General features: G+C 43.7%; 1 protein-coding gene and 1 long non-coding RNA gene across 9 annotated transcripts; one reads left to right on the top strand and one right to left on the bottom strand.

Annotated features, from left to right (window-relative positions):
- Nucleotides 1-35,900: 35,900 nt before the first annotated feature.
- On the bottom strand, nt 35,901-41,061 carry LOC140625811 (uncharacterized). The gene is made up of 3 exons (XR_012025115.1): nt 40,696-41,061; nt 40,047-40,149; nt 35,901-36,197 (listed from the first exon to the last, which is right to left on the bottom strand). It is a non-coding gene; the product is annotated as an uncharacterized lncRNA (long non-coding RNA).
- A 925-nt stretch (nt 41,062-41,986) lies between these two features.
- On the top strand, nt 41,987-51,935 carry NABP1 (nucleic acid binding protein 1). 8 transcript variants are annotated; one of them, XM_072813414.1, is made up of 8 exons: nt 41,997-42,427; nt 42,793-42,931; nt 45,834-45,905; nt 47,569-47,644; nt 48,086-48,152; nt 49,347-49,478; nt 49,668-49,730; nt 51,730-51,935. In XM_072813414.1, the coding sequence occupies exons 1-8, from the start codon at nt 42,337-42,339 to the stop codon at nt 51,864-51,866; spliced, it is 777 nt and encodes a 258-aa protein (XP_072669515.1). In that variant the 5' UTR covers nt 41,997-42,336; the 3' UTR covers nt 51,867-51,935. The 8 variants fall into 8 exon arrangements, 5 of the variants coding, with proteins under 5 accessions (XP_072669519.1, XP_072669515.1, XP_072669518.1 ...); XR_012025113.1 differs by having other exon boundaries at nt 42,004-42,427; nt 49,668-49,800; nt 51,735-51,935; XR_012025112.1 differs by having other exon boundaries at nt 42,005-42,427; nt 49,668-49,800.
- Nucleotides 51,936-71,482: the final 19,547 nt, after the last annotated feature.

Below are 71,482 nucleotides of genomic sequence, written 5' to 3'. Positions count from 1 at the left end.
CCCCATCTGCGTAGACCTAGTGGATCTATGGATTGGAAAATAGCCTTGGAATCTAGCGTCCTATCCTAGCTAGACAGCTAAATTCCTGAGTAGGATGGGACAAGTCGTTGATTGCTTTGCTCCTTAGTTTCTCTATCCATCCATTCATCCATCCTCCTGAGAGATAATCATTAAGCACCAGGACCCCGTGGAGACAAAAATAAGTAGAACTTGGTTCCTTTATCAAGATTCTTGGAATTTAGGGTAAAAGACAAAAATCAAAGGTTATAATGCATTGCGCTAAGTGTGGCGTCGGAAGTGTGCACAGAGCGCTAAGGTAGCAAAGAGAAATAACATCAGATCCCACTTGGAGGTGCGGAGAAGAGTCAGGGACCACTTGGAAGAGCTGAGGTCTTCTGGAAGCTTGAACTCTATAAAACGAGAGGGGTCCATTAGTTGCTCTGGAAGAACAGGTTTATAGATTCCTGTGTTAATTGAAGAGATGCCCATTTGAGTCCCTCATCTAGGGATAGGCTTTCTGGATCTGCAACAAAAGAAACAAAAGATATAAATAAATTTGCCTAATTTATCCATGGCCGCGTACACCCTTAAAAATGGCCTAGGTCTTAAGACCCCCTTTTGGGGCACCTGGTGACTCAGTGGTTGCGCATCTGCCTTTGGCTCAGGTCGTGATCCTGGAGTCCCGGGATCAAGTCCCACATCAGGTTCCTATCCCTGTAGGGAGCCTGCTTCTCCCTCTTCCTGTGTCTCTGCCTCTCCGTTTGTCATGAATAAATACATAAAATCTTTTAAAAAAAAAAAGGAAGAAAGAAAAGACCTCCTTCTTAATGTGCCTCACAAAGAAATATTGGCTGCCAGGATCTTCCTGTCACTTATTTGCCTGCAGTCTTTTGTGACGTGCCAGTCACCTTTACAGCACCTCCCTTCCCCTCACCCAACAGCTCCTTCCTCTGAACATCTCCTTGTCATAACCTGTGTGGTCTTTTTTCTCTAGGTGGAGTCATTTAAGTGCTATAATATTCACAGAGAAGCAACCACCAAAGTTTGTCTCCATTTATGGGCACATGTAGCCTGAAAGTTAGTGGTTCACTACATATTTCTTGTAACCATGAGATTTTAATTTAAACAACACTGCACTTTTCTGAAAGTGATCTGCTCCAAATCTGAACTAATTATAGACACAGTTGCAAATCTACAGAAATTGCTTAAAAATCATAAGCAGACAGAAAATTTCAATTCCTAGCATACAGATTGTCGGTTCCCTTCCCAATGTCTACTTTTTTATCTTCTTTTTCCTAAGAGAGTTCCGGTTTGGCCCAGGGTGGATGCCAGTTAGCCCAGGTCAATCCTGTGGGTTCTAGCCTCCTAGTCAGTGGTTGGTTTGGGCAAGGCAACTGTGGGCCCTTCGAGGGAGGTTGGCTGAAGGGGGGTGGGGGGATCTGGAAAAGGTTTCTTCTCCTGCAAGAGACACAGAAGGAGATGTTCTTGGAACATCTCTTCCTTGGAACATTGCTGTGTCTGGGATGTGCCTCTGGAGCCACTGCAGCCGCATTGCGACCAGCTGGAGGATGAAGCCCAGGGTGGAAGAAAGCAGCCCAGGTAGTATTACGCAGAAGTCAACTGGGACGTGGAGAGTTGTGCCTGGACTCCATCCGCCCGGAGCCTCTTTGTTCTATGACACGGTACATTGCCGTCTTGCTTAAACCATGAGGAGTCAAGGTTTTCAATTATTTGCAGCCAAGAGGATCCTAACTAATGGGCAAGTACGCGCTGAAGTTTACGCACTCTGTTCCTAGAACATTATGTCAGGCCTCGAGTTCTAGGAAGCGGGCTTATCTGATTTTCCAGTTCTAGGAAGCGGGCTTATCTGATTTCCCAGTTCATGGTGGACTAGAAATAGCACGTTAGCGGGGCGGAAGGGGCTGTTAGCAGCAGGCAGGCAGACAGGGAGGGAAGGGGCATAAAGGTGGAAGCCAGCAGCTGGGATGTTGGGACAAGCAAGTCCCCCCACCCGCCAGCTCTTGGGCGTCAGAGTGCCGCTCACCCACCAGTCAGTCCCCACTGATGACCACGTGCCATCAGGGGAGGTTTGCTTCCTGTTCGGCGTATCCTGTTTTAGACGGGGGACGAGGCAGATTAATATTGTTAAATATTTCTCTGTAAACAAGAAAAGGGCTAAATGATTACAGGGACGAGCTTATCTGAAAAGGCCCGGAGAGGCCAAGCTCGCGCCCTGCTTGCTCGGTGAGTGGGGCCCTCGACCCTGCAAACCAGCCTGTTAGGGGTTGGCTTCACCCAGAGAGCGGGGAGGCTGGGACATGGGCCCATTGGGCTGGGGCCCGTGAGGAGCCCGGGCAGAGGAGAAGCCGAGCTGGCCTGGCGCACGGGGCAGGTGCTGCTCTTGCAAAGTCACTTAATTTTGGTTCAACGGCTCCGCGAGCCTGGCCAAGCCGTTTCCACGGAAGCTGCCAGAAGGAAGTAAATAAGCGGCTGGACTCCCCCGAGGGGGCTTGAGCACTTGTACCGAAAATGTAAATAATTCTCGGGGCCAACAGCTTGTGGGCAAAAATGACTGGAAAGATCGCGGACAGTAAACTCGCACCACGAAGGACAGGTTCTCAGCCTAGTCTCCGGCAGGCCTGGGCCCCCTGGCAGAGAGACTCAGAGCACGTCCTTCGCCTCGGGGTCCAGGGAGCGGCCGGTTGCCCTCCTGCCCCGACTCCAGGGCTTCAGCCAGGGTGGCCCGTCCCCCAGGGGCCCGGCCCGGGGAGCCCCGCACACCAGTGCTGAGACGCACTCTGGCTTTCCTGCCCCCAGTGGGCGAACCTGTGGCCCAGCACCCGCCCTGGGCCCCGGACCCCAGGGGCCTAACCCCGCGGCCGGCCGCTCCGAGGCACCAGTGTGCTGCCTCCACCGCCCGCCACCCATCAGGGGGTGATGTGGGTTTTAAAATGATCCTTTGAGGGATCCCTGGGTGGTGCAGTGGTTTGGCGCCTGCCTTTGGCCCAGGGCGCGATCCTGGAGACCCGGGATCGAATCCCACATCGGGCTCCCTGCATGGAGCCTGCTTCTCCCTCTGCCTGTGTCTCTGCCTCTCTCTCTCTTTCTCTCTCTCTCTCTCTCTCTGTGACTACTATGAAAAAAAAAAAAAAGTTTATAAAATGATCCTTTGAGGAGAACCCCGAGACTTAAATAATGTGCAAATAAAAGAAGGCGGAAGAAAACCTAATACTACTTACCATCAAATATGCATGGGCCTTATCCAGGGCAGGCACTCATAATTTTTAAAAATTAATAAGTGACTTACCAGCCTGAGTACCAGATGAGGGAAGTATATAAGGAGGGAAAGAACTTTATTTTTTTTAAGATTTTTTAAATTTTTTATTTATGATAGTCACAGAGAGAGAGAGAGAGAGAGAGGCAGAGACACAGGCAGAGGGAGAAGCAGGCCCCATGCACCGGGAGCCCGACGTGGGATTCGATCCCGGATCTCCAGGATCGCGCCCTGGGCCAAAGGCAGGCGCTAAACAGGGATCCCTGGGTGGCGCAGCAGTTTAGCGCCTGCCTTTGGCCCAGGGCGCGATCCTGGAGACCCGGGATCGAATCCCACGTCGGGCTCCTGGTGCATGGGGCCTGCTTCTCCCTCTGCCTGTGTCTCTGCCTCTCTCTCTCTCTGTGACTATCATAAATAAATAAAAATAAAAATAAAAAAAAACAGACTGTTTAGATCATTTAGTTTCCAGAGGCATTTTCCCCTCCTACTACTGTATTGCCGTTCATATTGAGATTGTTCCTGGACATTATTATTATTATAATTACTAGTCCACATTTTGGGATTGCACTAAATACTTTCCGTTTGTCGTTTCATTTTATTATCAACAGCAAGTGTACAGTTATTAAACCCATTTTACATTTTACAGATGGAGAAAATGAGGCTTAGAGACGTAAAACCATTTACCTGGAGATAAAACTCGAGGCAGTGGTTGGAATACCAGGCAAATGGGAGTCTGCTCCCCTGCCAAAGCCCTCACCACCCCATGGCTACTGACCAGAGCTGTGCTGGGTTTTCCTGAGATGTTCCCTAGTACTCTAAGTAAAGGGGACTTAAGGATCTCTCGCTTGCATTCTAATATGTTGCTCCGAGGGCGTGAGGAGGCTGGAATCGTGGCTGATACGCCACCAACGGTGAGAAATTATGGACGTTCATCAAGTGTCTCGTGTTGGTCACTGCAAAGACCGAGCTGCCCCTTCAGGGTCATTGAAACGGAGTCGAGTCCAATGGCAGAGAAGTCCGATTCAGCGTTCTAAATCATTTTCATTCTAGGTTTTTCATTTTCCTTAAATGCTTACTTGACTTCTGAGGCTCATTAAAACAACCGATCAAAGTTTTCTTCCACTCGACCTTCATGCCTACTGGAGACTCCTTCATTCCGTTAGCATTCATTGCTCTCACAATGTCTAAGCGATACCACGGCGGCAGTGGAAGGTCACGGCTCGGGCGGCTTGTCTTCACACGGTCAGCCTTGGAGTGCTCCCCCTCCCTCCCTGATTACCTGGCGTGGGGTGCCGGGTATCCCGGATATCAGGTTCACATTGGTGGGCTCCAGGTGGGTCCCACCTGCACTGCCTTTCGGGATGTTTAAGCTAGTTCAGGTGCCCGTATTTAAGAGTACTATTTTTCCATAATTAATTTAAATATATATTTATATATATGGCTTGGGGAACATAGACACATCGCAAAATACATGGTTGCTCTTCTGGCAGTACATGCTCAGGGGAAAAAGTATTAAATAAGGAGTGCCTGGGTGGCTCAGGGGTTGAGCGTCTGCCTTGGGCCCAGGGTGTGACCCCGGGGTCCTGGGATCGAGTCTCACATCGGGGTCCCCGCAGGGAGCCTGCTTCTCCCTCTGTCTGTGTCTCTGCCTCTCTCTCTGTCTCTCATGAATAAGTAAAATCTTAAAAAAAAAAAAAAGAAAAGAAAAAAAAGTATTAAATAACAAGAAGCATGGAGCACCTGGGTGGTGCAGTTGGTTAAGTTTCTGACTCTTGGTTTCAGCTCAAGTCATGATCTCAGGGTCTTGAGTTCAAGCCCCACACTGGGCTCCACGCTCAGTAGAGTCTACTTAAGATTCTCTCTGCCCCTCTCCCCACCCCCCAACCCCACTCTCTCTCTCTCAAATAAAGTGAATAAATCTTAAAACAACAACAACAACAACAAAAACAAACGAAGAAGCCTAGGAAGCTGAAATGCAAAATTTCAGAGATTTTACTACCAAAGATAACGGTTTTTTAAAGTTTAGTGATTCACCTTCCATGTTTTGGAGTTGACTATTTTGTTTGGAAGAGTTCTTGACTCTGTCCCCCCACCCCCACCTCCACCCCATGTTGGTATGACCTTCTCTTTCCTTCATTTTTTATCGACCCTGATCTGTTCAATCTGATTCCCTTTCCAGGAGTTCCTCCTCGGGCTGGGGCCCTGCCCTGGAAGGGAGCTGTGACCTCAAACCTACTGTTCTGTGGACCTCGTTGTCTCACTCTTTCAGATCCCCGGTTGCTTTATCTCTGTATCTTTTCATGCAGACACTGTCTGTGGTTTGCCATCACCTGCTTTTACTTCGTGGGCTGTGGGAATATCTTTGCCCAGTTTGGTTGCATACATTATTCATGCGTTTTTGGTTTTTCTGTTTAGTTGTTCTGTTTCGATGCAGAAATACAGAAAAATTCAAAAACTCTGTCACTGTTACTTCCATCTTCCCAGAACCTCCTTTCCCTTGCATGCTTCGTATTTTGCATAACAAAGTAAAGCTAGCCGCAGAACAAGATCAATGCCATTCTCACTTGGCCCCAGATGAAGAAATAATGCTCTACATATGATATGATGTTTGTCAACCTTGGCTGCACATCAGCAGGACCTCGAGAGCTATACAAATGCTGATGCCAGGGTCCTAACCCCATGAAACTCTGATTTAATTGGTCTGGGATCGTGTGTTCCCCAGGTGGTTCCATGGATAGCCAAAGTTGGCAACCAATAATAATAAGAAAAATGATTTTTTAAAAGCATTTCCAGTTCCTTAGCAATTTACTGAGAATAAACCAGTTACTGTGTGTTCCGTCTGCATGTGAGTGTGGTCTCTTTCCACACCCTTGCCCTGCATGGTTGGGTGAGGCTGGGTCACCAGCCATGTACCCATGCTGCAGCACTGGAGTAGCCCAATAACACAGGGGTGGCCATTCGGGGTGCTCCATTTGCAGCTAGAGGTAGACACATGACCCAAGCTAAACTGACGAAAAATTTCCCCATGCTATTTGCTAGGAGTTATCATGAAAGAGTTCCTTTCTTCTCACAGAAATTGTGACCTGTGAGATCAATGTGAACCTTGAACTTTGCCATCTTTACTTAAAAATGAAGAAAATCTGCCCAAGAATGCAGCATACGGAGGAAAGCACTGTTGAGAGATGGAAAGAGTGTTCTGATGATGCTACTGATGGAATTTTTAGGGATCCAAAATATAATAACCCTCTTCACCTAGAGTGAGAGTAAATTGAGAAATAAATGTAGAGGTCAGGTAAATGGAGATGAAATAGTTTCACTACTGGGAAGCTGACTGAGCCCATGCCTTTGGATTGCTGCCCAAAAGAACTTTCTAACACTCTGCTCCTTAGTTAATTTGATTTACAACCAGTCACTGGCATGGCTGGAGTCTAGGTGTTGCTCGAGACGGCACACTGCTTAGCACAAGGTAGGAGAGCACACCAGGCGGCAGATAATCTGATCAAGCTGAAGGGCAGTGGAAGAGCCGGACATGCCCACAGGCCAGATCCTCTTCCCAGTTCCCCAGGCCACCGCTCATGGTTTGCTGCCATGAGTTTCTGCTAGAGTTTCACCTCCACTTGTCTCCTTGTACCTGCAGACCCTTGTCACGTCTACCGTTGAGAAAAATAAGTGAGGAGGCCGACGGTAGGGTTCTTCCCAGTTTTGTGCATCCTGAGAGATTTGTAATTCTTGGAGCCCCTGGATCCGGCTGCTCATGAAGCCACTTGCGCTCCTGAAATCCCCAGTTGTGATCAAATAAATTATCTTTCTTTGTTAAGTTCCGTTACCTTGGGATCCCTGGGTGGCTCAGCAGTTTGGCGCCTGCCTTTGGCCCAGGGCATGGTCCTGGAGACCCGGGATCGAATCCCACGTCGGGCTCCCAGTGCATGGAGCCTGCTTCTCCCTCTGCCTGTGTCTCTGCCTCTCTCTCTCTCTCTCTCTCTCTGTGTGACTACCATAAGTCAATAAAAATTAAAAAAAAAAAAAGTTCCATTACCTGCTCATACCTTCTGCAAAAAAATCCTTTGGTTAATATTCCTTTTTTTCTTCTTTGTAGCATCTATACCCATTGGCCTCTTGACTGGTGGCAGACCAGTCATGTGACACCGAAACAGAAATACCTTCCCTGGTGCTAAAATGTTCTCAAGAGAGCTGACACATTCACCTTAAAATATGTTTACTCTATAAAAAACATACTTCGAATGTTTTGCCCAAGAGGAAATCTTCACACACACCCCAAAGTGCCGTGCTTGGTTATTAAAGAGACGTCAATTTTTCAGAAGAAATAGCTCCCTCCTTATTCTGATTGGATTAACAAGAACAATAAAATGCTAACATGTAGGTAGGAGGAAGTGTTTGCTCTTCTCAGAATTCTCCAAATGGTGGGAAGACATTAAACAATTTACTATCATTTTGTTGTACATCTTAAACTTACACAGTGTCAATTGTGATGTCAATTATATCTCAATAAAACTGAAAAAAATTAGTCAATTAAAACTGTAAATACTGTTTTAAAGTATTACATTAAAAAGGACCTACAGAATAAAGTAGGCTTTTTTGATGGGTGGGGGTAATATTCTGTGGCTTTTTGGGTACTATCCCCAACTGAGTGTATTATTTTTCTTTACATTTCCCCCTCTTCTTTTCCTCTTTAATTGAAGGAAAAAGACTCTAAAATGTTTTTTCTAACCTCTAATTTTTTTTCATGACCTACCTACTAACTTCATTTGATATTAAAAGAGCATGAAACCTAATAAAAATTACTTTTTGGAGGTATATTTTAAATGGTCCTGATGTGCCGCTGGGTTCTTTTAGCTACACAGTAGAAGGGAGTCAATAGCTTTCACTACATTCCATAATAACCAATGAGAAAACATACAGGAAATAGGGATATCCCATGCATAAAAGTATAAAAGGGCATAAAATATTCATGAGTAGCCTTAATAAGAAATGTGCATGACCTATATGAAAACAATTATATAACTTTACTAAGTATACAAAGAAGATGAATAATAATTATAAAAGTTAGCATTTCTGTGTAGTCCAAGCTAGGCGCTGTGCTTTCTTTCCCTATGTCACCTCCTTACCTAGGAAGCAAGAAGCACTGCCATAGCCAGCACCTGGCTCTTGAGCCTGACTCAGTTTACTTAACTTCTCTGTGCTTCAGTTATGAAATTGGGAGAGGGCCAATCCATGCCTCACAGAATTGCTCCAAGATTTAATGAGGCATTACAAATAAAGTGCTAAGGACAGTGGTCAGTGATGGAAATGTTCTCTATCTTGATTGTGGTGGTGGTTATATGACGACAATCCTAGCCAAATTTTGTTTTTAAAAGATCTGATTTTTATTTATTCATGAGAGACACAGAGAGAGAGACATAGGCAGAGGGAGAAGCAGGCTCCCTGTGGGGACCTGATGTGGGACTCGATCCCAGGACCCCGGGGTCATGACCTGAGCTGAAGGCAGATGCTCAACCACTGAGCCACCCAGGGGCCCCCTAGCCAAAATGTTTTAAACTGTACATGTAAAAGGAATAATTTTTTAAAAAATCATAAATAAATACATGAATAAAAATAATGAATTTTATGTGTGAAAATTATACTACAATACAACGTGGAGGAAAAAAGAGAAATATAATTAAAAGGGCAAGCAATCAACTAGGGGGAAATTTACCCAAACATGGCAAAGAGGTGATATGTTTTCTATAGCACCAACCAAAGCTAGTTAATCATATGACCTCAATTCCAGTTCTGGGTATGTACCCAGAAATAAGTGCTTACAACTGCCAAAGGGACTGTAGAGAATGTTCATGGCAGCCTTATTCATAATGGTTTCAAATTGCAAATAACCCAAATTCCCATCAACAAGAGAATGAGTAAATAAATTATGGTATTTCTGTACAATGGAAAACAACACAGCCATGAAAATGAGTGAACGGTAAGTGCAACGTGACGAGTCTCCCAAACACCATGTTGAAGGAAGGAAGCCAACACAGCAGAGTACATAGAGAATGTTTCCTTCCATAAGAAGTGCAAAAACTGGTTAAATTTATCTATGATGGTGGGAGTTACAATGGTGGCTACTTGGAAGTGTTGACTGCTGACTGGGGGTGAGATGTGGGGAGCCTCTGGGTGCTGGACATACTCTACTTCTTGACTGGGTGGTGGTTATGGTGGTTATGTTTTACATGTGTGAAAATTTGTTGATCTATGCACTTAAGATTGGTTTACTTTCCTGTATGTTAATTATACCTCGACAACAACAACAACAACAACAAAACAGACCTATATGGATTAATAAGATAAACATAGGACTTGAGGTAGCAAAAGAAGAAATGAACTCACTTAACTCTTATGGACAAGATGCATATTCCATCTCAGTAATCCGTACACGCACCAATGAAAAGTTATTTTTAAATCATAAATCCCACAGCTGAGCCACATGAAGATCTTAGGAGGAAGACTCAGATGAAGACTTGTGAGCATAAGACTGCCAAGGGAGATCTTATGTGAGATGGCAGTAAGGGAGTGAGACAAGCAGGATAAGGAAGAGGAGGAAGCCCAGCAAAGATGTCATTTCAGGTAAGGTCTGGTTCTCAGCCTGGTCCCAGGGGAGCTCTGGAGTGTCAGTGACACCGTGTAGTTTGTTCTAACTCAAGGCACGTGAGCTGGCCTTTGGTCCTCCTCTGTTAGTCAGAGGGTGGTTATGTCACCCCCCCACAGCGCGGTGGCTCTGAGTGCATCCTGCCTGTGGGGCACAGTAGCTCAGGACTAGTTCTCCCAAGAAGGTTGCAAGTGAATTATGTTAGGACAAAGTGTGCAGAGGTCGGGGCATGGGCACGCACAAACAGTGAAGGGATTTAGTAGCCAGAGGTATCATCTTTTCTGAAATTGAAATGACCAATTATGACCAGTTGAGCAAGTGAAAAAATAAAGCCAGGAATGAATGAATGGTTGTTCCCCAAACCACTCTGTCTTTCCAATAACTTTCCTATACTTTTATATGAAATAGGTGCCTTTCAGCCAAGTTTAGCAGAGGGGAAGTGTAGGAGGCTTATAGGCAAAGAAGTGAAGAAGAATTCATTTGTTCAGAAAACATTTAGATCTTATGCAAATCTTGGACTTTGATGAGTCACGTATGTGCCAAAGAGAAGCATCCGGGTTGTAAAATTGTGTGTTTGTTCCTTCTGGCGGGTCCATTTTGTCGCCTTCGAGTCTTATCCTACCCCACACAGTCACATACGCTCCTTCCTCTGCTAGAGACTTTGCCCTTGATCGTATTTTATCTTAACGACATCCAGTGAGGTAGCAGGGCCAGCTGTTTTCCAGATGAGGAATGTGAGGCCAGGTGGGTTAAATCTTTGCCTCTCAGTCTTCATAGAACATCACCGCCACTTGTGGCAGTTTTGTAAACTACTATTTGGAGTTCCTGGAAGGGGGGACCAATCCCCGTTTTTTTTAAACAACTCCAAAAGTGATCAGGACATACAGCTGGATTTGGAAACAGAAGGAATAGGTGATCTTCCCAGGGTCCTGAGGAAAGAAAGAAAATATACCCAAACCATTAAATTTTTCATTCATCCACCCTCTTGTTTATTGAACATTTACTTTGTGACAGGGACTCTGCTAAATACTGGCAATACGACACAGAAAAGACAGTCATAATCCCCACAGTCTCATAGAGGGGTATGATCCGGGGAAGGGATCAGGACGTTGCATCCATAGCTCTTAGGGTACCATTCAACGTTGTTGGCAGACAAAGCCGGCAAAGAACTTGGGGATGAGACAGATACTGAACTAATAAGTCCCAATGTGATAAATCTTACAAAACGGAAGCTTTAGTGTATCTGGGGAATGATTGATGTCAATCATCTTCACATACAGGAGAGTCTGGTCATTTTGGACTATCGGCACTGTCTTATTCTGAAGACAGTCAAAACAGTTAACTGGTTCTATATAACAAGTGTTCTCTTTTATTAAAAATTTACATAAGCAAATGGGTAGGTTATTGCACAGAGATGCCCCTGACCTTTGGATCTCAAATTCCACAAATCAGATTGAACTCTGTAGTGTGGGACTTTCATAATTATCTAAGCAAAAGATAATCCTGCAGGGAATTTGCCTAGAGTCCAACCAGTTGACACAATTCAGCTTTTATTTCCATATTCTTTTAATGATTCAGTAGAGGACTGGGGGAAGTTCTTTTTTCATTTGTTTTAGGTTAGATAGGTAGACATATGGTATTTGGTGAAGGTGAGCATCAGGTTTTAAGGTTTTAAGGCCTCTAGACAAGTATTCCCCTAAAGCAAGTGTGAGCACACTGTGAGGGCAGTGGGACTCACCTTTGCATGGGGCGTGTGGGGGTTGGAGAGTACTGGCTTCCTTGGAACTGAGCAGCTCCATGGAGAGGCCAGAGAAGACAGGGGGACCCAGTTCCAGCATTTCCAGCATGCTTTCCTCTATACAGCAACTGTCAACACATATGCCATTTGCCCTATAATATTGATCTCTGTGTTTAAAAATATAACCTGCCTCTTTAAAATATCCTTACTGTATTTTCAGCAAGCCTTGAGATAATTCTAAAGAATGATTTGGTCTTCTAACACTATTCTTATAGAATCTCGCCAGTCTGATTTATTGAATCACACTGTTTTCTTTCATCTTTTTTTAAATGCTCCTTGAGTTCATCAAACTTCTCGTGAGAATCAATTTCTTCAAATTCTTCTCCTTTTTCTTCCTCTGTGGTACCACTGGTGATTTCATAATCTTTTGGCGGGGTTGGGTAGTGGTACTACAGGAATTGGTTAAGTTTTGGATTTCCAAGCGTTTCCCTGAAGACAGTATAATGTCAACAAAGCAAGTAATTAAACTGAGTAGGTGCTGACTGTGGATGAAGCCTATGCCAAGTTGTTAACGCAGCAAGTCATTAAGCAAAGTGACTACTAAACTCAATAAAGCAAGATTTGCCCTGGATAAGCTATCCTGGGATAATACAAAGTTGACTACATTAGGGAAATTTTCAACTAGGGAAAAGGTTGAAGACAAAAGATAACTCAGCACTAAGCAACCTTTTGGAATTGGTGAACTGGAGAGGAGCTCAAGAGGTCAACGGGTCCAAGCCCTGCTCTTAAACACATCATTAACTGACCCTTCTGGGCCATAAGCCTGTCCATTCTGGTTTTCAAAGTTAATCAGAACAGACATGCAACTTATTTTTTGAAAACAGCTTATTCCACATGGAAGTGTTCAATCACTATATTGCATACCCGAAACTAATATTGCACTGTATATTAACCAACTGTTATTTAAATAAAAGCTTTAAAAAAACCAGCTTATTTCAGTATTTAGTTGCTTTTAAATGTTTTTTCCTTGGGTCCAAATTTCTGGCTTTTTGGAAAGAATCACTCATCATCTTTTTCATTGAAAGCATTAAAACACACAGGCTCGAGAGCCAGATTGCCTGGGGTGTGAACACCAACTCAACCACCTGGACCCACAGTCTCTTAACCTCTTTCTTAATCTGTTTGAGTTTCCTTATTGGCAACATGGCGTTTCTACCAGTTGGCTATCTCAGAGGGTAGCTGTGAGGATTAAGTGGGATAATGTATTTAAAGTTCTTGCTGAATGCTGGTACATGGTAAGTATTCAATGATGGTGATGATGATGATATTATTATTACTATTATTATTTGTAGTGCTTCCTATATTAAAAGGTAGTAACTGAACCAATCTTGATTTTTCTTTTTAAATATTTTATTTATTTATTCGTGAGAGGCACAGGGAGAGAGAGAGGCAGAGACAGAGGCAGAGGGAGAAGCAGGCTCCATGCAGGGAGCCCGACATGGGACTCGATCCTGGGACTCCAGGATCACACCCTGGGCCAAAGGCAGACACTTAACCGCTGAGCCACCCAGGCATCCCCCAATCTCTTAGTCTTTACTGAGCATAAAAAAAATTCAAATTCCATTTTGAAAACCTCAAAATTATCTCACTTTTTTCTGGGTAATTAGTCTGAGGCTTTTTAACATACTGGTTGCTATCCCTATAGACTCAAAGATTAGAAATTTACTATATTATACCATTTATTTATTTATTTTTTATAACAATGACCTTTAATCTTTACAGGAAAGATCGCCTGATATTCATTACACTGAAGTTCTGAATTTGAGGAAGATGTTAGTCAAGACAAATATTACTTTTTTCTTTTTAAATCAATCCTTAAAGGGACAATCAGAAATTAGCTAGGTCCTGAGAATAGTGTGAAGAGTAGTAGACATGCTCTTTGCTCTCATGGTGCTTACAATCTGGTAGGGGAGGCAGATATTAATAAAACAGTCATAAAAAGCAGAGGCCTAGTTAACAAGTGAGATAAGTGCTATAAGGAAATGAAGCTTGCTTCTGTGTGAGTATATAATAAAGAAGCCTGACCTCACCAGGTTTCCCCGAGGAAGTGATGCTAGAACGGGAGACCTAAGGAATGAGTAGGTGATAATGTGGGCTGAGTGAAGGGGGAAGTTAGCCAGCTGGGAGCAGCTGTGGGGGGGAGCTGTTCTACTTCAAAAGAACTGTGGGGGGCAGGGAAGGGGCTGGCGGGCGGGCGGGAAGGACCAGGAAAGAAGGGTCAGAAAGAGAGACGGCGGCGAGGCTGGCAGCTGACAGTGAGGGGACGGGCACCACTAGATAAAGCCAGAGGAGAAGCCAGGCCAGGGCTGCTCAGGATTGTCCTCCTTAGCTCAAGAGTAGTGGGAAGCCATTGAAGATTTTACACAAGTTGTTCAGAATGACATCTCACTCGCGTTTGCAAAGGTGACCATGACTGTAGTGTGGGAAATGGACAGGTGAGGGGCGGGAATGGTGGCAGAAAGGTCAGTTAGGGCACAACTACCGAAGTATAAATGAGATGTGCTGGTAACTTGAACTGGGGTCTTCACAGTAGAGATGGAAAGAAATGGACTTATGTCATAAATTTTATAAGCAGGATTTGGTAATGGGTAGATGTGGAGGCTGAGGAAGGAGAAGGTCTTAGAATGACTCCTAAGTTTCTGACATGAGTAAATGAAAGATGAGGTACCACTTACTAAGATGTGGAATATTATAAGAGAGCTTGGTGTGGGTGTTAGTCTGTGAATTTTACCTTGGACATGCTGAGTTTCACATAATCATAATATTTCTGGTAAGCATGAAATCAGAACCAAAAGAAAGAGTCCTGATGAACATTTCGTTCAACTATGGTTATCGTGTTTCTTTGATGACTGTTTCTTTGCTAGATTTAGTGTTTGTCTTTTTGCAACAGTTAGAACAAACTTGGCAAACTTTTCTATAGCATACTGATGGTGGCTTAGGATCCGAGGCAGTCTAGTTAAAGATGTTAGATGGAACAGAAGCTTTCAAATACTTTCCCTCTTTCACTTGACTAAGGGAAGAGTAAAATTATCATTAACCAAACAGAAATGTGCAAGGACAAAGGGAACAGGATGGAAGACAACAGCAACAAAATTTTAGAAACTGGAAAGCAAAACAGACAAGGTGTTAACTGAATTCGGACACTCAATAAAGTAATAAGTCTTCTCTTAGAGAGCCATTGTTAAGATGAGAAAAAATCCTGTGTGTCTGGAACATAAAAGAGATTGAAATAAAGTGTGTTTCTCAAAGAATAAAAGAGATAAACCAAGAAGCAGACCCTTAACTAGGGAGAGTAAACTGATGGTTACCAGAGCGGAAGTGGGTGGGAGGGATGGGTGAAACAGGTGATGGGGATTAAGAGTACACTTATTGTGATAGTCACTGAACAATGTATAGAATTGTTGAATCACAATATTGTACACCTGAAACTAATATGACACTTGATGTTAATTATACTGTAATTAAAATAAAAAACAAGCGAACAAAAAAATTTTTTTAAATAAATAAATAAAAACAAGCGAACAAAATGAAAACTAAATCTTACACTTGATGGCCAACCCAACTCACAACATAGAGTCCTGAAATGTTACAGCAATAGGTACCTTAGGAAGTGGGAATGAGGGGGGAGATTATGTGGGGGATTTGGTAGGAAGTCTTTGTAAGAAGCTGATAGAGCTCCAATTCCCCACCTCTATTCCCTGCAGGAAGAGGATGGCCTCTCCCTCATTCAGAATGAAACTGAAGGCTTCTTCTCATGACAGGAACAGAAGGACTCTGGATTGGGGTGTTGGGGAAAGGATAAGAGCTACTGATGATTTAGTATTATATGTAGATCCATAAATTGTGTGTTGAAACTTCCTCAATCTTCTTCCTCCACATGGCTCTTGTTAGCCAGAAAGCTTATGTTTTCTTGGCAGAGGGCTGGAGGATTTCTCTGGATTACCTTACCAGCCTAAGAGAAAATATACTGACATGGGCCCACTGAGTTGACCTCTGTAGCAGACGCAATGGAGTCTCTGTACGCACAGAGCATCCTGTCTTCAATGTTCCACTCTTAAAGTAGCACTATACGCCAGCAATCACCAGGTATCTGAGGAAAGCCTATTGATGAAAGGCAGGGCTCAAAATGAACAGAAGGAAGCAACGTGAAGGAGACAAACTTTGCCAATGGAAAACTCAGAAAACAAACAATCTTGCCTTCAGAGAGATAAGAGAAGATATGAAACAACCATATTTTATATATAAAAGGAATAGTCAGCAAGTTCAAAAGTAACTTAGACATTAAAAATGAGAAATTCAATATAAGTGCTACGAGATAAAATTAAGGCAATCTTCCAGGAAGTAGAGTTAAAAACAAAGACTATAACATACAGATTGAAGAGAGGAAAGATCTGATTATAAGAGGGCCAGTCTAGGATGCCCAACATCTAATAATTGGATTATGAAAAGAAGGGAACAGAGGATAGGAAACCTTTGAAGGAAAAAATGTATGAATGTATCCTACAATCTCAGTTTCCAGATTGAAGGGCTGGCAGCTACCCAGAATAAGATCTAAAAATAGATGCCCTCCTGAGAATATCATAATAAATCTTTCATTGAGATATTCTCAGCACCTATGATCGTGCCTGGCACACAGTAGGCACTCAATAAATTTGTACTGAAGAATAAACAAAATATCAGAACAAGAAGAACAAAGAAATAGGATCTCCAGTTTCTAGGGGTGGGGGAGAAGTTTTAATATAACAAATCAAGCATCAGAATACCATCTGTCTTCTCAATAGCAATACCTGAATCTAGAGGACAATGGAGAAAATCCTTGCAAAATTCAGAGGAAGAATAGATTTCTACGCCCTGAGGAAGTATTAAATGCAGAATGAAGATATTTTCAGATATGTAAGGTCTCAAAAACGTTACTTCTTTGTGCTCTTTCTCAGGAAGCTTCTGAGTGTGTCCTTCATTAAAACAAGGGAACAAGCCAGGAAAGTGAAAGTCAGAGAAAGCAGGAAATTGGATCTAAGGCTAGAGAGAGGTGAAAAGAATCTTCAGAATAAGTGGGTATTAGCCTCCTGACTGGAACTAATGTTAGCGAGCATCTGACCCAGATTGGAGCAAGCAAGTCTGATTTCTTCCAGAAGAAATGGTTAAGAGCGTCCAGGGCGTTCGAATGTCTTAAAAGGAGACTTAGACAAGTGAGTGGGAGTTTGAATTTGCATCAAGTATAAAGAAAACTAAATAAACAACAATAAAACAACCATGACAATAATTCCAGGGAAAAATCAGAGGTTGTGCAGTAAAGGAAAAGTAGTGGGGCAGCCCGGGTGGCTCAGCGGTTTAGCACCTGCCTTCGGCCCAGGATGTGACCCCGGGGTCCCGGGATCGAGTCCCACTGTGTGGAGCCTCTTCTCCCTCAGCCTGTGTCTCTGCCTCTCTCTCTCTCTCTGTGTCTCTCATGAATAAATAAATAAAATCTTAAAAAAAAAAAAAAAAAGAAAAGTAGTGACGGTGGTCTACAGTGTAAACAGGTCAAATGGCATGTGCCTCTTCCGAATAACGTGAACACTGAATACTGGATGTGATGAGAATCACAGGAGCCCTTCGTGGCCTATCTGGGCTGTTATAACAAACTGCTACGGACTGGGTGGCCTGTGAATAGAGCTCTAGAAGCTGGCAAGTCCCCCATCAGGGAACCAGCTGATGCGGTGTCTGGTGACAGCCAGCTTCCTGACTCCTACATGGTGCCTTCCCGCTGTAGCCTCACGTGCCAGAAGGGGTGAGGGATCTCTGGAGTCTCTTTATAAGGTATTAATCTCATTCACGAGGACTCCACCCTGATGGCCTCGTCGTCTCCTAAAGATCCCACCTTCCAACATCGTCCCATTGGGGATTAGGTTTCATATAAGATATGGGGGGAGCACAATCGCTCGGACCACAGCAGATTATACTGAGAGCAGGGGCAGTGCGGGCGAGAGCTCACATGGGAGTGGGGAACAAGGGAGACAACGCTGAACCCTCACCTGGTAGAGATGACAATAGAGAATGCCTAAAATGAAGACCCACAAAGTGACGATCGAGGCACATTATCAGTGTAGAGGTAAGTAAATACATTACAAATCAGCTGTTGGGAGGGAAGGCAGGAACGAAAGTAGCTGCCTCTGGGCTGTACGAAATGGGGTAGACAGGGGTTAGGGGCTGACATTTTCAAAGCAAATCTTGAAGAACTATTTGGTTCTTTATATTTATACGTAAGTTCGGTAGAAAATGTTAATTAAAAAAAAAATGGGCTCTGGAAGTGTACTGCTTGAGTGCAGATCCGATTCCTAATGTCCACTAACTGCATGAGGTTGTCTAAGTTATTTAACTTACTTTGAGCATCAGTTTCTTCATATGAAAAATGGAAACAGTAATGGTACCTATTTTGTAGGGTAGTTGTGAAGAGTACATTAAGTGACTAAAACCTATAAAGCCCGAGCACCATGCCTGGTCCACATTCTGGCATTTGGGGGCTTCCTTTTGTTTTGTTTCTTGCTAATCTTCGTATTCTCTTCACCCAGTCTTTCCCAGGATTCTCAAATTGCTGTCACATTTCAGATCGGATCAGCTTCCCAGATATTAGGCCCAGTTCATTAGGCTTAGGATTCTGAGTACCCTCTAATACATTAGAAGACTATACCAGCAATATTTTATTAAGTGTCAGTCAAGCCTAGATAGCATGATCCCACCCATGTATATGTATGAGGCATTCTTGCAGAACTTATTTGGAAACATATACACCAGGAATTATGAATAATCCTTTTTTAAAGATTTTATTTATTTATTCATGAGAGAGAGAGGCAGAGACACAGACAGAGGGAGAAGCAGGCTCCTTGCAGGAAGCCTGATGTGGGACTCTATCCCGGGTCTCCAGGATCACATCCTGAGCAAGAGGCTCAACCACTGAGCCCCCCAGGCGTCCCCTCACCTTATTTATTGTCTTTTTTTTCTTTTGGTTCAATGGATATACAGTACTCTAAAATTAGAAAATAGACGTATTTTAAAAACAACTCCTCTGTCACAAATTTACAGTTCCATAATTTATTCCAAAAGGTAACTTTCCGGTCTGTTACATGTGACTTTACTAGTTTGACTCTGTAAGAGCCCATGTATTTGCAAGTTCCTAGTGGCACCTCGCTGTCCCTGCTCAGCAAAGCAACACCCACGGCCTGTTTGGAGCACAGGTCACTCCGATTTGCCAATGTAGAAATTGAGGTTCACTGGTTTGTCCGAAAGCCACAGCCAGAAAGGGGCAAGTTTAAGACCCAAGATCAGTGTTTTTCGTTCTAAGCTCAGTGTTCTCTCTGCCATATGAACGGAGTGCCTACCCCTAAGTGACGGTCTCTCTGGTCTCAGGTTTATGGTGTGAAGGTGTGGAGCCGATGATCTTTGAATCCCCTACGAGCCCTAACAGTGCCTGAACCACTCGGGCGCCTGTGAGAGTAAGCCTGTGTCATTAACAATATTTCTTTCTTCCCCATCGGGCCGGTGGGTTCCACTAGAACCCCAAAGTCCGTGTGACTGTGAAGTCCAAGGTACTCGTCTGTGGTCTCCACTCCCTGTCTTATTCGTAAATCCTAAGGCACAAAATAGCTTGGGGCTTTATTTTCGCTTTTGCAGTCACTTGGGAATCCCACGAGGCCTGAGCAGGAGATGTGGAAAGTCCTCATGCATTTCCCAAGAAGCCGCAAAGGTTGCCAAGTTACGGGCCCGAGGCTCCCGAGGGGCTGGCAGCTGACTGGCCAAGGCCCTCACTCCCGGGATAACGGAGCAGGCCTGTGGCGGGCACACCCGCGGGCTCCCCGTGAGGGCTTCTGTCCGTGCCACAGCCCCGGGACTTCTGCTCCCCTGTTGCAGCTGTGCACTCACGCACCAGGGCCGTGCATGCAGAGCCGCGTGAGCCGCCAGCACCCGATGACCCACACCAGGACGGCGTGGAGCCGGTGCCCAGCAAAGGGCGACACCGACGCTGCCTGTCGCTCGGCCCTCGCCCACCTGTGCAAGGCGAGGCGGGACCCACGGCTGCGGGCACCACGGCTGCGGGCAGGCCACTGCGCTCGCCGAGCCCTCGCACCAACTAGCCCAGGTCCTCTCCAGGCTGAGTGATCCTGGGCCTTGGCAACGGAGGCCTCTGCGAGAGGTGACCTGAGTCTGTGCTCAAAGGCCCCAGACCGACTCTTGAGAAAGTCACTGGAGAAACAAACCCCTGTGAAAGTCTTCCCGTGGAAGGGCTGACTGTGTTCACAAGAAGGCCCTAACGCCCCGCCACCGCACCATGAGCACCTCGGGCGGGCCGTCTAGTGCGGTCCTTACTGCAGCCGACGGTGCGGGAGCCAGTAAACAGGGCTCATTGTTAGAACTTCTGGTGGGGATCTTCCTGGCCAGTGGGTGCCCCTCGTCCGCAGCACCCTGTCCCGCTGTACTGCCTGTGCAGAGCTCCTTCTCCCTCTCCCCACTGAAATGTCCTCCTGTAAACCAGGTGATAAGATCAGTGAAGTCCAAGGTACTCGCCTGTGGTCTCCACTCCCTGTCTTATTCGTAAATCCTAAGGCACAAAATAGCTTGGGGTTTTATGACGACTGGCTGAGTTTGCAGTGCTCCCTCTTGCAGCGATACTTTCGTGGTGGCAGCTCTCCGGGCAAATGAGAGTCTGGAATCCAGGTTTACGTTGGAGGAGGCAGCAGTGTGGAAGCTGAGTGGTATGGATTCCATCGCTTAGCTCGGAGGACAATGTCTAAACGTTCACTGATAGGCCCAAGGGGCCCATAATCCATTAAATTAACTGTTTGGAACCTGCGCAGAGTCTATTGGCTTCAGCCCTGGACTGGCAACTAGAAAACAAAGCATTTAGTTCTCATGACCCTTGCTAATGGGAACCCACGAAATACCCCGGGGATTACAACGCTGAGAACTCTAACAGGAAGTGTTTACAAAGTTTTGGTCATGTATGAACTTCCCCAGCAGTGCCACGAACCTAGAGACTTTGCTGAGACGTCAATTTAGATTGAAAGGCTTCTGAGGCCAGTAAGTTGCTATGCTAGTGAGCAAGGCCGGAAACACGCCCGGCACGCTCAGCTCATCTTCCCGGTATTGTCCTCAACTTGTTTCCTGGGCAGTCAGGGGTGACATTTCTAGTGAGTCACCCAACTGCTGGTCCTGACGATACAAGTGAAGCTCTAAGAAAGTGATCGTTCTCAGCCGGACAACTGAGTCTTAGTGTAAATGTGTGCATGGACGAGGTAATTCAGAGATAGTCTCAGTCTACGACATGAATGAGTCTTTTATATCAAACAAACGAGAGATTAAAGTGTTTTGGCGCGGGGCACCTAGGAGGCCCAGTCGGTGGGTCAAGCATCCGGCTCTTGGTTTCAGCTCAGGGTCATGATCCTGGGTGGAGCTCCTTGCTCAGCAGGGAGTCTGCTTGAGAGTCTTTCCCCTCCCCCCTCCTTCCAATGTATGCATGCACGTGTGTGTGTGGATGCGCGTGCATATGCTCCTTTCAGATAGAACGAATAGCTCTTTATTTTTTATTTTTTTATTTTTAAATTTATTTATTCATGATAGTCACACACAGAGAGAGAGAGAGAGAGGCAGAGGGAGAAGCAGGCTCCATGCACTGGGAGCCTGACGTGGGATTCGATCCCGGGTCTCCAGGATCGCGCCCTGGGCCAGAGGCAGGCGCCAAACCGCTGCGCCACCCAGGGATCCCCGAATAGCTCTTTAAAAAAATATTTTAGTGAGTATTCTCATCCAGCGCAAACACTGTTCTAGTGAAAATGAAATTTTGCTGAAAGATGAAAAGGCAGTAATTTATTCTACAGATATGCTCCAAAATGTGTGAAATGACATGTCTCAGTTGATGTATTGCAGCATTGTTTGCAGTATCAAAAGGTTGGAAACCACCCAAATGTCCATCGATAGTGGATTAACCAAATGAATTATAGTACACCCAGCCAGTGGAATGTGATGAAGGCCTAAAAAAGAAAGAGCGAGCTGTGGACCACATGGAAAGATCATGCCCGTGTATTATAAAGGCAGAAAGGCAAGGCACAGATGCTGTAGGAAGAGGTGGATGGAAAGAATATATTTACATATTTGCTTATGAAGGCGTCTATCCATGAGACGGTCCACAGCAAAACAGTAACCTCAGGGACAGGAAAATGGCGTGACTAGGGAATGGAGATACAAAGGAGACAACTCCTGAGTCACACTTCAGCACCTTTAGAATGATTATGTCAATGTGTTATCTTCTCAAGAATAAATTGGATTAGGGCATCCCTGTCGGGACCCCTCTCACTTCTGAGAGTTTTCTCTGTATCTTTGTTTAATAAACTTCTATCTCTTTATTCACACACACACACACACACACACACAAATTGGATTGAATTTTTTTTTGGTATATTTCACTCATTTTTTGTTTACTTAATTTAAATTGAATTAATAGAAAAGGCAGTACTTTGTTGGATGTCAGTTTATGCATAAGAAATGACATATCTGTCAATGGCATGCGAAAAAAGCCAAAAAACTACATGAAATTTTTGTTTTTCTCAATTTTGGACATTTCGAAAGTTTCCAGAATTACACTTTAGAAGTTTTAAACAATTATTGTGTGACGAACATATCTGGCCATTTGTGATCAATTGAATCTGTGAGTGCCAAATGGGAAAATAATAAGGACAAGCTGTACTGTTTAACTAAGATTCTATGTCTTTCATGCTGTGTCTTAGTAGACCTTTCATCAGAAAATCACATTTATTGTTGTGAATATAGTGACTGGCCTGTAAACATCCACTCAACTCCACCTTTAGTACGAGCAGCCACGTTATTGAGCTGCCAGTATCTGGCCAGGATTAATTTAAACCAATCACTGAATCCCAGCACCCTTACCAATGTTTAATTGGTTCAGAGATGGACAGCCTGTACCAATCTAGAAAAATTTTGCGTACTATTAGTTTTCTATTTCTGTTCTAATTTATAGTTAATTAATGTTTCCATAGCAACTATATTATCTGTGGCTTTCTTCATACGTGTTTTCAGTTACCGTGGAACTTAGAGAATAGCATTTGTAACGAGATTCCTCGATGGGCGGTAGGTGAGGGTGAGAGGAATTGACTCAGTTGCCTTCCTCCAGGCGGAGGCAGGGTTGGCGGATCCCCCAGCAGCTCTCCACGGTCCCCCTGACATTGAACCCATCTTTCCGGGACAGCACGGGATATTGATTCTGTTCCAGAGGGCAGCACAGTTTTTCTGTAACGGGTCAGACAGTAAATATTTTGAGCCCTGTGGACCATGTGATTTCTGTCACTACTCAACTCTGTCCTTGTGGCCAAAGCAGCCATCAGCAACATGGCAAACGTGCTTGGTGCATTTCCAATAAGTTTTTATTTACAAAAACAGGTTTGCGGCCAAAATTTGCTGAGCCTTCCTCAATTCTTTCTTTCTTTCTTTCTTTCTTTCTTTCTTTCTTTCTTTCTTTCTTTCTTTCTTTCTTTCTTTCTTTCTTTCTTTTTTCTTTCTTTCTTTCTTCTTTCTTTCCTTCTTTCTTCTTTCTTTCTTTCTTTCTTTCTTTCTTTCTTTCTTTCTTTCTTTCTTTCTTTCTTTCTTTTTTTATTCAGTCTCTAAGCAGGTCACTCCCCTTTAGGGATGATATCCAGAATAGGTTACATTGACACAGAGCTATTTGTACCTCGTGACCTGATGACCTGGCCTTGTATATTAGGCGGTAGAGACACTAACAATCAAGTTTCTCTGACTCCAAAGTTTGTGTCATTGCTATGGAATATTAGTTCTGTAGCCTGGAGCTTCTCTCCTATCTTCATTTTCCCATCTGTGGAATGTGGGTAAGAGTCCTACTTTAGAGGAGTGTTGCAATGACAAAATGAAAGTGTGTATTAAGTGCCTGAATCAAAGAAAATGCTCCCAAAACGTGATTTTCCTTCTCCAGTCCCACAGCAACATCCTCCTCTCCACACAGACCCACAAGACTTGGACAACACCCCAACATCATCCACTCGTATTTGTAAACCCTCCTTTCAATGACTAATCTTGGAAATTCAAGATCAATGCTAATTAGCTTCAATATCAGATGACGCTATTGAAAAAAAAAATCTGTCCTCAATTTCTGGTAATATATTTCATTTAGTTCTTAAAAACCTCTTGCGTGTTAACAACAGCCAGCTACAGCATGTCATCAAAGCGTTTTTTAAAAAGGCCTTGATTCTGAGAACTCTCAAGGAAGTAAAGGAAAGCTATAAAATATACTATCAGGTTTTAAAAGGCCATTAATCAAAAGAGATCTTTGGAAAGAGTAACACCCTTAGATTCCATTTAATGCTTGCTATGATCCTGACTATGCTCTTCAGAATTGGTTATACATAAAATCTCTTAGGCAATTCACTTTCAGTGCCGAAAGTAGTGGATTGTGAAAACAATAGTACTTGAAATTATTCCCCTTTGAAAAATTAATTAAAAATATGCATATATACATGAGGCACTAGTGATAGGGAGTACTTTCATAGCAGGAGAGCAATTCTGTGTGTTTACCTCTATAAACATACTTGAAAACCACAAAATTGAGTATACTTAGCATATACTTTTTTGGATGGAGTATATTTAAGTCCTCACATAATTAGAAAATAAAAAAAGAATTTTATTTTCACTAGGAAAATCATTAGGATCAATGCCAACATGGCCATTTAACACCTGTAAAGTAATAACAGCCTCAAAGAAATAATATAAAAGCAATATAATTTTAGAAAATAATAAGTGTCCCAATAAATGAGAGAAATTATTGTTTCAAGCATGAAAATTAAGAACTCAGTGTCTTGGTCAAGGAGGTGGTCTTAAATCCTGGGATCAGAATTCTTCAAGATGTGACTTACTGCCTCTGTTTCTTGGCTAATTCATTCATTCATTCATTCATTCATTCATTTCCTCAACCAAATATACATTTATTAGAAAATTACCACTTTTGAAGCACTATGCTAGGAACATAATTTGTTCCGGAGACAAATGTCTAAATAGTTCATTATAATATGCTTTACACTTGTTACTACAGAAATCTGTACCAATTGCCGAGAGAGCAGTGCAGAGGGTAGGAGTCATTCCAACTGGGCCAGAGAAGAGTACGGGGAGAGAGGTGGTTAGGGAGGCCTCATAGATTATGCCGGTTTGAGGCTAGGTGTCTTTTTAAGGATGAAAAGCCCTGAAATTCGAAACGGAGTGAAAAACATGATCAAGATTAAAAGGCCTAAAAGTCCACTTTGCATCTGAGTATAGTTGTGTGTAGTTTGATATGACTGGAGCATGGCTTCGTGGTGGAAGGTGGGGAGTTCACACTACGCTGCAAATCTTGGTCCTTCACCCACTTGGCCAGTGATCCCTTGGCCACCATAGGAGTTTTCCTCTTTTAGCCTATGTTTCCAATGGCTGAAAACCCAGGGGTATTAGTGAGGTGCCTCCCGGTTTCGAGGAGCACAGCACAAGACATATCTCTGATCCTGGGTGATTGAAACGGATTACAAAGATACAAAAGGGAACGAAGAGGCAGGGATGGGAAACCATCTTAATGGAACAACCAGGCCTCAGGAAGAAGCAGAGCATTGCTCACTGGTCTCCCGGATCATAAAGCACTCCTAACGTGGGCCGTTGTCACATAGGAGGGCATTTAGTCTTCCCCCACAACCTACCCTTGCATTCATTTGATTCAGTTTCTCTCCCCTCTGCCTCTTCCTCCTGCTGTTATTACTGCTCTCTGGCCACTTCTCAGTTTATTTATCTCATGAGTTTTATTTACTTATTGCCTCTATTAGCTCATGGAGTCGGCTTAGTCTGCTTAGTTTCTTGGCTCCTATTCCACTTTGCTTGGAGCGTCTCTCTGTGAGCTTCTGTGCAGAGTAGAGTTAATAACAGGCCCAAGACGGCTATTCTTAGATCCGTTTGCAGGGCTGGCCCTTGCCTAGCATCTGAGAACTTCGGTTTCAGGAGGGTTCTGACCACTGCTGAATGGCAAGAGTAGCTCGCTCTGCCGACACTGTACAAGCAATAAGGCTTACGCTAAACATGTGCTCTCCTTCTGGCAGTCAGGAATTCGGTGCATACCCGGAAGAGGACACCCATGTGACCAATCCTAAAAAAAAAACAAAAAAAAAAAACCAAAACCCTTGTAATAAGCCTCCCTGGTAGACAGCATGTCATACCTGTTGTTGCGGCTAGTTTCTGGAAGAAATGAGCTCCTCTGGGTCACTCCCCTGGGAAAAGACTCCTGGAAGCTTGTACCTTGTTTCCTCCAGACTTTGCCTTATGCATTTTTTCCCTTTGCTGATTTTGTTCTGTACCTTGTTGCTGTTTTAGCCATAAGTATGACTGTATGCCGAGTCCTGAGTCCTCCTAGCAAATTACTGACCCTGGGGGTGATCTTGAGAACCCCTGACACAACTTGTTTTTAGACCCCTAAAGAATATCTTATTCACGGTCCACCATGTAGTGCTTGTTGTAATCTGACCCTGGCCGTCTCTATACTCGTGTCTTGTCACTCCCTGACCCCCTGTTCTAGTTATGCCAGATTCCTTGCTGTTCCTCAAACATTCCAAGCATGCTCCTGCTCCAGGGCCTTTGGACTTACTGTTGTCAGCCTGTGCCTTTTTTTCCCAGATCTGCAAGGCTACTCTTCACCTCATCTGTGTCCCCGCTCACATGTCACCCATCTAAAGTGACTGTCCCTTCCTATCCATATATATGCCTTAAACTATGTATCCCTTTATCTAGGTGAATTACTCATAGCACTTATCAATATTTTACATTATATTGTTTATTTGTTTATTACCTATCTTTCCCAACTAGAGTATAACTAAATGAAGGCAGGGACTTTGCTTTGTTTACTGCCCTATTTTTAGTAGCTAGAACAGTGTTCGGCACATAGAAAGGACACGCTGTATACTATGTTTGCAGAAGGAATGAGTCAATAAATAATACATCTCTCACCAGGCCACATGACACGTCCACGGACAGTGTACAGATGTCTGCCTTTAGATCAAGCCCCGTGGCAGGGACTGTTGATGATACCTCAGTATCTACTCTCTCCTTATTTTGTCGTAATAGGATCCCTGGTTTCTGGCGGGGCACATGGCCACCAGCAATAGCATACATTTCCCAATCCGGTGTTCATAGGTATGGCTATATGACTAAGTGCCGGCCAATGCGATATACGGAGAAGTTGGGTGTGCACCTTTCAGAAGTATCCTTAATTAGAGTGGGTTCTATTTTTCCTCCCCTTTTCCTTTCCTGGTGGAATTGGTTGTGATAACTAGAGCTTGGGTGGCTTTGGATCATGAGGCAACCTTGGGAACAGAAAGTACTGTCGCTTAGTGGAGCAACAAGATTGAAGGGGCCAGATAATTTAAGGCCAATACCAATCCTGAAGAATCTACCTCTCGACTTTGACAAGAGCCAAAAATAAACTTCCATCTTGTTTAAATCCAGGCGTGTGGGATTTTGTCTCACTTGAAGTTGGTCGTAATCCTAATATAAACACTAATTTCCAGTCCGACTTCTTGAAGCCAAGTGGCAGTTATACAGTACAAAGCGTGAAACCATATGAACTATTCAGTTTATTTAAAGGAAGCCGTGGGCATAACAGGAAGGCTGGCAAACAGAATGTTATCCTGTGGGAAATGTCAGCTTTGGAAAAGCATTATAATAAAGCCCCCAATGAGTCACACTTTCCTATGTCCACATGCATCTTTGCAATATGATGTTGGCACTCCTTCCATCAAGAGGCAGAAGCTAGGGATCCCCGGGTGGCTCAGCAGTTGAGCGTCTGCCTTCAGCCCAGGGCGTGATCCTGGGATCCGGGATTGAGGCCCACATTGGGCTTCTTGAGAGGAGCCTGCTTCTCCCTCTGCCTGTGTCTCTGCCTCTCTCATGAATAAATAAATAAATCTTTAAAAAAAAAAAAAAAAAAAGAGAGAGAGAGAGAGAGGCAGAGGCTATCTCTCCACCCTCTTGGATCTGGGTTGGCCTTGTGACTGACCTTGACCAATAGAATGTGACAAAAGCAACACTGTGTGAGTTCCAGAGTCTAAGCCATAAGAGACCTTGAGTGGTTGCAGGCGAGGTCATCAGAAATCCCTCCCTGATGGCCAGCCTAGAGAATCATAAAAATAAAGTAGTTGCTACTTTAAGCCACTAAATTTTTTTTTAAAAGATTTATTTACTTGAAAGAGAGAGAGAGGGAGAGAGAGTGAGAGCGCACACAAGGGGAGGGGCAGAGGGAGAGGGAGACAAGCAGACTCTCTGTTGAGCATGAAGCTCAAGGTGGGGCTCTATCCTAGCACCCTGAGATCACGACCGGAGCTGAAATCAAGAGTCAGATGCTTAACTGACTGAGCCGTGTAAATGCCCCTAAGCCACTAAATTTTGACAAGGTTTGTTATGCAGCAACAGATACTTGAAAATTAATCAGAGTGCATATCTGTTTCTTGCAACAAAAAGATCCTAAGACAGGGCTAAATGTAAGTTAGCATTTAAAGTAATTGAGCTTGGTGACTTTTTTTTTTTTTTTTATTCATGAGAGAACAGAGACAGAGACACAGGCAGAGGGAGAAGCAGGCTCCATGCAGGGAGCTTGATGCGGGACTCAATCCCAGGACTCCAGGATCACGCCCTGAGCCAATGGCAGGCTCTAAACCACTGAGCTACCCAAGGATCCCATCGTTTGGTAACTTTTAAACAGAAATATAAAATCTTCAGCTTACCTACTTTGACATTAAGAATAAGGAACACAGGTCTTTATTCAATAATTACAATAAATGTAAAAAAGAAGTAGCAAAGAGTAGTAGAAGGAATATTAAATGAGAAATTAGTAAAAGAGGATTATGAGTCCTCCTATCATTAATTGGTTTGAGACCTTAAGAAAGTTGCCTTGGGGCACCTGGGTGACTCAGTCAGCTAAGCGTCTGTCTGACTCTTGATTTTGGCTCAGGTCATGATCTCAGGGTCATGAGACTGAGCCCCGTGTCGGCTCTGTACTCAGCATGGAGTCTGTTTGAGATGCTCTCTTTCCCTTTCCCTCTGCCCCACCCCCTGCATGTGTCCTCACTCTCTAAATAAATAAAATCTTTTAAAAAGATTAAAAAAAAAAAAAAGGTTGCCTAACCTTTGGGTGTGTCTCTTTTTCCTCAGGTGTAATATGGGGGCCACCTCATTGCTCACTCACTCATTCATTCCAGAATCACTGAGTACTTCTAACTACTGGGAGCTGCTATCATGAAGAGTGAGATGAAGCAAGATTTTGATTTTCTACTTATACATTTCTGTATAATTTGATTAAAAAAGAAAAACACAGATTAGTTTTTAATCAGCAAAGATCAAGATTAGTTTATAATCAACAAAGATGTTGTTATGCGCTAACCTATGTCTGCACCCAAACAGATATGCTTATGCTAAAGTCCTAATTCAGCCTGTTTTTAAAGATAGGGCCTTTGAAGAGGTCATTAGGTTAAAATGAGGCCGTTAGGGGTCAGTCCTAATCCAATCTGAGTGGTATCTTCATAAGGAGAGGAAACTTGGTGCTTGAAGAGACACCGTGCGCACAGAAGGAAAACCAAGCATGGACACAGTGAGCAGGTGGCCACCTACAAGCCGTGGAGAGGCGCCTAAGAAGAAACCAATCCTGCTGACACTTGGATCTGAGATTTATAGATTTTGACAAGGCAAATTTCTGATGTTTAAATCACCTAGACAGCTGTACTTTGGAGCAGCCCAAACAAACTAATACAGATGTTTCCTATTGAAAAAGAGCTAGTACCTTCAATGGCACGGGGTCCCTATTCTTGAGGTGCTTGTGTTCAAGTAGGAGAAATATTAACCTTTAAAAACAATGCAGTATGATAAATGCTATGGTGGAACCACATAAAGAATACTCGGAGTCTAGAGGAGGGGAACGTGACTGGCAGTGAAGAGGGAGATAATAGTGGCTCCAGCAGGGAGACTTTGGAAAACTTCATCTACGAGCAAGATGCCATCTTCATGTTGGAGGAAAAATAGATGATAATAACAATCCTAATTACTGGCCGCTCTGCTGGGCCTCTGTGGTTGGTGGTCATATAGAGCATCGGTCCCACATAAAAATGTCAAGAATCAGTAAAATCTCAACAAACATATGTACACAAACCGGAGAATGGGAATACTGATGTAGTATTGTCAATACCATATTTTACTAACGAAGAAAAGAAAAAGGATATTTAAAATGTTATCTACCATCCTCACTGTATCATTAAAGATATTTTAACATAAAAAATAGATAAGACATTACCTCATAATAAAAAAATCCCTTAAATTAAATACATTTAAGCTTTATTTATTTTTAAAGATTTTATTTATTCATGAGAGACAGAGACATAGGCAGTGGGAGAAGCAGGCTCCCTGCAGGGAGTCTAATGTGGGACTCGATCCCGGGATCACAGCCTGATGAGCCAAAGGCAGACACTCAACCACTGAGTCACCCGGCGTCCCTACCTTTAGCTTTAAATTACCTCCATAGACCTTAGTTTTTGCACTGCACAGATATTAGTAGTCTTAGACCAGGATTTGACGGCCACGAGAGTTTCCATGCTACTTTTATCAGTCAGGTTATGAGCACAGTATTTGACTTCTTTACATGGCAAAAACTCCTGGTTTTTCTCTCATTTGTATTTTCTGTCTTCCAAAGAAATAGACGACACTAGAAAGCATGGCTACTTGGCTAAAGACTACCCCTTTATCCGCTTTTCGCAACTAGATATGATTATGTGGCTAAGTTTTAGCCGAGGGGATGTAAGCTGAAGTAGACCCTATTTCTGGGTCATCTCTATCTTAAGATAAGCCACTTGCCTTGGAGTCCCTCTCTTTTCCTTCGCCATAGGTTGGAAGCATGAGTGTGCCCACAACCTGACTGTGACCCTGAAGATGAAGAGATCACCTCAGGGAATAGTGAAACAATAATACATGGAAGGAAGGTGGATCCCGGAGTGACTTGATGGGGTGGAGACTCCCTGCCAAGTTGGACTGCTCACCTTCCAGTAACACGAGAAGGTTATGAACTTCTGTGGCATTTAAGCCTCTGCATGTAAATGTATACTTTTTAGTGTTTTGTTTTTTGGGGCAGCTTAGTGTTCACCCTCATAAGCAAGTCTTGCTTTCTCTTGCTTTTCCTGTGATATTTGCCTTTCAACTTCCCCTTCAGAAGTTTCCTGCTACTCCTATGTATCCTATACCCAGATGGGATATGTGAACTACTAGGTCACCGGAGAAAGACAATGACATCATAGTCTCCAGTCTAAGTGTGGAATTCCCCCAAAGGAGAAGGCCAGTTACCTTCATAGTACTCTTGACAGACTCTCCCCGTAAGTCTCCACCTCGGACCCTTTGACCTACTTAGATGGCAGTTAAAGGAATCATTCCCATAGTTAGATTGGCTGCTCACTCTCAGTACTTTCCACTCTGCTTGTATCACTTCCCCTTTCTATCTTCTGAACACTGCCTCTTTTTCTTTCCTGAGAACTAGATAAAACACATTCTCTTTCAAATCATAGACATTTGCAAGGAATAGTTATTGAACAATTACTTCATAAGGTAGAACAGAAAATGAGGAAACAGGGAAAAGTACCCAACTTTTCAGTCTACTTGGAAAAAAAACAGATAAATAAGTAGGCAATTATGAATTAAAGTGAAAAGTTCTATAATTCAAATAAGTGTAGTGTGTCATAAGAACACTTAGAAGAGGCACTTAACCCAGTTTGTGTAGGAGGGAGTGGGGTCAACAGTTTAGGTGTGGAAAAAGGTGAAGTAAGTGTGCGTGTTGGCAGTAGAAAACTGTACACCTGTTGGTTAAGAATACATAATTTTAAAACTTCAAATAACTTACAGTATAGACAATAAAAAGTGAAAGTTCTTCCCCAAACACATTAATTTTAATACCTATTGTGATCTGTTAATATTTGATGTGTGTTCTTCCAGATAAATAGATTTGAAAATAGACATTCAATCTATATGAAATAGACATATCATATCATATATATCCATGTAGGGTCTTTTCAAAAATCGAATTGTAGTATACATATTGTTATACAGCTGCCATCCGCCCCCCCACATAATCTTCCTTATCATGTGCATATATTTACCTCATTTTAAAAATAGTTGATAGATTTCCCTACTAAAGATTCACTAACTTATTTAATAAATCTCTTCTTCTTTTTGACATTTAGGTTACTTTCCATTTTTTCCCTTCTAATAGTAGTGTTTCGAGTAACATTCTATCCATTGAACTCAGTGATAAATATTAAGAGAAAAAAATTACAATCTGAACATTCTATACCTGCCCCAAATATTCTATGTCTATGAAAAGAATTTTTTTTTTTTTTTAATATGTGAAGTATCAGAAAGTTACCTTCTGCTTTTCTTTCTGGGGAAATTACATGAGGAATCACTATAGCAAAATCAAAATCAAAGTGAAACTGTATTTCAGGGAGATTTTAAGTGTATAAAAACATGTATGAGTAATGAACCCAGTACAATTTCAAAGACCAGCATAGATGATCAGAGCATGGCTCCTCAACGGGGAACTTAAATATTATAAAGAAATTGATAGTTCCAAATTAAGGTTTAGGGTTTCTTTTGATTCCAGACAAACCCTAAGAAGGGTCTGTTTTTGCATCATGACAAAATTTTCTAGAAAAATAAGAATGGCTAGGGATCCCTGGGTGGCACAGCGGTTTGGCACCTGCCTTTGGCCCAGGGCGCGATCCTGGAGACCCGGGATCGAATCCCACGTCGGGCTCCCGGTGCATGGAGCCTGCTTCTCCCTCTGCCTGTGTCTCTGCCTCTCTCTCTCTCTGTCTCTGTGTGACTATCACAAATAAATAAAAATTAAAAAAAAAAAAACGAACTCGTCATTACCTTAAAAAAAAAAAAAAGAATGGCTAAAGAATACTTATACAAATGAGGTTGGAGGTTGCTATTTGCCTTATCAGATGCTGAAGAATTATAAACATACAATTGTTGTAGCATGTTATGACTCAGAAGTGATAACCTGCAACTAGAACTTATAAAATATAGAAATATAATAAGGTAACATGTTTTTAAAAATTACAAACTTAAAGATAAGGAATTGATTCATTAATAGTTAATGTGGAGAAGAAGGAAATTTTGATGACTATTTTATTAGAACTTTGAATCACAGCATACATACAGATAAAAAGTTAAAAATTCAACCATAAAAAATTGGAGAAGGTATAGAAGAAAGTTTATATCATCCGTTTATTTTTTTTTAAACGATTTTATTTATTTGAGGGGAGGAGAGAGAGAGAGAGAGTGAGAGATCACACGCACGAGCAGGGGGAGAGGGAGACGCAGACTCCCTACTGAGCAGGGAGCATGATCCCAGGACCCTGGGATCATGACCTGGGCCGAAGGCAGAACTTGAGGGACTTAGCCACTCAGGTGCCCCTATATCATCCCTTCTTAAGGAAAGACTGGATCCTTCAATCAAAAGAAAAGGGAAGAAGCCATAGGAAAAGATAATATAAAAAAAAAAAAAGGAAAAGATAATAGATTTGACCATATAAAAAGTCACAGTAGTTCAAAATAATATAGACACAAAAGGCAAATCATAAACCAGGAAAGATTTCTACACCGTACATTGAAAAAAAAAAAAAAATAGGGTTACTATCATTTGGCAAAACTCCGATACTGGTTAAATCCAACTCTCGGCCTAGTCTGTGCCCAAACCTTCACAGATGAATGTGTCTGAAGAAAAAAAAATACAAAACTATGTGCACTGGTCTAATTGTAAATTTACGGTTAATTGCCTTTAAGCGAGCAATTGTTCCTGTTGTAAAATCGTAATGCATTTCCCTACTTCTCTCATTCTCCCATGTTCCCTGACAACTATTTCATACCCCCTTCCACACTTCCAGCATCTTCTCCCCATCTTCACTCTGAATCATTTTGCTTATTTCACTCAGAAAGTAGTAGAAACCAGAGGATTTCCACAGTCACACCATCATGTCACCCCACCCACTAGCATCTCCCGTCCTGTTGCAGAAGAATCTCCTATACTCCCAGCATCCCTTTCACAGGGTCTCTGTTCCACCCCCTTTTGCGTGCTCAAGGACAAAGCTGTGTCTCCAGAAATTCCCTCTATCTGCTGAACCACTCTCTTCAGCCCACAGTCATGACATTATTTTTCACGTCTTAAAAAAAAAAAATCTCTTTTGTCCCACTCCCCCCCTTAAGTTACTGCCCCTTGCTCTGGGCTGCAGCAATCCCCCTAGAAGGAGCTGGATATACTTGCTTTACCATTTTCAGTTCCTCAACTTCCATTCTCTCTTGACTCAAGCCGTTCAGGCTTTCACTCCCACCCATTCCAGTGCAACTGTTCTTGTCAAGGTCAGCCGTGACTTTCCTTTTTTGCTAAACCCAATGTTCAACCTTCAGCTTTACCTTCAGTTTTACCTGATCTATTATTGGGAGCATGTGACACAACAGTCACCCCCTCTTCCAGGAAACATCAGCTCACCTGGCACCCAGGACACCACTCTCCTTACTCTGTTCTTCCTGCCTCACAGGTTTTCGTGTCTAACGTGGCCCTCCTGAATTTTCCACATTCCCCCAACGATCCACTCAGTAGGCTTAACCATCTCAGTGAATGGCGACCTTCTTTCCAGTTGTTCAGACCAAAAATCTAGAAGTCCTATTTGATTCTTCTCATTGTCCCAAACTCTGCTTATGACCAACAGTAAACCTGTTGGTTCGCTCTTCAAAACAGATCTAGATTCTTATCTAATCTTACCAGTGTCTCTGCTCCGGTTCTGAGTACAAGCTACAACATATCTCAAGGGGATTCATAATCTTTTAACTGTTTTTTCTGCTTCCCCCCTCGTTCCTTTTGTTCTCCGCCCAGCAGTCAAAGTGATCCTGTTAAGTCTGATTAACATGTTGGGTCTTTGCTCAAAAATGTCCAACAGAAAAAAAAAAAATGTCCAACAGATTCCTGTCTCAGAGTTGAACTCCGCGTCCTCCTATAGGATAAGCCCCCTTCCCATTCTCATCCTTTACACTCTCCTTGCTCACTCTGCTTCAGTCACAGCAGCCTGTTTACTCTTCCTGAAAAAAGACAGGCGACCTGAGCCTTTTCAAGGGTTCCCCCTCTCCTTTGTATCTTTACTCAATTCCCTGCCCATTCTCTGTAGTCGTTCCTGCTAAATCCCTATCCCCTCCCTTGCTTCATTTTTTTGAGTTAGTATTCATCATCCTCTAATATATTTATTTTGTCTATTGTTTCTGTCTACTCCCATTAGGATGCAAGCTCCATGAAGTTAGGGACTTTTGTTTGTATTATTATTATTATTTTTTTTGCTGATGCAGTCTCGGTGCTGGCACATAGTAGTTGCTCAATAAAGGTCTGTTGAATAAATTAAAAAAAAACTACATTCAATGAATATACAAAGGGCAAAAAGGAGTATAAATCTCTTCAGAATTCCTAAACTGTCAATTGACAATACATGTCAGAAGCCTTAACCGTACGTTCAGTAATTTCACGTTTAGAAACATCTCCGTGCAGAATTTCCCAGGCTAGAATAAGGGAAGTACCATTGCAGAATAGTTATCTGGAAAATAAAGACAATATTAAAAAAAAAAAAAAAAGAAAAGAAAAGATTTCTTCTAGCCTGCTGTGGTTCTGATTCGGTGGTACACTGTAATTACCTGAGGGATTTTAGCATATGCTGATGCCTGAGTGCCACCTTTAGAGACTCTGATTTAATTGGTTTTGACTGTTGTCCCCTTGCCATCATATCAGTAGCCTCTAATGATTATTACTGAGAGCCGTTAATTCATGAGCGGCTGTCGCGGTCATCTTGTCCACATTTCTGGGACCATGTATGTCTTTACATACAAAGAGAAGGGGTTAGAGGACACTACCTGTAAGCGCTCTTCCAATGCAGATGCTCCATGTCCACTTGGAAAATGCTCTTGACTAGGGGTTTGTATGGAAGCAGTGGCTGTTTCTTCCAGGTGATTCATTGGTATATGTGTATGCTTGCATGTGTGAGAAGGCAGAGAAAGTAAGCTGTAGAGTGCTTTGAAATAAGAAAAGATCATTTATTTTTATCATAGAGAAGCCAAGAGAATAAATACATCTTCCATAAAGAGTCATCAAGCCCTCCAGCAGTGTGTGTCAGGCATGATGGTAGTTAGGGGAGCCTGTTACGGCTTCTGGTAGGGCTTCTGAGAACAGGAGACTAGGATTTTAAAATGCTCATGAGGGATCCCTGGGTGGCGCAGCGGTTTGGCGCTTGCCTTTGGCCCAGGGCGCGATCCTGGAGACCCGGGATCGAATCCCGCGTCGGGCTCTCGGTGCATGGAGCCTGCTTCTCCCTCTGCCTGTGTCTCTGCCTCTCTCTCTCACTGCATGCCTATCATAAATAAATAAAAAAAATTTTTTAAATGCTCATGAATGTACTTATTTATTTTTTTACACATGTCTTAGCCTATTTGGTCTGTTTTAACAGAATAGCATTGACTGGGTGACTTATAAACAACAGAAATTGATTTCTCGTAGCTTTGGAGACTGGGAAGTCAAAGAGTGAGGCATTGGCAGATTTGGTGTCTGGGAAGGGCCTGTTTCCTAGTTCACTGATGCCCGTCTTTGCTTCGTGTCCTCCCCCGGCAGAGGGGGTAGGGAGCGTGCTGGGGTCTCTTTCATAAGGGCACCCAGCCCATTCACGAGGGCTCCACCTTCTTATCTGAAGACCCTACCTCCAAATTCCACATTACACTGGGGATTAGATTTCAATACAGGAATTTGGGGTGGCACTTGAACATTCCCTCTAGCTCAACATAGGACAATGAGGAACATCAGCAAACAGTGTGAGTAACTCTTTTTGAAGCGTCTATAAACAGTCAGTATGGAAAGCACTTCTGATCTACAGAACTTGGTCATCTCTCTTTGTATATGTGATTTGTAGCTTTTTTTTTTTTTTAACAGAATATCCTTTTTTTTAAAGATTTTATTTATTTATTCATGAGAGACAGAGAGAGAGAGAGGCAGAGACACAGGCAGAGGGAGAAGCAGGCTCCATGCAGGGAGCCTGACATGGGACTCGATCCCAAGACCCCAGGGTCATGCCCTGGGCCGAAGGCAGGCGCTAAACCACTGAGCCACCCAGGCGTCCCTAGCCTTTTCTATCATATCCCTTTAAGTATGAGGAGTATGAAGAGTGTGACACATACTCCAATTAGATAAATCTGCCAATAAAGAAATAATTTTGTTTAATGAATTCTGAATTAGTTCAGTTGCCAGTAATATTTTGTTTTCTCAGCTGAATAAACAATAAATCCAGGCAGCTAGTTAGATGAATGGTGCACTTGAAAGAAACTTTCTGGAACACAGAAACTAAAGTTGTTCACGCTATCATTAAAAAGATAATGTAGTTGCGCTGAATTAACCTACTTAGGGATGCATTTCCTCCCAAGAGAAACTACAAAGTTATTCCTCGCCAGCGGACCTCACTGCCCCCACCACAATTAGACATTAGGGATTAAATAACCTGGTGTTGCGCTGATCACTGTGAACTACAAAGCCTTCAAAAAAAAAAAAAAATCCAATTACCCACTTAGATAACCAGAGAAGTGTACTTTTAAAGGCAAAAGAACCTGTTTTATAAAAAAAGTTATTTCACGTAACATTTGGTTTTAAATCCCAGCTCTGGAACTTACTATAAAATGAGAAAATTCACTTATATTGTTAAATAATATATCAGTAAGTATAACGTGATTCTAAGGATAAAATGCTTGGCACATAGCAAATGCTCAGTGTTAGCATTTATCATTACAGGGATTATTTGTGCGGCTAAGTTGTAGATATTACTAAATATTACTTATGAGTCTTTTGATTAAATCTTTTTTTTAACGGTTTAATCTTAAGATTTTATTTATCTATTTGACACACACACAGAGAGAACAAGCAGAAGGGGCTGGCAGGTGGAGGGAGAGGGAGAAGCAGACTCCCCACCAAGCAGAGAGCCCGTGGGACTCGGTGCCAGGACCTTGGGATCCTGACTCCAGCAGAAGGCAGATGCTTAACCAACCGAGCCACCCAGGTGCCCCCTAAGGTTAAATCTTTTTAAGAAGATTAAGAAAAGGCCATTTCTTTTGACCTCACCAAGTGTTACAAAGTAGATTACCTCTGTAATGTGAGAACACTGTAGTTCTGGTTAATTTTTTGTTAATTTCACTACACAAGATGCCTAGTTTTTAATTTTTTTTAAAGATTTTATTTATTCATGAGAGACACACAGAGAGAGAGATTGAGAGAGAGAGAGAGAGAGAGAGGCAGAGACACAGGCAGAGGGAGAAGCAGGCTCCATGCAGGGAGCCCGACGTGGGACTGGATTCCGGGTCTCCAGGGTCATGCCCTGGGCTGAGGGCGGCGCTAAACTGCTGAGCCACCCGGGTTGCCCAAGATGTCTAGTTTCAAACAGAACTTGGTCAGCTATAATATTGATGCTGTTAATAGCTGTTTTTTTTTTAAAGAATTTATTTATTTGATGGAGAGAGAGTACAAGTAGGCAGAGCAGCAGGCAGAGGGAGAGGGAGAAGCAGGCTCCTCGCTGAGCAGAGAGCCTGATGCAGCGCTTGATCCCGGCTCCTGGGATCACGAGCTGAGCCAAAGGCACATGCTTAACCGACTGAGCCACCCAGGTGCCCCAAGACGCTGTAATAGTCTTGAACAGATGCATAGTGTAACGAAAGTGAAAATGATTTTGATGATCCCGGAAACCAGGATGTGGTGATGAGCATGGGTGGCAGGCGGTGGCAAAATTGACAGAAAAACCTTCATCAGTGAGGGAACCAGAGGACCAGACCCTTATGTACAGGATTCTAACTCATACTGGGTCGCACTAAATCATCTTTACACAGGATACTGATGCTGAGATTCTGGCCATAAGCCTCTCATTATCGCAGAGATTTATGTCTGGTCTCTAAAAATGAGGAAGGCCTGAAGAACAGTAGGAGGAAGAAGACTATGAAGGAGGCCTGTGGATGTGTTAAGGAACCAGCAGTGTAATCATCATGACCTAAGCGGCTAGGTCTAGTGACCCGCCACCTCGGTTTATTTTCGCTGAATGGTATACTAGGAGCGATGATCTGAGTGGCAATAGCTTTTCTAGACATCTCCTTTTTCTTTCTACTAAGCACCACCTTTGTGAGTGACCGGGGTTAGCTGGAACCAACAGGTCTGGGTTGCGGAGTTCCTGCACTGTCCACACACTCGGCTGTCTTCAGTTTTGGTGACTGCGACGGCACTGGGTTGCAGTTTCCTTTCTGAGAACAGCTGAGTTAATGGGAAGGAAGTAGGTGTTTGGCTGGTTCTGTCCTGCGGGGTTAGCGCAGGGCTGGGTTGCTGAGCCTCAGCTTCTGCTTTTGTGGGCCTTGGTTTGCTAACTGGTTCCTCTTTATGCACGTTGGTAAAATCAGTCTGAGCGGCCCGAACTAATCCCTTTTCTGGGAACAAATGACTGAGAATGCAAGGAGTGGCTGACCTGCTTTATCCAAACTCTTGGCCACAACCGTGCTCAACATTCTTCATTGGTTTCCTATCTACTGCTAATCTTTTAAATATCTTGCTAAACCTTAAGAAAAAGGGGTGTGTGTCCGATTTAAATATTGCTTTTGTGAGAATGTTTTTGCCTGTGTTGAAGAATGTAGCTTTGGGGAAGATCTAAATGAAGCATCCATTACTGCTAGGTGATCTTGGTAGGATTAGAGCCTCTGATCTGAAGTTGGAGTCTTCGGAAGCCCTGAGGTTGGATGTGGTTCTGCCATTACCTGACATGTTTCATCATTTGTTTTATTTGAGGTTGAAATCATACGTATGATATTATTTGACACCGGTCTCCAACATTCCATTAAGGTCTTTGGCTTCCCAGGCCTCATTTGTCCAAGAAATGGAAGCTTCTGCTTCCTTAAGAATGTCTGGTCTCCCCTGCTAGTGCGACTGTCTCTGAAACCCTTCTCAGGTTCTAGGATATCTATGCCACTTCTTTGCAGATGTTTGGGAAGTGGTGGTTGACCTAAAAATAGTAAGAATCAAGAAAAAAAAAGAAGGCCGCTGCCATGCAAATGTTCTCAGCTCTTTGCAACATTTCTGTTACCATCACAAACAGTTAATTAGATGATTCCTTAAAGTCCTACAGATATATCTTACCGCTAAAAAGTTCAGATCTACCACTACAATTTAAGTCTAAAAAACAAAAAATCACCTTTAAGCCGGAGGGCCCTAGGGGAGGGGGTGTCAAGATCGCCTAGATTCGAAACCCAGTTTGGCCATTCTCTAGCTACGTAGTCTCTGGTGAGCTGCATCATCTGTGAAGTGGGGATAAAAATTAGCAGTCACCATATAGGATTGATGAAACACGTGATCACAGTTCAAGCTACCATTGTTTTTCTCTTCCTTAACAATAAAAAAGGGGCAGCCCGGGTGGCTCAGTGGTTCAGCGCCGCCTTCAGCCCGGGGCGTGATCCTGGAGACCCGGGATCGAGTCCCACGTCGGGCTCCCTGCATGGAGCCTGCTTCTCCCTCTGCCTGGGTCTCTGCCTCTGTCTCTCCCTGTGTCTTTCATGAATAAATACATAAAATCTTAAAAATAAAAAGTAATAATAATAAAGAAGTGAGGGAACTACGTATTGAGTAGCTACTATTTTCTAGGCCCTGGTCAGGCAGTTTCTATCTCTGATCCTGTGTAATTGTCAGAGGCAAGCATTCTTTTATTTTCCAGATTATTACACTTAAGACTCCAAAGCTTCATCAAGTGTCCTAAGGATCACACCGTACGGAGTCCAAGTCCAGCTTTGTTTGTAAAGCACGTGCCCTTTTTCACTACCAGAGGTAAAGGCCTAAAAAAACTTTACTCATTTTTTTTCCCGGGCTTTAGTGTCTCAGGTTTCCCACTACTGTTACACGATGGATGAAACAAATGGATGGTGCCTGAAAAGGCCCAGATGAAGCCTCAACGCCTATTCCCAAGCGCGGGAAGCCAGGCTGAAAAGGCTGCAGAGTGTCTGCCGCCAAGTATCCACATTCTGGAAACGCCGGGACTACCGGGACCCCAGAAGGGCCAGGTGAGGCAAGGGCAAGGGTGAGGCGAGACGGGAGGAGGCCGGGTGGCACACAGGGAACTACTCTGTGGACAGGATGGCGGGAGACACAAGTCCTCCAGGTCCCTGAAGACCCACAGCACACCCCGGAGGGGCCCCGGGGTGAACGGGGGGGCCCTAAGGTGAACGGGGGGGCTCCGGGGTGAGCGGAGGGGCCCTAAGGTGAAGGGGGGGGGCCCCGGGGTGAGCGGAGGGGCCCTAAGATGAACGGGGGGGCCCTAAGGTGAACGGGGGGGGCTCCGGGGTGAGCGGAGGGGCCCTAAGGTGAGCGGGGGGGCCCCGGGGTGAGCGGAGGGCCCCAAGGTGAAGGGGGGGCCCCAAGGTGAACGGGGGGGGCTAAGGGGACGCCTTGGAGTCGGCCTTGACGGGAAGTTCCTCCCTAAGTTTCGCTCTGGCCCTAAAACTGCCCTAAAAATGTGTCCGTTACAAAACAATAAAACAGGCACAGGTCGGGCATGGGATAGGGCCCGGGAGGGACGCGGGGGGCGGGGTGACCTTCCCCGAGGAGGCGGCGGGGCGGGCGGCAGAGCCCTCGGGCCCGCGGCCCCGCCCCCGACGCACGGGCGCCGCCGCAGCTCCCCGCGAGCACCCACGGGGCCCAGACACGGCGACCGTCCCCTGCGAGGTTAGGGCGGCGGCCGGGCGGGGCGCAGGCGGGAGCGCGGGGGCAGCACCGCCGGGGGCGGGGGCGGGGGCGGGGCGTGCGCGGGGGCGGGGCGTGCGCGGGGGCGGGGGCGGGGCGTGCGCGGGGGCGGGGGCGGGGGCGGGGGCGGGGGCGGGGCCGAGAGCCCCGAGGGAGCCCGAGGGGCGGGGCCCGCGCTGACAGCCGGGAGGGGCCGGGGCGGGCGTGCCGACGCCGCGTGACGTCACAAGGGGCGGGGCGGCCGGTGCGGGGCGGGCGGCGCGCGGGCGCGGCGGGCAGTCGCTGCTTGGGCGCCGGGTGCGCGGTTGCTGGGCGTGCGCCTCGGGCTCTCGGTGCCTGCCGGTCCGCTGCCGGTCCGCTGCCGGGCGCGCGTGTGCGCGGGGGTGCGCGGGGGTGCGCGGGGGTGCGCGGGGGTGCGCGGGGGTGCGCGGTCGTGTGTGCGCCCGGGGGCCCGGCCGTCCCCCCCGCGCCCGCTTCGCCTCCCCGCATCCGGAGGGCGGGCGCCTGCTCCCTCCAGGAGCGCGGTTCGCGGGCGACCTGCCTCGGCGTTCTTTTTTTTTTTCCTTTTAAACTTGTGAGCTCTTCTTTTCTTCCCCCCCCCCCCCTTTTTTTCCTTCCTCTTTTTTTGGACTCGGTGCCGTCCGGGCCGGTCCCCCGGTGCCCGCCCCCCGCCCGCCCCCGGCCCCGGCCCCGGCCCCGGAGGGGAGCCCCGTCCCGCCCCCGCCCGCAGCCGCGGCCGCACCTGCCTCGATATGAATGGGGTCAGCGACCCGCCTCTCTTTATAAAAGACATTAAGCCCGGACTGAAAAACTTAAATGTCGTCTTTATTGTCCTGGAGATAGGTAAGTGGGGTCCGCAGCCCCGCCCTCCCCCGGCGCCGCGGCTGCGAGCTCCCCTCCCCCTCCCCTCCCCTCCCCTCCCCTCCCCCTCCCCTCCCCTCCCCTCCCCCTCCCCTCCCCTCCCCTCCCCTCCCCCTCCCCCTCCACGTGGCCCCGGCGCCCCCGCCGGGCTCGGATCCAGCCTGCGGCGAACCCCGGGGCTCGACCTCCTTCCGTCTTCCCGTCTTTCCGCCGCGCTCTGGTCCCGGAGGAGGAGTCAGAGCCTTTCTGGAAGTCCTCATCCTCCGGTGCACCCCTCCCCCCTCCTCCTCCCCCTCCCCCTCCCCATCCCTCCTCCCCCCCCCTTTGTGATTTTTAAATCTTCGCAGGACGCGTGACCAAAACCAAAGACGGCCACGAAGTGAGATCCTGCAAAGTAGCAGATAAAACGGGCAGCATCACGATCTCCGTGTGGGATGAGATCGGAGGGCTCATACAGCCCGGGGATATTATTCGGTTGACCAGAGGGTAGGTGTGCACCGGAGGGGGAGGGGGAGGGGGAGGGAGGGAGGAGGGGGAAGGAGGGGGGAGGGGGAGGGCTGCCTGAGTCACAGGGGGGAGGGGGAGGGGAGGAGGAGGGAAAGAGGGGGAGGGGGAGGAGAGGAGGGAGAGAGAAGGAAGGAAAGGGGAGGGGGAGGGGGAGGAAGGGGAAAGGGGAGGAGGGGGGAGGGAAGAAAGGAAAGGGGAGGGGAAGGAAAAGGGAGGAGGAAGGAGGGGGAGGGGAGCGGAGGGGGAGGGGAGAGGAGGGGGGAGGGGAGAGGGAGGGAAGGAAGGGGAAAGGGGAGGAGGGGGGAGGGGAGGGCTGCCCTAGTCACAGGCCCGGGGCTCAGCTGCTCAGCTGCTGCGGGAACCTGGGCGAGGCCTGCATCTTTCCCCAGGGTGGGGGGCGGGGGGCGGGATGCTAACTTGGATCGAGGGATGTCCCCACCTTTGCCGGAAAGAGTGGTCAGCCTCCCTCAGGAATCCAACCCGCTGCCCCTCAGTTCACAAGTTAGATTATTAGACCCTGCTTTGGGTGGAAGGGTCTGGAAGGGGTGGAGTTTTTAAAACGTGGATAAAATTCACATAATCCATACTTTTTTTTTTTTTCCTCATGAGTTTTTAAGTTGACAGTACTTTTCCGACCTTTCCCCCTTTTTAGTGACTTTTGAAATCCTGCCCCTATTTTATTTAGTCAGCAAGGACGTAAGATTGTCATGGGACAGGTTAGCAGTTTTCGTGGTATGTCAGGTTTGTGCTCCCATGTAAAAAAAGTTAAGAGGGGAAGTTTACGGTTACCTGGAAGATGCATTCTGAAAAAAAGATTTCCTGTGCCTACTGCTGTCAGGTCAGCATAGTGCAAAAACCAGGATGATGTGCAGAAAATGTTTGGCAGGAAGGTGTCAATGATACCTCCATCCAAAAGGGTCAGCTGGCAGATTGGCTTTTAAAAATAATTTAGGAAGAAAATAAATGGATAAATAATAATTGAGCACAGCCTTTTATTTTGTTGTTTGTTTGTTTTGATAGAGTTAGACTGCCTTTAAGATTTTACCAGATATTTAAAGTAGGAAGATAAAAGTCCAGAAAAGGGCCTCGAAATGGATTTTGGAAGTTCTGTGGCCAATAGACTTGTAATAAGTTACTGGTCGTAACTACAGGAAAAGTGGGTGGAGATTGATGTTGGCATGGTAAATAGAATCTCAGGGGCGTGTCGGCTTGCCCTGAATGGAGGAGGCTGGTTAGTTAGAGCCCTTTGGTAAGACCTTCCAGGCCTTGCAACATCTTCAGGAAGTGAGGCAGAGTATCATCAAAGAAGGAAGTGAGAGTCAGAACATAGACATTTTATTCTCCTTCAGTGACTCATTATGACACTGATTGTGTCTTTTAAACTTCCACATCTGTAGCTCACACAGAAGAGAATTCCTGCCTGTGAGGGTGTGGTGAGGATTAGTATAATTAAAGTTTTTTGGCTACCAAAGTATTTCTCGTTCCAGTGATTATAAGTATTTTATGCAGTGTACACAGCATCTCATTTCAAATATTTCATATTTTGTGGTCCTGGAAAATACATAGATGTGTCCATCAAAAAATCGGTGGAAAAACTAACATCAAGACACCCATATAGTGTATTTATAGGATTTTAAGGAAGGCAACTTAAAGGAAAACTCAAAACTAAAGAAACTCCACTATTTTGTAACTTTACCATGATCTTGAGATTATTACACTTCTGTAACTTCCATTTCTGTTAAATGGGAGTAATGATTACTTTATTAACTAAAATAACATCTAGCAGAGTCTGGCCTATTGTAGGTGCTTCAGTTGTGATCGTATCTGAGAAAAGTAGTTTTTGAAGAAAAGCATGCATCTAAATAATGGTAATTTGAATATTGATAGGTTTATCAGAAAACCCTGCTATCTATCGTTGATCTCATTCTGGAAACAAGTGCAAGTTAAATGTTTACTTGTACCTTGAAATTTTTTTCTCAACACGCATTAACATTTGTTAAAAGGTGAAATACCAGTGCATTATTTTTCTTCTAAGTCGCTTTTTGTGTAGCATAAGAGTGCTGGAGTCTCTAATAACCCTCACTAAAGGGAAATGTATAATGTGAAACTAACAAGTATTTATTGACTATAACTGTATTTCAACAATATTTAGTTATAATTTATCATTCTAAGATACAAAGTTACCATAGTAGTGGTGTAGAGAACCACTGAAAACCAAACCACAGACTGATTTTACAATGTTTATTAACTTATTTTTTTAAACAGTTTTGTGTGGAGGAATATGTAACAATGCTGTCTGCATTCAGGGTTGATCAGAGTAAATAATCTGTTCAGCCAAGTTGATGCTAAAAGTTGCAGATTTGGAAAGACAGAGATTTGTGATTGGTTTTTTTTAGGCCCTGGATTTAATTTTACCAAGTTTTCAGTAGCTTGTGAATCCTGTGTGGTTTATGGAGGCAAAGGAAAAACTATTATATTGATAATTGAGTAGACCAAGTAAATGAGTATAAAAGTAAATAAACAGTGTTAATTTTATGTATTTTGTAACAAAAATAATTTCTGCTTGACTCTCTACAACTGAAAGTTCTTTTGTTAATTGACTAAAGATGCGGTCTTTGGAGTATAACAATGCTTGCTTTGCAAAAAGACTCTTTTCTAGGGTTAGATATAGTTTAGATAATTGTGTGAACATATGGCAGTGGTTTTCTTTGTACTGTTTTTTTGTAAGTAACAGGTTGATCAAAATTAATTCTATTTGATTTACTACCGTAGACACAGAGTTTGATCTCTGCCTATACCCAATACAAAAAATAAGCATAATTTTACTTACGTAGAGGGAATTTATGTATTTCTACAGAACGGATGTTTCTTTTCTTTCTAGGTATGCATCCATGTGGAAAGGGTGTTTGACACTTTATACTGGAAGGGGTGGAGAACTTCAGAAAATTGGGGAGTAAGTATTAAAATGCAATTTCCTATCGCAATTGAATAAATCACATATCTACAGAATAACTGGTAGGTATAAACTGTAAACCTCGTAGCTTTGCTTGACTGGTAAACTGAATGCCTTCAGCCCCTTCACTGTAAAAGCAGCTTTCCACGTATGTACCAGTTGAACAGCCATCCATATTGTTTCCTGTGGTTGAGAATATCCGTTTTCCCTGGCAGAGAGCGTTAAGTCCTACTTGAGACGATCCCCAGCGGGGCCTTTTCTGGAGGCACTGGCAACATGGCATCTTCCAAGTGTCACAGTGCCATTTTTAAATAGGTTCTGTTTTCTAGTGAATTGCCAAAGAAGAAGAAGCTACATAAGAAGCTAAGTTTCAGGCCAATAGTTTAAAATTTCTTTTTTCATTTATGGATGAATATGTACTCATGGTAAAAGGACTTGCAGTGATGACAATTGAAGTCCTGTATTTATCCACAGTCTAGGTACCGTACAGGCAGCCACAATGCGAGCTTCCATACACTACTACCCTGACTTGGAGGAACCATCCTCTCTAAGGGTATAAAGGTAATTCAGCCTCCATATTAGCCTAGACATTTGGGATGTATTCATAAAGTACTGTGTTGGCAGCAAGCCAAATCATTAGTCCATTCTGTTCGGTTAATGCGTAGATATCTACTTAATGCCATCAAATTGGAGGATATTTAAAGAGAGAAGCCACACATGGCACCAAAAAAGAAAAAAAAATGCTGTTCCACACTGCAGGAATAAAATTCTTATTTGGAAAAGATAAGCAATCCTGCTAGCTTTTAAAGCTCAGAAACTGGTAACACTTTGCTCTTGCTAGGAGGAAAACTAGAATTTACTTATGTTTGTTATTAGAGTAGTGTTAGAGCAATGTGTTATGAATGCTCTTAGCAACGGTATCATCAAAAGATTTATGGTTTTTTCCTGACCTTTGTGTATACAGAAGTATTTATAATAGAGGTCAATTTTGTGAAGAACCTTTGGAGGTCACTCAATTCTTAGTGACTTTGACTTTGTCAGCATCAGTCTAGGATTTACCAAAAGTGATTTTAATTTCTTATTTATGGGGCAAGGAGCTAAGTAAATGTTGATGTGTAATGTTAATATATGCCATTGTCAACTTTAAAGAAGCCTTGGTATCAACTGTTGTCTTAATAGCCACATGTCTTTCTATATACCTGCGGAATCCACTCTTAACCTTGGATGATTATCTTTGCAGATTCACAGTGATTGGTCAAAGAGGGACTGGATGAGAGTGGTGTGAATGGATCAGTGCAAATCCATCACCACTACTGGAAAAAACACTCTGGAACCCTAAACATGGTTCAGTGGCATCAGCCTATGTGGAAAAAACAGCACAGAGTTGTGTTTCTGTGTCCTTGATCTTTGACATGATTTATTTTTTGTAGTACAGAAGCACTAAAATTAGAGCGTATTGTATATTGTAGGCAGTTGAATACTTTCGAGTACTTTGTTTTTATGGGACATAGCATTTAGGATGTTTTTGTTGGATAGTTAGCATGTTGCTTTTTAGCTAATTTGTATGATACCTAAATTCTTCATTCCTGTAAGTTATGCATGTTGTATAAAGAAAGGTTGATTATTTTAGGAGTCATTTAACTTGAGCTTTATTTTCTTTCAGATTTTGTATGGTTTATTCAGAAGTGCCAAATTTCAGTGAACCCAACCCAGACTATCGAGGACAACAGAGCAGAGGGGTAATTAATCCAAATGTATAGTCTATTTTTATGATTAGGCTGATTTTGACTGGGTACTATAATTCCCCGACTAGGTGTCCAACCTTGTCATACCCAAAGTATAATGAAGACAGTTTTTAAAAAAAAATCTTTAGGAAGTCATTTTCATTCTGTGTATTTTGTGAGTCTATGTTTGTGTTTTTAGTATCTCATTTTAAACATATGTGCTGTTGAGCACTTCGAGGAGTAGAGAGTAACATCAGGAAAACACATTAAGATCTAACAAAAACTATGAAAGGCTTGAGAAACTTTCCTAAGTAGTAACATTGAATGGACTTGGATAAATCTTCTAAAAATTTGTTTAGAAAAAACCTTAACAATTAAAGAATGGATACAACATGTTATTATAATAATTTTTTTTTATAATTCTTCAATTGGTTAAATTAAAAACATATTTTTTAGGCACACAATGAACAGAAGAGTAATTCCATGAATAATAATATGGGTACAGGTACATTTGGACCAGTGGGTAAGATTTTTTTTTTTTTTTTTGCATATTTGTGATCAGGTGTTAACAATTACGTGAATGTATCTTATGAAAGATTTAGAAGAAAACAATTTAGGCATAAATTAGCACTAAAAGGGAGCTACTGGTAAACAAGGAATTCCCAAGTAACTGATTTTCTAGATACTAGATAGCAGATATTCTCTAGCTACTTTATTGAGCACATTCTTTATTTTTTATACATTTATTTGTTTAAATTCCAGTGTAGTTAACATACAGTATTTTATTAGTACATGTACAGTAGTGATTCAACAATTCCATGTATTACTCAGTGCTCACCAAGATAAGTGTACTGTTAATCCCCTTCACCTATTTCACCCATCCCCCCCATCCACCTCCCGGAGCACATTCTATATTTAAACAGTGGCTTATAATAAGAAATCTGTTTTAGAGATGCATAATAGGTTTTCCATTGATTTCTTTTAACAAAACTTCTGTAATCTAGTGATTATTTATAAAAGATGCAGAGTTACTGGTTACTTTGGCACACCAAAAGCCTTTTATCTTTAGATTAATAGCTCACCTTAAATTTTCACATGTTGGTAGCTGCCTCTTTCAAAGTTTGGCCTTTACCCCTCAAATACTCTCAAATGTCACGTCAATGGTTCTTAACAGCTGTGTTAAAGGTCTTCTTGAAGTTTTTATTCGTAAATAACTGAGGAAGGGTCTTTGGGATTGGAGTTTGAGAGTGGCTGAAGCTTTTATTTGAACTGATGGCTGCATGTTTTGGCACAGCTGGTGGGAAACTTTGTTGTTTTTCCTTTGAAAAGTTAGAATTATACTGTCCATCTTGAAACTTTATTAACCATATTTGAACCCAATGCCAGTGTTCATGCGCCATTTTACCCATTTTCCTTTTTCCTTTTACGGTATAGGCAATGCATTACCTATGTTTTTCTCCTCTACTAATTTCTCATTCTGTTGCTCAAACTGCTCTGTTTCTCTCTCCTTATTAGTACAGCATCAAGTCAATATATTTACAGTAATCGTTCATTTGGAAAAACCTAGAGCCCACATTGAATTTTTCCCCAGGAGCTTAAAAATAAAGGCATTTGTTTTTTCTAATACTACTTGTAAGCATGTGTTAGAACTTCAAGTAGGTGTACTTCTATAGATCCGTGTCTGTAAATGGTGATGAATTTTTATATTCTTTTTTAGGAAATGGGGTTCAAAGTGGCCCAGAATCAAGGGGATGCCAATTTTCATATGCTGGTAGAAGCAATGGCCGGGGACCTACAAATCCACAGCTACAAGGAACTGCTAATAATCAGACAGTCATGACCACAATAAGTAATGGCAGGGACCCTCGGAGAGCCTTTAAAAGATGACCTATGCCAAATATTCCCATGTAGTTTTTAAACTACGTGCCCTACTTGAACACTTATTGCACTTTTATTTATCGTTAACTGTGAAAACTATGTCCTTTATCAGTTTCCTTTTTGTTTTTCATTTGTTAACAAGAGTGGTTTGTTTTTATAGCAAAACTGTTAAGCTGCTCAAGTCTCCTGTTGAAGAATTTGAAGAATGGGAACACTCTGAAAAGTAGGGGCATTTATTTTTAGAGCAAAAAGATCCGTGGTTATCCTCTAAAAAACATGCACCCATTTCATGGGTGAGTTCCTTAAGACGTCAGCATTATAGCCTCTATGAGTCTATTTTCCATATACATTTTATAATATTTAAAATAAGGCTTAGTGGGAGATGTTCTTTCGTCTTAAATTCAGGTATTGCCAACTAAAGCAATAACCACCAACAAAACCCACAAAAACCCAGTCAATGCTAACAGCAGTTTTTGAGTGTGTGTGACTCCAGGAGTGACCGACTTCTTCATTGATTGAGTGACTGCCATTAAGATTTTCCAAGGACTGAATCATTATAAACTCTTGTTTAATTACCAAAAAAAAAAAAATATATATATATATATATATATTCTTTATCAGAATTACGGAATAGAATGAGAACTGTATTATAACAAGTAATTTTTATAAGAAAGCTGCATTTATTTTAGGGTAGTCCTGTTAATATTTGTTAGCAACTTTGTGCATTACACTGAAGGGAAGTTTAAAACTGAGGCCTTGAATATTTATTTTTTGAAACTACCGTGTCAAATATTAACGTTTAATTTGAGGGAGTTAAAAAGTCATAATAAACATTGATCTGATTATTTAAAAAAAAAAACAAAACCATGGTAGCTAAAGATGAAGGCAATTCAAATTGAATTCATGTAGAAAATATGCAGTCATAAGTTAGAGAGTCCTGGGTACTCGCAGAAACACATCCTGGAGTGAAAATCCTAGGTACTTAAGCTTATTTGAAGAGTGTCTGTATGTATGTGCGTGTTGTCAAAGTTTCTGAACACAATTCACAAAGCCTTATCAGCAAAAGTTAAATGGCTCTCTCTAAGAAGTGAATACAGCTTTATTCAGAAATGTAAAGGTAGAGTTTATTTATGTGTTGTAAATGGTCCCCAGTTCCACTTTTTACTGCAGAGTGGAAAACTGATAAATTTTTCCTTTGTTAAAAACTCAGTTCTTCAATATTATCTCTTGAATAAAACTTGCATTAATGTTAACGGACCTACCTTATTTTTGCTCTTTCATTGATTTACAATGGAGAGCCAGTACATTTTCCTGTAGTTGTAGTGATTGCTTCATCCTGGCGACTGCTTTTAGCTCTGGATTTGTCGCTTTTTGACCCTACCTTAAGTCACAAAATAAGTAGCTTCTGTTTTCTAAAAACTCCACAGCCTTTGGATATGAAAGTTTGTGCCATAATATTTGTTCTAAATCAGTGTATTGAACAATTTCCGTACAGTGGAGAGTTAAGGGATAGGTGATGAGTAAAGCCAAGGAGCTTATTCATGGTTCATAGTACTTTGGTACCTGGGGTTTATATGTTCTAGAAAGCAGTGTTCCCTTTATTTTTAACTCATGATTATAGTTAATTTGGTTTAATGACTAGTATTCTTTTTAAGATATTTACAAAATTACAGATATTTGGAGTAAAAAATACTTAAAATGAGTATATAATTTTTTCTTTAAATCTAAGTAGAGGTAGGAGCAATAACAATGTAAGTTATTTGTGGGAGAATATAATATTCAAGATGATATCAAAAGAAAGAAATTTGGGGTTTCAGAAAAGTCAACTATCAGGGATTGTTGGCTTCCAGTCCTGGCCCATCATCTCCTAACCTGTGATGTCAGACAAATTATTACACTTAGAATCTCTGTAAGCCTTAAGTTGCGCAACTGTAAAAACAAGTAAGTAATATCCCTTTAGAGAGTTACTAAAGATTTTCCATGTAAGTGATGAGAATGATTTCTGGCACATAATAGGCAGTCAGATGTTAGTCGTCTGGTCCTATCTCAAGAACAGAAAAAAATGGCAACATTAGGTGTGGAAATACTGTTACCCTTCAACATGTTGAGATTAAATAGAGAACGATCTAAGCTATTATTTTGTAATTGTAATTTGCCTCAGTAATTTAATCTTGTTGTTCTGTGCTCTTTATCATTTATTAACAAATCTCTTTTTTCTTAAGGGAAGCCTCCAAAACCAAAGCAAAGTGAATTACAGTCCATAATGAATATTTGCCCTACCAGTCTGCTTGGACGGTACTCATCAAGAAGAGGAAGAAAGTTTTCTACCTTCCTCTTTTCCTGGTGCTTTGACCTGTGAATTTTTAAATGTCTAAACACCTACCAAAAACAAAAACCATGTAGTCTAGAAATACACAGCCTGCTAGGATTGGGTCCCGTTTCATTTCTGCAAAGACACTTCGGAAGTGATTTGAAGTCTCATCAGCCCGCTGGCCCCTCCTCTCTGGGCCAACTTTTTGGGTAGTGGCTACAATACAGAAACGGGAAGATGAACTCCTAAATCCAGAGGATGATGTGTAATATTGAGGGTTGCAGCGCACATTCCCATAGGCATTTACCCAGGGTTTCCTGTAGTTTACTACCTCTTTTTTTTTTTGCTTTTTTTCCTATAGGTTTTTTTAGTAATCTGCTTTAACTTTGAAGACCGTTTTAACTTGATGCCCTGAATGTTTTTAGTACTGAGTCCTTGTCACTTGTGTTATCATTTAATATTTTAAAAGAACATTTAATTCTGGGTTGAGTAATAATGCTAAAAGGATGATGCTGAGAACAAATAAATGTGGGGTTAATATAAAGTTATGATTATGAGAACATTTAAAGTATAGGAAGCTGGTTAACTGGCCCTATACAGTGTTCTCAGAAGTACAAATTGACTGTTTTATGACAGTCTGAAGACACAATGGCACTTTTAAGTCCATATAGGTCTGGCATTCTAGTTCTAGAAATGACTTCCCTTTTTTGTTATGAAAGTGATTACTGTTTGCTCCAGGCAACTTAGGGCTCCCCTGTGACTCTTAAGATCCTTAAGACAGCAAACCCTGAAAACCATATGAAAGCAGAATCAACATGGAGCACTTGCCCAGCCTCAGTCTGTTTTGCCTCTAGGCTTTTTCTTGGGATTACTTGCCCTACGATGGCTTTTATAGAAATGTATTATTCTTTAATCCTATCTGATGAAAGTCTTAACATTTCTGGTAGAAAAGAGAGTTACAGTTCTCTAGTAGGGGCTATGGGAGGGGTAAAGGCAGATGTACTTGGCTGTGGTGAAAACCAGGCTTCAGCCAATGATTAGATGTTAGGGTAAGGACACTCCCACGTTTCACAAGGTAGTTGTAATGATTAACAGTTCAGGTATACTTCTGAGGAAATCTAATTGTGACCTTTGGAAAACAGCACTGTCGTGAATGCTACGTTGTTAGGTCCCAAGGGAGAAGCTTAGGAAAATATTTTACTTTCCAGGCATATTCAGCTTTTCTCCAAATTCATTGAAGTTAAAAAAACAAATTCATTGAAGAACCAAATCACTCCAGGTTTCTGAGCTAAAAGGGTCAATGTTTCTCAAAGCATAGGTCACAAACTAAGAGACTAGGGGAAATCAAGTCCAGACCGTCCCCCAATAAGCCATTCACTTAGCACTTTTCTCCTTAAGAACACGAGGCCCAAAGATGTTCCTAAGGGCTCTTTGCCACTGTAAGATGGTAGCAAAGTGAACGTTTTAACAAGTTGGACTCGTAGACCTGTAAGCCTTTTGGAAAGGTCTTGAAAAGTAACCCACAACTAGTACGGCTCCACAAGTTTAGTATATGTGCTGCCGAAGTGAGCACAACTCCACAAGTTTTAAGACCATGCCGACCCAAGGCCGCCAACCCAAGGCTGCAGTGGACTCCGGTGTCTTGAGAGGCCACCTTCACACCACAGTCCTCAACATGACAGAGACCAGATCAGCTGAAGGATCTGGCATGCCTTTAGAAGCCAGTCTTTTTAACTATTTCCAACCAGAAGTCCAGCACCTTTTTGTTTGACTCCACTGAAATCTTTTGAGTGGAAAAGTTCAGTTTCTTGTCCATCTGTTGGATATGTTGAGTGAAACGGACATAGTGGTTTCTAAGCCACTTCTGTGAGATTTCCCTCAGGAACCCGTTGGAGGTACGAGTTGCTGCTCTTCTCTATCAGAAGGATTTTTTTAAAGTGTGGGTCTTGGTAGAGCAGCACTTGAAATAATGGCCTTGAGGATTTTTGTCTCCTGCCCTTGATACCTTCCCCAACACAAATAACTTGAAAGGCCTATACAATTTCTTTGTGAGGCTAGACTCTACCAAAGTTCCGTTTTATAAAACATGGAGAAATTGTAGTTCGATGCTTCCAAAGGGCAGAGCTGAGTAAAACAGGGTAGTCTTGAGTATGGCCTCTGGGTGTGAGCTGTGTTTAATTTTGAATTAGGTTCAAGCAGAAATTTCAAATTATGAGAATACTAAAATCAGATCGTCTACAGTGCAGCCCCCTAACTTCATTTGGGCCTATATCAAAAGGCTTTTTTCAACCTAGGTTTCTGTTAAGCTTTTTTGAGAATAGATTTTATTAGTGCTTATCTCAGCAAATATACTTTGATAGCATCTTCAACTCTCTCTTGCCCCCAGAGCATTCCTCAGTCCCCTACTATATTTGTGCAGAGAGGCTGGCCAAAGTGAAAAGTAGTGGTGTTGGGGGCATGATGAGCATTCCTAGGAGTGCCTAATAGAAGCCACCACCTAGAGATCTCAGTCTTGTTCTGTACGCAGCTAAATATTCACTAGTGATCTGCAAGGCATCACTTGGTAGCTATGGTGGCTGGTCTTCTAGGTTTCAAATAAAACCCTAGTAGGAGAGGAAGACCTCTGACCTAGGTCCTAGGACTAAGCAAAAATAAAATCAGTAGTCGGCTCGGCTAGTGCCATCTACTGGGTGATTATAGTTTCTGCAGCTGAGGAATCTGGCTCAACACGTGGGCGAAAGGTTTTCAAGGTTTCTTTATTCCATTGGCTAAGAATTTCTGATGGCCTCATGGTACAGATCACTAGGGAGTAGTTGAGCCATCTAGTTCTAATTTATGAACCAACAACACCCTGACATCAAAAGTAAGTTCCCCTCAGTTAAACGGGCTTATTAAACCCCGAACTGCCCCCAAAGCTATAGAAAATATGGAAAAGTTTACCAAACTTTGCGTTCTTATTACATTTGTCAACAATACTGGTAGGGAGTGTAAACTTAAAAATACTTTTTTGGTGGGTGGTGTTTTGGTGTTTTGGTAAAAACAGCTGAAGTAGAACATGAAACTGCCTTTATTTGTAAAACCCTAGCCAAATGACTGCGCTGTTCTTGTAGGGATGTTAACTTTGCAGGACGTAACTTGTTTTAAATTTCCGTGACGATGTGCGTTAGTGAAAAATAGTCTTGAGCTGAGTGATCTTGGTTTGAGTCCTAGATCTGTTTACCGGCTCCATGACCGTGAGCCTTGTTATGAAACGAAGATGATGGGGCTCTGAGGACTGTGTGAGCCAGTGTGCAAAACACAACCATATCAAGGGCTCAGCAAACATTAACTGCTCTCCATGAGCAGTGGAAATAGGCGACTACTGATGATTTTTCTCATGCCTTGAGAAGACAATCCTATTTGACATCTGAAATCTTAGGCAACTTGTATCTGTTATTGCAGTTAAGTTGTTTTTGTTTTTGTTTTGGAGATTTTATTTATTCAGGAGACAGAGAGGTGAAGACCCAGGCAGAGGGAAAAGCAGGCTCCATGCAGGGAGCCCGACGCGGGACTCGATCCCAGGATCCCGGGGTCATGCCCTGAGGCAAAGGCAGATGCTCAACCCCTGAGCCCCCCCAGGCACCAGAGGTTGGGTTTCTCCTGGTGCGTGTATGTGTGTGTGCAAACAGCCAAGCCTTTGCACCCTCCTCTGGGCGCAGAGTCCGCAGGCAGGCAGCTGCGACGGCCCCGGGGCAGGGGGTCTTGGCAAAGGCCTGCCCTGCAGCTGTACTTCCTGTGCTGCTTTTCCGTTCACCTTTGCCCAGAGGCCGGGGCACGTGGGCCAGGGCTGGCGCAGAGGGGAGGTCAGTGGGCCCCAAGCCCCAGGAGGAAGCCCGGCTTCCCAGTGACAGCGCCCAGGGGTGTTTGCTCCTCAGCACTGAGTAACCTCGCAACATGTTATTAAGAAAAATCTCGAACATACAGTGATGTTGAGCGAATTTCAGAGTAGACCTTCGTGCATTCACCACTTAGACTTTCTTCTTCCCGTGTGACTGTTTCATCGCCTCCGTGGCGTTCACCCACCCACTCCTCATAGGTCTCGTGAGCACGTCTGGTGCAGCAGCTCATTGGCCAGAGACCCCTGCAGTGTCCTGGGTGCACCTGTGGCCTTTATGGGCTGCCTGTGCCTGGGAGCCTGAACCCCTCAGGGCACAAGAACAGGGCCACCTGGCAGCAACTGTTCCCCTGCGCTTTCCCAAGTCACCCCCCAAGGCCCAGGGACAGTAGACTCTCCTGATCTTTAAAAAACCATCTTTAACCAAAGGGGGACGTTTTGTAAGTGCCAAGGTCAGATCTAGATTTCCTGGCCGAGTTCAAGAGCTCCAGTGATGCCGGACACAGCCGAACCCAGGCTCACACATCCCAAAAATGTAATCCTAAGACCTTGGTTGTTTTTTTTTAATTGTTTTGTTTGTTTTATCCTGTCCTCTTATTTCAATTTAACTCCAGCTCTGCCCTTAGTATTCCCCCCCCCCAAGATTTCCACTGGTGTCCTAGACTCTCGGGACTGAAACTGCTGAGCGGGTACCGGCTGGGCGGGAGCACCTGCGGCCCGAGGACTGGGGCATGGGCGGCGCCAGCCGATGTGGGCAGCCTCTGGCAGCTCGTGACAAGTAGCAGGTGCAGGGGGTGCACTGAGGGCCAGAGCTACAAGATTCTTGGGGTGTACTCGGTGCCAGGAGTGGAAGGGAAGGGAACCCCTGGAACTCCAGTGTTTTCAGATCTGGTGCTCAGCTCTTCAGCAGATCTGGATTCTAAAAACTTAATTTTTTTAAGAGCTGAGCTGTCTCAAGTGCCCTCTCTGCTCCTTAGCATTTTGCCATTTCAGAGTTAGGGATCCAGAGTTGGCCCCGCTCAAGAATGCGTCAGCTCCTCACCCAACAAAGACTCCGCTACTCAATGTGCAGCAAAGCATCCCTGAATGAGACCTATGATCGTGGGTTTCTCCTCCAGCTTATTTCTGTATTCATGTGTGGGTGCCCACGCGTGACCTATGTTAATCACGGCCAGCAGCACCATTTCTGCATCAAGCTCCACATTTTCCAATCTTAGATCTTTTCCTTTCTTCATCACTTGGTGCTTAAGGATCCTCGACTCTGCTGCTTTAATTGGCTCCCTGTCATTTATTGAGTAGTTACTATGTGCCAGCACTATGCTAGCGAGTCCCCTAGGTTCTCTCACTGAATCAACCTGGGAGGGAGGTTTTGCTAGCTTTGTGTTACAGATAGGGACTAAGTTTTAGAAGGATTTAAAAAAAAAGATTTAGAAGAATTGAGTAATTTACTTGATCTCACACTACTAGAAATTGAGAGTCCCACACACCAAAGCCTGTACTTTTTTTTTTTTTTAAGATTTTATTTATTCATGAGACAGAGACACAGAGAGACAGAGAGGCAGAGACACAGGCAGGGGGAGAAGCAGGCTCCACGCTCAATCCCGGGACCCCGGGGTCACGGCCTGGGCCGAAGGCGGTGCTGAACCGCTGAGCCCCCCAGGCCGCCCTAAAGCCTGTACTTTTAACCAGTTATTTTTGTGGAAGCTTGGAAGCTGCTGCTGACTCACTGGACGCTGCCGGGCAGGAGCTGGAGTTTGCTTTGGTTTTAAAAGGGAGAGCAGGTGCACCTATACGCTAGCAAAGGGGAAGATGGAGACTAGAAATACAGAATTTGACTAATTCATGTTGTTACCTAGGATTAGTCCTATTTTAAATGTGAACTGAATGCAGACCCGATTGAAGACATTTAGTCTATGACATAGATAGGTCCTATCTCGCCTGCCCCAACCCCTGCAAATACTAGAAAACCATGGATGAATCCCCCTGTTATTTGGTAATAAAGCCTTCTAATAATGGCTCAAAATCCAGAAACATTAGAAGAAAAGATTGGTTCATTTGACTCCCTTTGCATAGTTAGAAGATAAAGTGTGGAGACAAACTGTGAAAAATATTTGTAATTTATATCCCTGAAAAAGGGCTTGTATTCCTGATAAAACAAAACAAACAAAAAAAACCTTGTAGAAGTGGAGCCAACCACTCTGGAAAAACGGACAAAAAAATATAAGCAGTTCACACACACACAAAATTCAAAGGGCCCCTGAGCACATGAAAGGAATGGAGTGTTTGACCTCACAATGAGAGAGACAGACTAAAATGCCATTGAGATACCATTCCTCACTTTTTCATTGGCAAAAATAGAATGTGAAAACGTGCCCTTGGTGTGATACCATGAGAAACAGACACTTTCATTCCTAGTTTGAGGGAATGCAAACTTTAATTTCTAGGGTTAAGGGCGGGATTTGGCGATTTTACATTTTTTGTCGTGACTGCCAGGCCTGCCCGGGCCGTCTGGCCCTCGGCCCCGCCGCGGCGGCTGCTGCTGGAGGCCCTGCCCATCTGCACGGCCGTTGGGTGGGCTCGGGTGGGCTCCTCTTCCCAGGGGCGGTGGGGTCGTGCCCCAGGACGGCAGCAAACTTCATGCAAAGAGAAAACTGAGAAGCACTTGGGCCTTGGGGCTTGCTCCCCCCTGAGGTGCTGGGGACCCTGAGCGTGCCAGAAGGACGTGAGCGCTTGATGGGGGGGTGGGGGCCCCTCGAGGCAGCGGGGCCAAGTACCTGCCAGGCTCCCTGCACGTCACAGTCTATCTTGGGCCGTCCAGCTCCACCGAGTTGACCGCTGACTTCCGTCCCCGGAGTGAGGGCAGCAGAGGGAAGGGGGCTGAACCCCGCCAAGCCCGCTGGGCCGCACAGGCCTGGTTGATAGCGATGTTGCTCTAGGCCACCGAGTCTTGCGCTGGCGCGCCCCGCGTGACCAGAGCTAACTGACACGATGCTGGAGATACTCGGGCAAAAACGTAAAAAGGCATTTACTGAAGCATCGCCTGAGCTGGAAGTGTGCAAGCTGGAAGTGTGCAAGCGAGCCCCGGCCACCAGTTCCCGAGCGGCCGACTAGAGGACGCGCAGTCACTCGGGGCTGCTAAGCAGCTGCAGCAGAAACCCGTCCGCGCGTCCCTGAAGTGATCTTTAGAATATATTAAGTGAAAAGACGCTTAAAACCGCGTCCGGCTCGGTGGGCAGACGCCCGCGGCGCCGGGCTCAGGTGCCCGCAGGGGCCAGGCAGGCAGCCGGCTCCCTCCTGGACAGCGGATCCAGGAGGGTCCACGCCACGCCCTGGAGCCAAAGATGCGGAGCCCGCGCCCGTCCTCAAGTGGCTACAGAGGAAACCCCAGGCTGTCTGTGATGTGCTTCAAAACGATTCTGTGGCTGGGGGTCCAGAGGAAGCACGGTTTTCTGTTTTAGAGATTTTATTCGTTCAGGAGAGAGGCTGGGGGATCGTGACCTGAGCCGAGGACAGGCGCTGAACCGACGGAGCCCCCCAGGAGGCCCCAGAAAGTGACATGGTGAAAACCACAAAGCAGCAACCAGACCACCCGATTGGGCTGTGTAAATCGTGAAGCGGGCTCTGGTCTTACGCGGCCGCCCGTGCCAGGTGCCCGTTACAGGTGGCACCTGGCGCCCGGGCATTGTGCAACCTGCCCCCCCACATTGTGCACACCTCCCCCCCCAACGTTGTGCACACCTCCCCCCACGTTGTGCACACCCGCCCCTCCATGTTGTGCACACTTCTCCCCCACGTTGTGCACACCTGCTTTTCCCACGTTGTGCACACCTGCCCTCCCCACATTGTGCTCCCCTGCCTCCTGGGTTGGAGCACGCACACATCCACAGCAGCCTGTGCCCCTCGCCCGCACGGCCAGGTCACCCCCTCCGCCCCCCCCGTGTGTGTCCTGGCCTCTGCGTTGCAAGGGTCCGTCCTCTGGCTTTCAGCGGGGCCGTATCTTTGCCTGGAGGTAGAAGAGGCTCCCGGGAAGGGACCGGAGCCGGCTGGCCGCTGGGGCCTAGCACCTGGGCTGTGACCTGGCCCGATGTGAGTGCTTCAAGGGCAGCACTAGGTGCTGGGACAGGGGGAGGAAGGTCCTGGGGGGAGCGGGTCTGGGCCTGTGGAATTGGACCCGGAGCAAAGCCATAGTCACCAGGTCACCAGGTCACCAGGTGGAGGACCCCCCACCCCCACGCCAGCAGCGCAGCAGGTGCTCCAGGCAGGTAGCCTTGGCGCAGCAGCGGGTGCCCCAGATCCCAGCCCAAGAGCTGTGACCCCCTAAGGGGCCGACACATGAACCGGGTCCCCCGGGCCACTCTGTTGGGGACCTGTGTTCACCCTCCCGCCCTTCAGCTCTCAGCTGGCCATCAAGGGGCTTGCAACTGGTAGATGTGCCTGCTGGTTCAGGGCACGGCGGGGGGGGGGGGGCAGGTGCACATGCAGACGGGGTGGGCCTTGGGCTGGGGGCGCTCCTCATGCTCTCTGTCGGCTGGGGGAGCACTTCTCGGGGAGCCAGGGCCTGCACCAGCCCTCCAGGGCCTGCTACGCTCCATACTGGCTTCTCTGGCCCGAAGTTTTCCTCTGGCTTCAGATTATCCTCTACAGTCAGCCTGGAAGTGCGTGACTTCACAAAAGTGGCTTCAAATACATGTAAGTGAAACACATTAATTAGGCTTTTAAAACTGTAACTTGGGGGATCCCTGGGGGGCTCAGCGGTTTGGCACCCGACTTCAGCCCAGGACGTGACCCTGGGGTCCTGGGATCGAGTCCCGCGTCAAGCTCCCTGCAGGGAGCCTGCTTCTCCCTCTGCCTGGGTCTCTGCCTTTCTCTCTCTCTCTCTCTCTCTCTCTCTGTGTGTGTCTCTCGTGAATAAATAAATAAATTCTTAAAAAAATAAAATAAAACTGTAACTTGTCTTAATAACTGTGGGTGATTTCAGCCTCCTGCGGGGCCTAAGTGTGAGCTTCTCGCCCTTCCTGTTTCATTTGCCTTAGACTTTAGAATGTTAATGCCACTGATTTTTTTAAAATAAGAAAGTACATTGGAAGATTTCCTCCACACTTTTCAGGAACAGTTTAGAAGAAAATTAGTTTTCTCAGAGAAGTCTGTTTTAGGTGATTTCCGCACAAACCTCCTAAAGCAAAATCAATAGGCAACGAAGCCCTGCAGCCCTTGCTGTGGGTTGCTCGCTCTATGAGATCGGGTCCCCTGTCCTACCCATGTCCTTTCCCTACATCTGTGCAGCCAGGTGCCCACTGGGAAAGCAAATGTAAAAATGTCTTCCTGCACGATCATTTCCCTCTTGCTTCTATCTCCTGCTTCCCCCCACCACCACCACCGCCAACCCCCTGCTTCCAGAAGTTTTGCAAAGCTGCATGGTATTTGTGTTTTTTTTTTAAACTTTACAGGAAGGACGGAGAGAAAGTCAATTCATCAGAATAATTGGCTGCTTTTCCTGATTATAGAGGATGGAGAGAAAAAGAGATTAGCAAGCAGGGCTCTATTCTCCACTGCTTAATTCTCACCTCTATCCTCCATCCTTCAGAAGGCGGTCAGGACGACGTCTGTTCCCCAGGAGGCTGACCTGACCAGTGAGTGGGCTGCCTGCCCAGGGGGCTGGTCCTTCTTTGCTCCAAATGAGCTTGGGTCCGGTTCTGAATCCTGCCACTGGCAGGTCATGTCTACCAGCTTCTCTTTTTCTTTCTTCCACAATCACACACAAAGGCTTGCTTCAAGCTTCTAGGAATTAATAAAGGAAGAGACAAACATTAGACTCCCAAGATTCTAATTAACTTTGATGTGGATTTCTGTGCAAAGTTGGATGAGTCACTGATTTTTAATAAATGGGAGAGAAAATCTTAAAGATTAATGTAATAGCTGAGAACACAAGAGCTAGAACTTTGATGCTTGCTTAATTCTTTCTCCCAACCCTCATCATTTGGAGAAAAAAAAATATCAAAGGCTTTAAGAAAGTGGGGAAAGACAAGGCGATTATGTAAATTAAAAGTTCACAGGACTAAATCATTATTCTGGTTCAAATGAACCTCTCCTTCATGTACTTTTCAGGAGTGTTTTAGGGTTATATTTGCTGAGGATACATTCCTGGGGATAATGGGAAATGGAGGCATGGTGAAAAAGAGACTGATTAGAAACTGATCTTTCTAGGTATTACAAGAGGTTGAAAAAAGAAAAAAAAATAGCAAAATCCGAGGTCTATAAACACAAACTTGATTCAGTTGGTTAAGCATCTGACTTCAGCAGAGGTCAGGATCTCAAGATCCTGGGATGGAGCCCTGAATGGGGCTCCGGGCTCCAGGGAATCTGCTTCTCCCTCTCCCCCTGCTCATGTGTTCTCCCTCTCTTTCTTTCTCTCTCATGTAAATAAATAAAATCTTCGAAAAATACATAAATGAAATGTAAAAAAGTAACAGCAGCGTAGTGACTGCTTGTCCCTCCCTCTCCCTTCTGCTCCAGCTCTCTCTCCTTCTCTCTCAAATAAATAAAATCTATCAATAAATAAATACATACATAAATTAAAAAGTAACAACAGCATGTTAGTGATATATATCCTTTGAGCTCCCCTACTCCCACCCAGTCCAGGCAAAATGGCAGAAACCCAGACTAGTATGTCTACTTCTCCAGCCTTCCTTACTAGCAGCCAAAACTCTTTAACAGCTTCAGCTCTTGCTGCCCTCCCCCTCTCTGGCCCTGATTTGGGGACTGGCTGAGGATGAGGGTTTCTAACTGCTAAAGGAAGCGTCTTAGTCTGGGGCTCAGTGGTTAAAACCAGCAGCCCGTGGGCTCCCAGGCCACTCACTTTCCCATCTGATGGAATGTTCCAGTGTTGAGATCATCAAGGTTAAATAATTTAGCCTAAAGCTGCCTTTGGCCCGAGAGCCGGCAGCTACAATATATAAAGATGTATTCTGAGTGGTTGTACAGAGTAAATACTCAATTTTTTTCCCTAAATGATAAACTGACGTGGTGATAGATATAAAACAACGCACAAGGCCTCACTGTGTTTGATTAACCTTGACTGTGGATGCGTTTGCAGTTCAGGCAGCTGGTTTAAACACACTTGTAATTTCACAGCCTTTACCAAAAATAAATAAATGAATAAACAAAACAAAACAAAACAAAAATCCATTAATCTTTTATCATGTTATAATGGAGGATCTTAGTATATATTTACTGATAACGAAGGGGCGTATGTAGGTTGACATAATTTATTGATTATTTCACACTTGAGTTCTGTGGACAAATGCTTATAAATAAGCAAATCCTGGGATGTACATCTTTTCTCACCTGTCATATTTTTTATTAGGCTAAATTCATAAGACTAATGCCGCAGAGACTCCAGAGGGAGGTAGCTAACAGTTTTGAAGAATTTGAAGGCTGAATCCTGGCTTTCCCTCTTATTAGCTGTGCAACCTTGTTTAAGTCACTTAACCTCTCTAAGCTCGACTTCTGGAGCTCAGAGTGGATGGATACGATGCCACTTCATCCTGGAGTGCTGAGTTCCATGCAGTGTGCTTAGGCCAGTGTGGAGCACACAGGGAAGCATTTACTAGCTTAGCTATCATCCCTAGAACTGGAACTGCTGGGCTAAGGATATGTATATTAAAAAATAATAATAATACGAATTGCCAACTTCATCTTATATTTTAATTACAAAGTTGTGGGACTTATTGTTGAGCATATTAAAATGAGTGAAAATAGACAGGTTCACAGGGTAAGAATCCGCCCCAGCAGTCACCAATTTGTTTCATAGAGGTTCTCCTTTCTTCTGATGACAGGAGGGGTAATCCTGGGTAGTCAACAACTTATTCTCCTGACACAGTGATTGGCTCAGTAATGAGCACATGACTTGAGCTGGACCAGTAAGAACCCACGCTTGGATGTTTATTGATATTATCAGGAAAATGACACCATCTTTTTGTGGGGCCACCTATGCTTGAAGGTCCCAGTGACTATCTTTTCTCCTACGAAGAAAGACTCTACATGGAGAAATGCGGAGTTGAGATGCAAAGATGTGTCCCAGTGACCATCTTAGAAACACTTGCATGTAGCCATGTCTGGACTTTGGAGTTTCATGAGTCAATATATTGCCTTTATTGCTCAAATCATTTTGTGTTGGGATTTTATTGAAAGGTGACCAACTTGAGAGTTCATTTTATGTTCCTCAAGGTCATATCCTACATCAGACATAAGCCGAGTTTCTATCACATTAAATGTCAAGAACGTTTTTGATTCAGGATATTTCTGAATGATGGTACATGTCAGTCTGAGTTATGCAGTGTCTGTGCAATGTTGTCATCAGTTTACGACCTACCTTAAACAGGTTTAGGTTTCCTTCAAAAGCCTGGCCGAAACCATGGATACCTGTTGATCACCTGGTGAGTAGCCATGGTTCTATGAGTGTACGTGTGTGTCTGTGAAGGTAAATACAAGGAATTAGGAAAGAGAAGCTGAATGAGCTGTTAAAATGAAAATCTGCAAACTTTATCTGCTGATGTTAATTTCTAAGTTTCCTTCTTTATAGATTTGTATTATAAAACATAAGCATTCTTTGTGGACTTTTCCCTTTATCCACAGTGAGTATTACAAAGCTTAAAATAGAGAGTTCATGTTGAGGAATTACAGAAAGTAAAGACCAAAGAGAACACAAAATCCAACTTTGGGAAGGCTTTGAGCACTGGTCCAAGGCTTTGCCCTTCATTCTTTTGTAATAAGAGGCCCTTAAGTATCTTGAATGAGAATGTTTCTAGAAGATTAATGGGGTAATAATATGCAGATGAGAGTAGAAGGGAAGAAATGACTGGACTATTGCAGTAACTCAGGTTGATATATATATAAAATAGGGCAATGGGAGTGGAAAGAAAACAGTGGATGGGAAAGGCATTGAGAAGGAAGAGCAAGTGAGGGTTGGTTACCCCAAGAATAGGGGGAGCAGAGGGATAAGAGTATAAGGTGAGCATATTAATTTTTTTTTTTAAATTTTAGTTTGGGGAGCTAGTTGGCTTGGGGGAGGAACTGCAGGAAAAATAATGAATTTGATTTTATACTTATTTTGACCCCTCTTCTGTTTGGATTTCATTTCTCTTTTATTTACTTATTTATTTAATTATATTACATTAATTAACGTACAATGTATTATTAGTTTCAGAGATAGAGGTCAGTGATTCATCAGTCTTCTATAACACCCAGTGCTCATTATGTCATGTGCCTCTTTACTATCCATCACCCAGTTACCCCATCCCCCCACCCCCCTCCCCTCCAGCAACCCTCAGTTTGTTTCCTAGAATTAAGAGTCTCTTATGGTTTGTCTCCCTCTCTGGTTTTGTCCTGATTTATTTTTTCCTGTCTTCCCCTATGATTCTCTGTTTTGTTTCTTAAAGTCCACATGTGAGTGAGATCACGTGATAATTGTCTTTCTCTGATCGACTTACTGTGCTTAGTATAATACCCTCTAGTTCCACCCACATCATTGCAAATGTCAAGGTTTCATTTATTTGATGGCTGAATAGTATTCCATTGTATATATATTTAGCACATCTTCTTTATTCTTTATTTGTCAGTGGACATCTGGGCTCTTTCCACAGTTTGGCTATTGTGGACATTGCTGCTGTAAAGGTTGAGGTGCAGGTGCCCCATCGGATCACTACATCTGTATCTTTGGGGTAAATACCTAGTAGTACAATTGCTGGGTTGTAGGGTAGCTCTATTTTCAACTTTTTGAGGACCCTCCACACTGTTCTCCAGAGTGACTGCAGCAGCCTGCATTCCCACCAATAGTGCAAGAGGGGTCCCCTTTCTCCACATCCTGGCCAACCTCTGTCTTTTCCTGACTTGTTAATTTTAGCCATTATGACTGCTGTGAGGTGGGATCTCATTGTGGTTTTGATTTGTACTCCCATGATGCCAAGGGATGTTGAGCATCTTTTCATGTTGGCCATCTGTATGTCTTCTTTGGTGAAATGTCTATTCATGTCTTCTGCCCATTTCTTGATTGGATTGTTTGTTTTTTGGAGTGTTGAGTTTGGTAAGTTCTTTATAGATTTTGGATCCTAGGCTTTATCTGATAAGACATTTGCTAATATCTTCTCCTATTCTGTAGGTTGTCTTGGTTTTGTTGACTGTTTCCTTAGCTGCACAAAAGCTTTTTATCTTGATAAAGTTCATTTTGGTTTTTGTATCCTTTGCCTTTGAAGGCGTGTCTGGCAAGAAGTTGCTGCAGCCACGATCAAAGAGGTTACTGCCTGCGTTCTCCTCCAGGATTTTGATGGTTTCCCGTCTCACATTTAGGTCTTCCATCCATTTTGAGACTACTTTTTGTGTGTGGTGTAAGGAAATGGACCAGTTTCACTGTTCCACATGTAGTTGTCCAATTTTCCCAACACCATTTGTTGAAGAGGCTATCTTTTTTCCATTGGATATTCTTTCCTGATTTGTCAAAGATTAGCAGACCATGGAGTTGAGGGTCCATTTCTGGGTTCTCTATTCTGTTTCATTGATCTGTGTGTCTCTTTTTGTGCCAGTACCACACTGTCTTGATGATCACAGCTTTGTAATACAGCTTGGAGTCTGGGATTGTGATGCCACCAGTTTAAGGTTTTTTTCAACATTCGTTTGGCTATTCAGGATCTTTCCTGGTTCCATACAAGTATTAGGACTATTTGTTCCAGTTCGGTGAAAAAAGTTGATGGTATTTTGATAGAAATTGAACGAATAGATTGCTCTGGTAGCACAGACATTTTAACAATATTTGTTTTTCAATTCATGAACATAGAACGTTTTTCCATTTCTTTGTGCCTTCCTCAATTTCTTTTGTAAGCGTTTTGTAGTTTTCTGAGTACAGAATCTTTGCCTTTTTGGTTATGTTTGTTACTAGGTATCTTATGGTTTTGGTGCAATTGTAAGCAGGATCAACTCCTTAATTTCTCTTTCTTCTTTCTCATTGTTAGTTACAGAAATGCATTGATGATTTCTGTGCATTGATTTAATATCCTTGCCACTTTGCAGAATTCCTGTATGAGTTCTAGCAATTTAGGGGTGGAGTCTTTTGGATTTTCCACATAGAGTATCATGTCATCTGCGAAGAGTGAGAGTTTGACTTCTTTGCCAGTTCAGGTGCCTTTAATTTCTTTTTGTTGTCTGATTGCTGAGGCTAGGACTTACAGTATTATATTGAACAACGGTGGTGATAGTGGACATCCCTGCCATGTTCCTGACCTTAGGAGAAAAGCTCTCAATCCTTCCCCATGGAGAATGATCTTCATTGTGAGCTTTTTATATATGGCTTTTATGATATTGAGGAATGTTCCCTCTATCTCTACACTGTGGAGAGTTTTAATCAAGAAAGGATGCTGTACTTTGTCAAATGCTTTTTCTGCATCTATTGAGAGGATCATATGGTTCTTGTCCTTTCTTTTATTAATGTAGTGCATCACATTGATTGCTTTGTGGATGTTGAGTCACCCTTACAGCCCAGGAATAAAGCCCACTTGGTTGTGGTGACTAATCCTTTTATGTGCTGTTGGGTCCTATTGGCTAGTATCTTGGTAAGAATGTTCACATCTATATTCATCAAGGATATTGGTCTATAATTTTCCTTTTCGGTGGGGTCTTTGTCTGGTTTTGGGATCAAGGTAATGCTGGCCTCATAGAATGAGTTTGGAATTTTTCTTTAAAAAATATTTCTATTTTTTGAAAGAGCTTCAGAAGAATAGGTATTATTCTTCTTTAAATGTTTTGTAGAATTCCCTTGGGAAGCCATCTGGCCCTGGACTCTTGTTTGTTGGGAGATTTTAGATGACTGCTTCAATTTCCTTGCTGGCTATCGGTCTGTTCAGGTTTTCTAATTCTTCCTGTTTTAGTTTTGGTAGTTTATATGTTTCTAAGAATGCATCCATTTCTTCCAGATTGCCTAACTTGTTGGTATATAGTTGCTCATAATATGTTATTATAATTGTTTGTATTTCTTTGGTGTTGGTTGTGATCTCTCCTTTTTCATTCCTGATTTTCTTTATTTGAGTCCTTTATTTTTTCTTTTTGAAAAGTCTGGCCAGTAGTTTATCGATCTTATTATTTCTTTCAAAGAACCAGCTCCTTGCTTCGTTGATCTGTTCTACTGTTCTTTTGGTTTCTATTTCATTGATTTCTGCTCTAATTTTTATTAATTCTCTTCTGCTGGGTTTAGGTTTTATTTGTGTTCTTTATCCAGCTCCTTTAGGTGTAAGGTTAGGTTTAAATTGTGTTTTTGTGACCTTTCTTGTTTCTTGAGAAAGGCATGGATTACTATGCACTTCTCTCTTAGGACTGCCTTTGCTGCATCCCAAAGGTTCTGAACTGCTGTGTTTTCATTTTCATTTGCTTCCATGAATTTTTAAAAATTCTTCTTTAATTTCCTATTTGACTCATTCATTCTTTAGTAGGATGTTCTTTAGTCTTCATGTATTTGAGTTCTTTCCAAATTTCCTCTTGTGATTGAGTTCCAATTTCAAAGCACTGTGGTCTGAGAATATACAGGGAATGACCCTAATCTTTTGATACTGATTGAGACCTGATTTGTGACCAGGAATGTGATCTATTCTGGGGAATGTTCCATGTGCACTCAAGAAGAATGTGTATTCTGCTGCTTTGAATGGAATGTTCTGAATATATCTGTGAAGTCCATCTGGTCCAGTGTGTCATTCAAAGCCCTCATTTCCTTGTTGATCTTCTGCTTAGATGATCTGCCTTTTGCAATCAGTGGGGTGTTAAAGTCCCCTACTATTGTTGTATTATTGTAGATGTATTTCTTTAATTGTTTTTATTAATTGGTGTATATACTTGACTGCTCCCACATTAGGGCGCATCTAACATTTACAATAGTCAGATTGACCCTTTTAACTAAGATACAGTGTCCTTTCTCATCTCTTATTAAAGTCTTTGGTTTAAAATCCAATTGGTCTAATATGAGAATTGCTACCCCAGCTTTCTTTTGATGTTCATTAGTGTGATAAATGGTTTTCCACACTCTCACTTTAAATCTGGAAGTGTCAAAAAAATAAATCTGGAAGTGTCTTTGGGTCTAAAATGAATCTCTTGCAGACAGCATATTGATGGGTCTTGCTTTTTTTTTTTTTTTTCCAATCTGATACCCTGTGTCTTTTGATTGGGCATTTAGCCCATTTACCTTCAGAATAACTTTTGAAAGATATGAATTTAGTGCCATTGTATTACTTGTAAAGTCACTGTTTCAATATATTGTCTGTTCCTTTCTGGTCTATGTTACTTTTGGTCTCTTTGCTAAAAATGGATCCCTTTTTAAACATTTCTTACAGGTATGGTTTAGTGATCACAAAATCTTTTAGTTTCTGTTTGTCCTGAAAGTTTTTTTTATCTCTCTTTCTATTTTGAATGACATCCTAGCTGGATAAAGTATTCTTGGCTACATATTCTTCTCATTTGGCCTCCTGAATGTATGATGCCAGTCCTTTCTGGCCTGCCAGGTCTTTGTAGATAGGTCTGCTGCCAGTCTAGTGTTTCTACCCTTGGATTACAGATCTCTCATCCTAAGATGGTTTCAGGATTTTCTATTTCTGAGGTTTACAAGTTTTACTATTATGTGTTGGGGTGTTGACCTATTTTTATTGATTTTGAGGGGGTTCTCTGTGCCTCCTCAACTAGAATGCTTGTTTCCTTCCCCAGTTAGGGAAGTTCTCCACTATAATTTGCTGCAATATATTTTCTGCCCCCTTCTTTCATTCCTCTTCTTCTGGAATCCCAATTGTTCTAATATTGTTTCATTTTATGGTATGACTTATCTCTTGAATTCTCCCCTCGTGATCCAAGAGTTGTTTATCTCTCTTTTTCTCAGCTTCTTTATTCTTCATAATTTTGTCTTCTATATCACTAATTCTTTCTTCTGCCTCATTTATCCTGGCAGCTAGAACCTCCATTTTTTATTGCATCTCCTTAATAGTCTCTTTGATTTCAACCTGATTAAATTTTATTTCTTTTATTTTTCTAGAAAGGGATTGTCTAGTGTTTTCTATGCTTTATTCAAGCTCAGCTAGTATCTTTATAATCATTATTTTGAACTCTAGTTCTGACATCTTACTTATATCCATACTGATTAGTTCCCTGGCAGTCAGTACTGCCTTTTGTTCTCTTTTTTGAAATGAGTTTTTCTATCTTGTCATTCTGTCCAGAGAAGAATAGATGAACAAGAGAACAAAATACTGAAATGGCAGCAAAGACCCCAGAGAAATATACACTAAACAAATCAGAAGAGATCCAAAAAACTAAAAAAAAAAAAAAAAAAAAAGAGGCAAGAAAATAATCAGACAGGTGGACAGAAGAGAATAATATAGAGTAATACACTATATCCTGAGTGTATTTTGGTCAGTTTGTTAGAAGAAACTACCTCTCAAAATTGTGAAGAATGAAAAACAATATATATAAAAGTAAAATTAAATATATTGAAAGGATAGAATGTAATTATAAAGATTAAAATTAAAAGACTTAAAAAAGAAAACAAACAACAAAAACAAAGAGAGACTATGATCAGACAGGTGAAGAGAACAGAGCCACACACTAGATTCTGGGTGTAGTTTGGCCTGTTTGTTAGAAGAAACTGCATCACAAAATTGTAAAGAAAGAAAACTTATATAGATGCAAAATAAAATCAAATACAATGGAAGGATAGACTGTATCTGTAAAAATGAAAATTTAAAAAAAATTTTAAAAAGAGTTGATAAAATAAGAAATTATTTTGAAAGGGAAAGAGAAAAGAAAAATTAAAATGGAAAGACCAAAGAATCGTGGGGAAACCCCAAAGACTGTATGCTGTGTTCCCCTGGCACTGGAGTTGTGCACCTGTCAGTCAGTTGTCACCTTGGCCTTAGCTGCACGTGCTGCTGGTCTTCTGCGGGAGCGGCCTGTCGTGCGGGTCCTGTCGTCTTGGCCCGGGGGGCACCGCACCGTTCTTGCCTGGGGGGCCCGGTTGCTCCGTGTGGTTGCTGCCCCAGGACGGCCTCCCGCACTGCTCTGGAGGCCGGAGGGACAGTGGCACCTCCCAGGCCCAGGCCAGGAGCTGGGAGCTCGGGCCACCATCCTGTCTCCCTGGCCCGTCTGTGGCCCAGGGTCTGGGTGGAGTCCCTGCGCCCTGCAGCCTCCTGCAGTGTGCACCTGCACCCCTCCTGCCGGGGGAGGTCGGGGGCCTCTCACTGCAGTGCTGCCCTGCTGGGCCCGCGCCTGGAGAGCCAGCGGTCCCCGGACCGTGCCCGGGCTCCTGGTTTGTGGTACCCCGGGCTGCAAGCCCACTCCTGGGCTCCTGACTGCAGCCGGTGGCCCTGCGTGCATGCCCGGGAAGTCTGCCCCCTGGGGCCCTGCCCTCCTGTCTGCGACCCTGAGGATCCTGACACCACACTGTCCCCCCTGGGATTCCGCCCCACTGGGCCACCTGAGCACCGCTCAGCCTGGGGCCTCCCTCACCGCAGACTTCTAAAAGTTCTAGTTGTGCCCTCTGCTGCTCTGTCATCTTCTGGGGCCAGCTGCTGGAGGCTCCCCACCTCCCGGGGTCTACCTCCCCATCTCCCAGCTCACACTCACTTCACACCTCTTACCTTGCAGAGAGGGGGTCACTTTTCTATTTGTAGAGTTGTAGCCATTCTCTTAGATCTCGGGTTGAGTTGGCAGGGGTTCAGAATGGCGTGGTAGCTATCCTGCGGAATTCCGGGGGCCAGTGGCAGCTGAGGTCTCCTAG

This window comes from Canis lupus, chromosome 36 (assembly GCF_048164855.1).
Source record: "Canis lupus baileyi chromosome 36, mCanLup2.hap1, whole genome shotgun sequence".
Classification (NCBI taxonomy): Eukaryota; Metazoa; Chordata; class Mammalia; order Carnivora; family Canidae; genus Canis; species Canis lupus.
Note: the sequence above shows the minus strand (reverse complement) of the source record. Positions and strands in the feature narration are given on the sequence as shown.

Coding starts and splice junctions, on each gene's coding strand:
- NABP1 (XM_072813414.1), top strand. CDS start 42,337: ATGAATGGGGTCAGCGACCCGCCTCTCTTTATAAAAGACATTAAGCCC. Junction 42,932..45,833: donor ATTATTCGGTTGACCAGAGG/GTAGGTGTGCAC, acceptor TTTTCTTTCTAG/GTATGCATCCATGTGGAAAG. Junction 47,645..48,085: donor GAGGACAACAGAGCAGAGGG/GTAATTAATCCA, acceptor CATATTTTTTAG/GCACACAATGAACAGAAGAG.